This window comes from Thalassophryne amazonica, chromosome 9, assembly GCF_902500255.1.
Source record: "Thalassophryne amazonica chromosome 9, fThaAma1.1, whole genome shotgun sequence".
NCBI lineage: Eukaryota > Metazoa > Chordata > Actinopteri > Batrachoidiformes > Batrachoididae > Thalassophryne > Thalassophryne amazonica.
In genome coordinates, this window is record NC_047111.1 from 13219117 (window position 1) to 13291205 (window position 72089).

The 72089-nt window shown below is 42.8% G+C and overlaps 2 protein-coding genes across 2 annotated transcripts; both read left to right on the top strand.

Annotated features, from left to right (window-relative positions):
* Window positions 1-4020: 4020 nt before the first annotated feature.
* Window positions 4021-27173, top strand: LOC117517379 (pigment epithelium-derived factor-like). The gene is made up of 6 exons (XM_034178379.1): window positions 4021-4228; window positions 16516-16576; window positions 22304-22499; window positions 24577-24731; window positions 24836-24848; window positions 27088-27173. The coding sequence occupies exons 2-6, from the start codon at window positions 16517-16519 to the stop codon at window positions 27171-27173; spliced, it is 510 nt and encodes a 169-aa protein (XP_034034270.1). The 5' UTR covers window positions 4021-4228; window position 16516.
* A 6460-nt stretch (window positions 27174-33633) lies between these two features.
* Window positions 33634-46773, top strand: LOC117516763 (pigment epithelium-derived factor-like). Its single transcript, XM_034177613.1, has 7 exons — window positions 33634-33695; window positions 39419-39614; window positions 41696-41851; window positions 44210-44413; window positions 45247-45386; window positions 46001-46211; window positions 46302-46773. The coding sequence occupies exons 1-7, from the start codon at window positions 33636-33638 to the stop codon at window positions 46550-46552; spliced, it is 1218 nt and encodes a 405-aa protein (XP_034033504.1). The 5' UTR covers window positions 33634-33635; the 3' UTR covers window positions 46553-46773.
* The last annotated feature ends 25316 nt before the right edge of the window (window positions 46774-72089 follow it).

Consider the following 72089-nt stretch of genomic DNA (forward strand, 5'->3'; position numbering starts at 1 on the left):
ACTGTTGACAAAAGACCCGAACCTGGGTCTTGCCAGCCTCCCACCACTGACACACCGTCCCAAACATCCCCTTCCGTCCCCTCCAAAAATCCCAAAAGTTCTCAATTAACCCACAAAATGCCCTGTCGAGCAAAAGTTTAGTATTGAATTTCCAGTAAGTAGTAACTCGCGCAGTGTGTGAGTGGAACAATTCCATAGTGACAAGATGGTGATCCGAAAAACCAACCGGCTGGATACAACTCGGGCACAATCTATTCCGAAATGAGTGTGATATATAAATCCGGTCAAGCCTAGCTGCGGACACCACCCCATCCGAAACCCGAACCCACGTGTACTGCTGTCTTGAGGATATACAACCCTCCATGTGTCCAATAAACCCACCTCCCGTAAACACCCCGCCAGTGTGGAAGCCGACCGCAAATGCGGCTCCTCACCCACTCGGTCCAGGGACATATCCACCGTACAGTTGAAATCGCCCCCCAGCACCAAACAGTCACCAGGCGCCTGCTGACCCAAGACGTCGCGCACTTGCGTAAACAGTCCCACTCGCTCCGAGCCCTCATTGTGTGCATAAACATTTAAGAACACCATGGTCAACCCCCCAACCCGAGCCCTGACCAGCAGAACCCGCCCCTGAACGACCTCAGTAGTAGACAAAACAGCAGCATCGAGTCAAGGTGAAAACAAAACCGCCACTCCAGCACTAAAGTTAGAGCCATGACTCTGATACAACGGTCCCCTCCACCACCGAGCCCAGTCCACTTCATTACCAACATCAGAGTGAGTCTCCTGCAGAAACAGCACCTGTAACCCCTGCCGCTCAAACAACTCAGAGACCAACGCCCTCCTCCGGCCGTCCCTGCCACCATTCATATTCAAGGAGCCCACCTTCAGATACTGCATGGGGACTGAGTAAAAAAAGAACAAAAAGAAAAACAGATAGAAAAGAGAGAACACCCAGTGAAACACAGTCATACTCTATCTGGTGGATTTACGACCCCTACGACCGCGCCCCCGCTTGGGCAAGGAGTCCTTCCCCAAGGCCGTAATATATTTCCTGAGTCTATACAGTTTCTTCTCATCCAACAAGTCCACACCAACAAGCCTCCTCAATACCTTAACAGACTTCACAAATTTCTCCGTATCAGGAAAATAATCCGCAACTCTCACTGATTTACCGAATGATTCACCCAGAAAACTGTTAATATCCTGCAACGTATACAGATCGCTGCTGTGGAAAACAGAACCGGCGGTAGACATGCTAGAATCCGAATCATAATCCAGGTCGTCATCAGTCAGACTTTGACTCAGCAAGGGCTGTGGGTCCCCTAGAGCCGATACCGCCTCTCCAACCATTCCACCCCGTCCAATAGTAACCGAGGACCCAACCACAGCAGAACCAACAGCGTCGGCCACAGAGGGAGGAACAGAAACTCCAACTACATCACCCACACAACCCTCAGTCACCGCAGCATCAGCCACCACAGAATGTTCAGTTAGCAACGGCTCAGTAGACATAATAACAGTATCAGGCACTAAGCTGCCCTGCCGCGGAGGGACAACCTCCACCTGCCCACCGGGCCCCGCCCCTAAAGCAGACGCCGTCGCCGGGACACCTAGTCCCGAGGCCGCGGGCCCCAGAACTGGGCCCGACACCGACGCCCCAGGAACGTCGCGTTTGTGCGGACACGCGAAGCGTTTATGACCGACATCCCCACATTCAAAACACTTCATGCTACCAGAACTAGCATAAACCATATAAAAAGAGTCCTCATGTTTGACTCTGAAAGACACGTCCAGAGTCTGAGTCGAACAGTTCAGGAACATAAACACCTGGCGATGGAAGGACAAAACATGGCGAAGTTTCTCGCTCTTACAGCCCAACGCGATCGTATTAAACCCGCTAGCAAATTTACCAAACCTCTGCAGCTCCTGACTCAGAGCCTCATTCGAAACAAACGGCGGCACCCTGGAAATAATGATCTTAGTAGACGGAGCGTAGAGTGGAGAGGCCTGCAAGTAAGAGTCATTTAGATAAACCCCACTCTCCACTAACTGAGCAGAGAAACGTTCCGACAAAAAAAACACCACGGCTCTGTTCATTCTGGAAGCAAACATTAAGTTCTCATGGCCGACCTGCTCACCCACCGCCAAAAGAACATCCTCCACCGACACAGCCGGGTCCGGAACCACCCTCACCCCGTGACGGAGCGAGAGGGCCGGCGGCGGCCCCGCCGCCATCCACACCAAGACCCGCCACACAAAGTACACAAACACCCACAAATCAATCAAAACAATAAACGACCAACAAACAAACTCCCGAAAAGGAAGGAAAAAACGCCACCTCACCTGAGCTGCGTCACACTCACGCCCGCACCCTCCACTCACGCTCAGACTCCCAGCATGAGAGAGAGAGAGAGAATTTTAAAACAGATTTATTCACAACATTTACTTCAGTTACTTCACTTCTATCGTGCAGTTTTTTTTTTTTGACAGGCGCCAAGCTTCCATTTTGCAAAGACGAGAGAACGTCATTTATGAACCATGTGTCTCTGAAGGTGTCCATGTTATCAGTTAGAGCATAAAACTGGAAGTCCACTCTGATCCAGGCTGCCAAGAGTCACTTCAGCATAAACTCCAGATCATCAGCACAGAAAAAGCCCCAGAAGTGTTTATAAAAATCCACTGGAAGTCCGTCGATCCCCGGAGCTTTCTCAGATGCCATCTGCTGCACCGCCATTGTCAGTTCATCCAGCATGATGGGGAGTCCAAGGCCTCTCGCTCCGAGGCCACCAGCTGGGGGAGATCTCTCAGAAGGTCAGCTGCACAGCCCCGTCACAGTCTACAGCACCGTAGAGAGCCCAGTAGAAGTCCCTAGCATGTCTCCACATCTCTGCTGAATCACTCGTCACCCGTCCATCAGGAAGGCAAAGACAGGTCATCACCTTCTGATGAGAGGTCTTCTGCTCCAGACTGAAGAAGAAGGAACTGAGTGCATCCATGTCCCTGATGCTAGCAAAGCGAGCCCTCACCAGTGCCCCTTTCACCCTCTCATGTAACAGGGCACCCAGCTCCGCCCTCTTCCCCTGCAGCAGGCTGTGCTGGTCGGGAGCCTCAGCTGCATGTAGGTTGGTCTCAGTGTTCATAATGTCCTTCTCCAGTGTTGCCATGGCTACCTTGACCCTAGCTGTGGAATAGAAAGTGTACTGTTGACACAAAACCCGAACCTGAGCTTTGCCGGCCGCCCACCACTGACTCACTGTCCCAAATGTCTCCTTCCTTCCCCTCTAGAAACCCCAAAAAGATTCAAATAAACTACAAAACGCCCTGTCATGCAAAAGTTTGGTGTTGAATTTCCATTAAGTGTTGAACCTCTGAGTGTGTGAGTGGAATATTTCTGTGGTGATGAGATGATGATCCGAAAAACCAACCGGCTGAATGAAACTCCTGTGTAATCTGTTCTGGAATGAGTTTTACAGATAAATCCGGTCAAGTCTGGCTGCAGACACCACCCCATCTGAAACCCGAACCCATGTGTACTGTCTTCCCTGTGGATGTGTGACCATCCATGTGTCCAATAAATCCACCTCACATAAAAAATGTGGCTCCTCACCAACCCGATCCAGGGACATATCCACAGTACAGTTGAAGTCACCCCCCAGCACCAAACAGTCACCAGGATCCTGCTGAACTAAAATGTCCCTCACCCGTTTGAATAACCTCACCTGCTCCAAGCTCTCATTGTGTGCGTAAATATTTGTAAACACCACGGTCAACCCCTCGACCTGAGCCCTGACCAACAGAACCCAACCCTGAGCAATCTCAGTGGTGGATAAAACAGTGACATCAAGTCGAGGCAAAAAACAAAACCGCCACTCCAGCACTGATGTTGGAGAGACAAAGAGAGAGAGAGACAAAGAGAGAGAGAGAGACAAAGAGAGAGAGAGACAAAGAGACAGAGAGAGACAAAGAGACAGAGAGAGACAAAGAGACAGAGAGAGAGAGACTGAGAGAGAGAGACTGAGAGTAATTCAATTATCTCACAATCACATGAGAAGTTTATTAATGAGGAACAAAAAGTCCTGAATGTTTTTCTTCCACTTTTGTCTTTTGTCTCCTTTCTGTCTCTACTTCATAAACCACTTGCTCGTCCACGTGGCAGCGGGAGCACTGCACTCACTGCGCGCCTCCAGAAGCACGCACACAGACAGACGAGGACTGAAGAGAGGTGAGTACGCAAAGACTGTGCTCTGACAGATGCACTTTGTGAATGGTTGTATGACTGTGTGAGTGGTTCTGTGACTGATTGTGTGACTGTGTGACTGGTTCTGTGACTGATTGTGTGACTCTGTGACTGGTTCTGTGACTGATTGTGTGACTCTGTGACTGGTTCTGTGACTGTGTGAGTGGTTGTATGGCCGTATGACTGGTTCTGTGACTGATTGTGTGACTGTGTGACTGATTCTGTGACTGATTGTGTGACTCTGTGACTGGTTCTGTGACTGTGTGAGTGGTTGTATGGCCGTATGACTGGTTCTGTGACTGATTGTGTGACTCTGTGACTGGTTCTGTGACTGTGTGAGTGGTTGTATGGCCGTATGACTGGTTATGTGACTGATTGTGTGACTCTGTGACTGGTTCTGTGACTGATTGTGTGACTGTGTGACTGATTCTGTGACTGATTGTGTGACTCTGTGACTGGTTCTGTGACTGTGTGAGTGGTTGTATGGCCGTATGACTGGTTATGTGACTGTGTGACATGATGACTGGTGGGCGTGGGTCACCAGGGGCACGTCGGGGCTGTGGTTAAAGCCACCGTGTAAGGGTGTGCTCCTGGCTGAGGTAAAGTGGCACCACATGCTCGACCACATCGAGTGTAAATACAACTGGAAGCGGCAGAAGAAAGTGCAGCCGTCGCTGTTCCGGTTCCTGTTGTTCCCAGATCTCTGCAGCATGAATCTTGCTGTCTTTGATTCAGTTTCCTGTTTCACAAAGTTGCTAATAAAAGCAGACAAATGTCCCCGTGTCTGTCTCCACACGCGGACACATCCTGTTCACTCGGGAGGGTTTCTGGGACATCTGGAAATACTGCCAGTGTTTCCTGTCAGACAGTCTGGGAGCTCTGAACCGTGAGGAACCAAACAAACGAGGCGCGACGTTCGACGCCTCACACCCACAGGTTTTAAGCATGTCATTTTGTTTCTTGCGTCCTGTGAGGTCTGTCCACGTCCCCACGGAGACAGAAACATCAGCGTGTTTGTACAAGTCAGAACCAGACTGAGTCTGAGAGGTGACGCCTGGATGAGTCAAAGTATGATGCTGTGGACGGGAGGTGGGTTTTTAATTGAATCCTTTCAAATAAACATCTGTGTGGACGTTTCTTCACGGGAAAATTAATCATCAGGAAAATGATTTCCTGGTGTTCCTCAGGGATGCGTTCTCGCTCCTACACTCCCCAGTGGGTGGGAAGCCCTGTGACACGCCCATGTTTCACCTGGTGGCAGCAGATAGATGGTTACTGTGGAGAGGTGGGGATGGACTGACTGGTTGTCTGACATCGTGGTTGCCATCCAGGACCCAGGATGGCTTTTTTTTACTGTGGTGGATGCTCCCAGACCTGACCTGAGGATTTTATTCTATTTTGTATAATTTGTTTAATCTGTGGGCAGCACGGTGGATTAGTGGTTACCACTGTTGCCTCACAGCAAGAAGGCCATGGGTTCGATTCCCACCTGTGGTCTTTCTGTGTGGAGTTTGCGTGTTGTCCCCGTGTTTTTGTGGGTTCATTCCAGGTGCTCTGGCTTCCTCCCACATCCAAAGAAGGTTAGGTGGATTGGAGACTTTAAATTGTCCGTAGGTGTGACTGTCCTGTCCAGGGTGAACCCACCTCTTGCCCCATGACTGCTGGGATAGGCTCCAGCCCCCTGTGACCCTCAACTGGAGTAAAGTGTGTATTTAGTCTGTATTAAAATTTTTGTTGGTCTTTTTAGCAGATCCACATTGGAATATGGCACAAGTTTTATGCTGGATGCCCTTCTGGTTTGGAGAAACGCACACAGTCCCGTGGTGGTCCCTGAATCTAATATCTAAAGCTGACTGTGTGTGTGTGTGTGTGTTTTCTATGCACAGCCACAGTATTTAAGCAATCGACACCAGACTTGCTGTGGTAACTAGGGGCACGAAGGGGGAGGTCACTGGGGCTCTTAGTTTGAAAGCGTACATGTGATCAAACACACACACACACACGGCTGACCATGTGTGTGTGTGTGTTTGATCACAACCCTTGTTTTTGCAGTTCATGTGCTTCTCAGGTCGAGTAGAAAACATCACATTTTACTTTGTGCTAGAACGTGAACGGGCCGGCGCGCTGCGCGTGAGTTTAAGTGTGTGTTTTTCAATTAAAATGTTCCTGCTGTGTGCGGCTGCTGGAGCGTTGCAGTGATCTGACCTGCTGTCACCTTTTATTATCATTTACTTGAGTCTCATGAATGTCATGATTGATTGGTTGATTGATTGGTTGATTTTTATTAAAGAGTCATATGCACCACTGGTGCCCAGCCCACACAGTTTCAAGGTACAACTGGGTACAACACCTGTTGCCTCCTTTCCCAGGCTTTACAAACAAAAACAGCAAAAGCAAATGTCTCTTTTTCAAACATCCAACTCAAAATTTTCTCCTCAGAAAATCAAAACACATCTACATTATTTATTTACACACACTGAAATAAACAAAGTCTTAAATCAGAATACAAAGGACAGTAAAGAACAAAATGATACTCATCTTCCACAACATCAAGGTCACAAAAAATCTAAACTCTCTTGTGTTCAGAGACCCTTATACCTGCCCACTTCCACTGCCAGAGGAAGACGACCAGATCTAATCTGAGCACAAAGGGACCGCTGCTTCCGGGACAAATTTAACTTCACATAAGTCTCAGTCTGGTATTCCTCCTTAAATGATATATAATTCCTTAGTTTTGGTTTCTTACAAATATCATTTTTCCATTGCATTTTATAATTATTGAAAAAAATTTGTTTTAAGAAATTTAAATTACACTGCAATTTATTCATGTATTCAAATTCGAAATTGTAAATACGTTAATTATTTCTTTGGCCCACAGATAATTATTTGAACAATCCCATAAAAAAAGTTTTTTGGTCATCCTGTCCTCTGGAAGCTGAATGAAGCGGTTCCATAAACGAAGCATCTCTGTTCTTTGCTTTATAATGCAGGGCTCCGACCCCATGCCACCCTCTACAGCCAATTTAGCAGTGAACTTTGAACACGTAAGAAGCATCTAATCACTCTGTTCTGAAGACTACTAATATGTTTGACTTCCTCAAAGCCCCCCACACCAGCAGCATAAAACAAAATAGAACCAGTCCAAGGTATTTATATGAACCTGTCAATGCTAAAGATGTCTCTCCATGCATAAAAGTATATGAGCATCTCTGTTCACATTTCTTTCTGAAATTAATTACCTGTGTTTTATCCTTATTCAGAGAGTCTCCATTTTTTACACCATGCATTAAAAAAATTCAACATTTTTTGTAAATTCACTTCAGATTCTGCCAGCAAGACAATATCATCAGCATACAACAAGATACTTAGATTTAACTTATCAATACAGATACCAAGGTTGGCTTCTTTGATTTCATCTACTAAATCATTTATATACAAACCAAATAATGTAGGTGATAACACATCGCCTTGTTTGACTCCAAATGGAGTCTGGAACCAGCCAGTCCTCAAAATATTCACCAGAACACATGCAGCTGAAGCTTTATACAGAGATTTGACTGCATTATAAAATCTACCTGAAATGCCATATTTGAACAATTTAAACTGCAGTAGGTCTCTGTTAACCCAGTCAAAAGCCTTCTGGAAATAAATAAAACATGCAAGTGTATTTTTTCCTTCATATAGTCTGGCCCTTACCACTGATGATAGAACATATATATATGGCCAATACAAGCCCTACCTTTTCAAAAGCCATTTTGTTCATCTGCTAGAATAACATGTGCTTCAATACACTGATTCAGTCTGTTATTGAGGATACCGGAATAGAGTTTGTAGTAGACTGTACTTAGCAAGCTGATACTTCTGTAGTTGAGTGGTTCTCTTGGGTCAGCCTTTGAAGATTTTGGTATAGGTTTAATTATTGACTGATGCCACTCTGATGGAACAATACAATTTAAAAAAACAGGCTTGAAAAAGACCCTGCAGAAATTGAATTAAAGAGGGTGCCTTGAGAGCTTCATTAGGGATCCCTTCAACTCCCGCTGCTTTAATTGCTTTAGCAGCACTCAACTTTTTGTACCTCCTCAAGAGTAATATCATAATTCAACATATCATTCTGATATAGTATAACATCTGATAGCTCACTCTCCAATTTAAGTTTGGTTTCATAAGTTTAACAAATGTTGATTGCTTCCATAGAGGATTCGATAATCATTTTCCCATTTTGACAAAATCTTATCTATTTCAAAGCAAGAATCTCCATTATCTGTTATTATCTCCACTGGAACTGATTTTATTTTCTGTGGTCCTAATTTATTAATTTCTTTCCAAAACAGTTTAGAATTAAACTGCAAATTCTCAAGCTGGAGAGACTGTCCTCTTCTGAAACGTCTTTTAAAGTCTTAGCTTTTATTATTTTTATTTATTTTTTATTTATTTATTTTTTAAACTCATTTTTTAAAATAATTTTTACATTTAGATCTTTACATTTAAGGGAACTATTCTCAGCTATCCGCAAAGCAGTCCAAAGAGCCTGTAGTTCCTTATTCCAAAAAGGTTGGTTCACTTTCTAATACCGTTTTATCTTTTTTACTGTATGAGAACTACCCATTTCCTTATGTAAAATGTCACAGAACATGATATACACTTGGTCCATATTTAACTGATTTTGCATATTCTGCAAACCTATTTGGATACTGTGCAATGCCATTTTACATTCATTTACCGTTTAACTTTTATTGGATACTGTAAATCCTCCGAATCATACACCCATGAAATGTACAATGACATGGATAAAAATCAGCTCTATTATATGTGCGCAAAGCAGCTACGTGAATTAATACGTTTATTTAAATACCAAGACAAAGAGAAAAATGTTTCAGTACAAAATAAAACAAAACTGATTTCTCAGTTAACATAAGTAACTGAAAGGATGTAGGTCAAAACAAAAGCTTACACACAACTGCCCCAGTAACCTCAGTAAATTTTACTCGTGTGTTCGAGCAGAACAAGCAAAGCACAAATATAATGAAATCAGTAATAGCACACATGGCACAATCGAAAAATAATAGTACAAAATCAGTCAACTTAAATGTCCATACTATAACCAGAAATGATATAATTTTTATAAAGTCTTTTAAAGCTGAGTAGAGTACAGAATAATTTAATACCCTCTGGACAGACGTTCTGAATGTTCACTCCTTTTACAGAGACACAGTGACTTTTTACACTAGTTCAAGTCCTTTAACACTTTATCACAAATATCAATATTCCTCTCAAATTCTAACTGGAGTCCTTCATTTTAAACAGATTTTGGACATGTTGTGCCAAAGTTTGTTTCTTGCTTTGTACATAGTTTGCATTGAAATGTAATGAATTTAAGAATAAATAAATAAATAGTGGGTTGCTGGCTCACGGTAAGGTTTATTACTGATAATTCTTGTGGCATTCTTTTTCAATAGAAATATTGAATTAGTGTTTGTTTTATACGTGTTTCCCCAAACTTCAATACAATGTCATATGGAGCTATTAATGCAGAATATAAAGTGATTAATTAATGTTGACAGAGGAAATCTTGGGCTTTGTACAGAATTGAAATGGATTTTGACATAATTTATGGGGAGGTGATGGTCTAGTGGTTAAGCATTGGGCTTAAGACCAGAGGATCCTCGGTTCAAATCCCATCCTGACTGGAAAAATCACTAAGGGCCCTTGGGAAAGGTCCTTAATCCCCTAGTTACTCCTGGTGTGTAGTGGGGGCCTTGCATGGCAGCAGCCTGACATCAGGGTGAATGTGAGGCATTATTGTAAAGCCCTTTGAGCGTGTGATGCAGATGGAAAAGCGCTATATAAATGCAGTCCATTTACCATTTGTGTGTGTTTTTCCAACTTAATTTATCATCAATAATAACTCCAAGAAATTTAGTTTCATTTACAGTTTCAGTTTCAAAGTCATGTATTGTTAAGCTTCTAATTGAACTTCTGGGCTTATTTCCATATATAATATACTTTGTTTCACCAAGATGAAGTGATAATTTGTTAGAATCAAACCATTGTTTACATTTATGTAATTCCTTCTCCACCATGTCCAAAAGCTGACCTAAATGATCCCCACTACAGAACACAGTTGTATTATCAGCAAATAAAATACAATTCAGAGACTTAGAAACAAAAGATATATCATTAATGTATAGAGAAACAGCAGTGGACCAAGGAATGAACCCTGAGGCACCCCACATGTAATCTTCAAACATTCTGAGTTTGTCTTATTGATATGAACACACCGATACCTGTTTTGTAAATAGCTGTTAATCCAATCATATGCCAAACCCCTAATACAATAGTTTTTCTGTAAATTACAGAAGTAATAGACTGTGTTGAAAGTACTCACGTATGTATGACAGAAGTTCTGATTTGTTAACCACTGATTTAACTTGTATAATCTGCCAGTTTTTCCAGTTTCATATTTTTGAATTTTATGATGGCGTAACATGAATTTCCCCGCACACGGATGCACTGTGACAAATCAACAGGTTTTCCACAACAACACATGATAATGCAGAACCTGAGTGTTCGTGACAAAGACATAACACAGAGTGAAATACACAGTTGTTTTTTTTTTTTTTTTTTTTTTTTTTGATGGAATGAGGATGAAGACGATGGATCCTCTTGCTTGCCTCTACTGGTGGTTGGCTCTCACTGCAGTATTGTATCACTTCCTGTTCCAGAGCACAGCGGTGTTTTTCTGTATCTGTTAGCTGTTTAATCTGCGCAGTTAGATTGATCTAGTTATCTAGATTACGATTTGTTTCCCAGTGTAATCTTTACGTGCCTTAACTAAAGCACTCCTTCTGCTGAATCACCTCTAAATTATTTACACATTATTCACTTTGCGTGTTTTTAGGAATCCGCTAGCTTAGCATAGCTACTAGCTCTTAGCCGATTTAGCATGGCGGCTTCTCCTGTCTCTCCCGCACTTTTCTGCTCTGGGTGTGAAATGTTTAGTTATTCCTCGGCCTCCTTTAGCAGTAGCGGTACTTCAATCAATCAATCAATTCTTCTTTTATATAGCGCCAAATCACAACAAGCAGTTGCCCCAAGGCGCTTTATATTGCAAGGCAAGGCCATACAACAATTATGTAAAACCCCAACGGTCAAAACGACCCCCTGTGAGCAAGCACTTGGCTACAGTGGGAAGGAAAAACTCCCTTTTAACAGGAAGAAACCTCCAGCAGAACCAGGCTCAGGGAGGGGCAGTCTTCTGCTGGGACTGGTTGGGGCTGAGGGAGAAAACCGGGAAAAAGACATGCTGTGGAGGGGAGCAGAGATCGATCACTAATGATTAAATGCAGAGTGGTGCATACAGAGCAAAAAGAGAAAGAAACAGTGCATCATGGGAACCCCCCAGCAGTCTACGTCTATAGCAGCATAACTAAGGGATGGTTCAGGGTCACCTGATCCAGCCCTAACTATAAGCTTTAGCAAAAAGGAAAGTTTTAAGCCTAATCTTAAAAGTAGAGAGGGTGTCTGTCTCCCTGATCTGAATTGGGAGCTGGTTCCACAGGAGAGGAGCCTGAAAGCTGAAGGCTCTGCCTCCCATTCTACTCTTACAAACCCTAGGAACTACAAGTAAGCCTGCAGTCTGAGAGCGAAGCGCTCTAATGGGGTGATATGGTACTACGAGGTCCCTAAGATAAGATGGGACCTGATAATTCAAAACCTTATAAGTAAGAAGAAGAATTTTAAATTCTATTCTAGAATTAACAGGAAGCCAATGAAGAGAGGCCAATATGGGTGAGATATGCTCTCTCCTGCTAGTCCCCGTCAGTACTCTAGCTGCAGCATTTTGAATTAACTGAAGGCTTTTTAGAGAACTTTTAGGACAACCTGATAATAATGAATTACAATAGTCCAGCCTAGAGGAAATAAATGCATGAATTAGTTTTTCAGCATCACTCTGAGACAAGACCTTTCTGATTTTAGAGATATTGCGTAAATGCAAAAAAGCAGTCCTACATATTTGTTTAATATGCGCTTTGAAAGACATATCTTGTAATAAGTGTAGCTTATTCGTAGCTTTGGAGGCCAGGCTGGGCGAATTGGAGACTCGGCTCCGCACCGTGGAAAATTCTACAGCTAGCCAGGCCCCTGTAGTCGGTGCGGACCAAGGTAGCTTAGCCGCCATTAGTTCCCCCCTGGCAGATCCCGAGCAGCCGGGAAAGCAGGCTGACTGGGTGACTGTGAGGAGGAAGCGTAGCCCTAAACAGAAGCCCCGTGTACACCGCCAACCCGTTCACATCTCTAACCGTTTTTCCCCACTCGACGACACACCCGCCGAGGATCAAACTCTGGTTATTGGCGACTCTGTTTTGAGAAATGTGAAGTTAGCGACACCAGCAACCATAGTCAATTGTCTTCCGGGGGCCAGAGCAGGTGACATTGAAGGAAATTTGAAACTGCTGGCTAAGGCTAAGCGTAAATTTGGTAAGATTGTAATTCACGTCGGCAGTAATGACACCCGGTTACGCCAATCGGAGGTCACTAAAATTAACATTAAATCGGTGTGTAACTTTGCAAAAACAATGTCGGACTCTGTAGTTTTCTCTGGGCCCCTCCCCAATCGGACCGGGAGTGACATGTTTAGTCGCATGTTCTCCTTGAATTGCTGGCTGTCTGAGTGGTGTCTAAAAAATGAGGTGGGCTTCATAGATAATTGGCAAAGCTTCTGGGGAAAACCTGGTCTTGTTAGGAGAGACGGCATCCATCCCACTTTGGATGGAGCAGCTCTCATTTCTAGAAATCTGGCCAATTTTCTTAAATCCTCCAAACCGTGACTATCCAGGGTTGGGACCAGGAAGCAGAGTTGTAGTCTTACACACCTCTCTGCAGCTTCTCTCCCCCTGCCATCCCCTCATTACCCCATCCCCGTAGAGACGGTGCCTGCTCCCAGACTACCAATAACCAGCAAAAATCTATTTAAGCATAAAAATTCAAAAAGAAAAAATAATATAGCACCTTCAATTGCACCACAGACTAAAACAGTTAAATGTGGTCTATTAAACATTAGGTCTCTCTCTTCTAAGTCCCTGTTGGTAAATGATATAATAATTGATCAACATATTGATTTATTCTGCCTAACAGAAACCTGGTTACAGCAGGATGAATATGTTAGTTTAAATGAGTCAACACCCCCGAGTCACACTAACTGTCAGAATGCTCGTAGCACGGGCCGGGGCGGAGGATTAGCAGCAATCTTCCATTCCAGCTTATTAATTAATCAAAAACCCAGACAGAGCTTTAATTCATTTGAAAGCTTGTCTCTTAGTCTTGTCCATCCAAATTGGAAGTCCCAAAAACCAGTTTTATTTGTTATTATCTATCGTCCACCTGGTCGTTACTGTGAGTTTCTCTGTGAATTTTCAGACCTTTTGTCTGACTTAGTGCTTAGCTCAGATAAGATAATTATAGTGGGCGATTTTAACATCCACACAGATGCTGAGAATGACAGCCTCAACACTGCATTTAATCTATTATTAGACTCTATTGGCTTTGCTCAAAAAGTAAATGAGTCCACCCACCACTTTAATCATATCTTAGATCTTGTTCTGACTTATGGTATGGAAATTGAAGACTTAACAGTATTCCCTGAAAACTCCCTTCTGTCTGATCATTTCTTAATAACATTTACATTTACTCTGATGGACTACCCAGCAGTAGGGAATAAGTTTCATTACACTAGAAGTCTTTCAGAAAGCGCTGTAACTAGGTTTAAGGATATGATTCCTTCTTTATGTTCTCTAATGCCATATACCAACACAGTGCAGAGTAGCTACCTAAACTCTGTAAGGGAGATAGAGTATCTCGTCAACAGTTTTACATCCTCATTGAAGACAACTTTGGATGCTGTAGCTCCTCTAAAAAAGAGAGCTTTAAATCAGAAGTGTCTGACTCCGTGATATAACTCACAAACTCGTAGCTTAAAGCAGATAACCCGTAAGTTGGAGAGGAAATGGCGTCTCACTAATTTAGAAGATCTTCACTTAGCCTGGAAAAAGAGTCTGTTGCTCTATAAAAAAGCCCTCCGTAAAGCTACGACATCTTTCTACTCATCACTAATTGAAGAAAATAAGAACAACCCCAGGTTTCTTTTCAGCACTGTAGCCAGGCTGACAAAGAGTCAGAGCTCTATTGAGCTGAGTATTCCATTAACTTTAACTAGTAATGACTTCATGACTTTCTTTGCTAACAAAATTTTAACTATTAGAGAAAAAATTACTCATAACCATCCCAAAGACGTATCGTTATCTTTGGCTGCTTTCAGTGATGCCGGTATTTGGTTAGACTCTTTCTCTCCGATTGTTCTGTCTGAGTTATTTTCATTAGTTACTTCATCCAAACCATCAACATGTTTATTAGACCCCATTCCTACCAGGCTGCTCAAGGAAGCCCTACCATTATTTAATGCTTCGATCGTAAATATGATCAATCTATCTTTGTTAGTTGGCTATGTACCACAGGCTTTTAAGGTGGCAGTAATTAAACCATTACTTAAAAAGCCATCACTTGACCCAGCTATCTTAGCTAATTATAGGCCAATCTCCAACCTTCCTTTTCTCTCAAAAATTCTTGAAAGGGTAGTTGTAAAACAGCTAACTGATCATCTGCAGAGGAATGGTCTATTTGAAGAGTTTCAGTCAGGTTTTAGAATTCATCATAGTACAGAAACAGCATTAGTGAAGGTTACAAATGATCTTCTTATGGCCTCGGACAGTGGACTCATCTCTGTGCTTGTTCTGTTAGACCTCAGTGCTGCTTTTGATACTGTTGACCATAAAATTTTATTACAGAGATTAGAGCATGCCATAGGTATTAAAGGCACTGCGCTACGGTGGTTTGAATCATATTTGTCTAATAGATTACAATTTGTTGATGTAAATGGGGAATCTTCTTCACAGAGTAAAGTTAATTATGGAGTTCCACAAGGTTCTGTGCTAGGACCAATTTTATTCACTTTATACATGCTTCCCTTAGGCAGTATTATTAGACGGTATTGCTTAAATTTTCATTGTTACGCAGATGATACCCAGCTTTATCTATCCATGAAGCCAGAGGACACACACCAATTAGCTAAACTGCAGGATTGTCTTACAGACATAAAGACATGGATGACCTCTAATTTCCTGCTTTTAAACTCAGATAAAACTGAAGTTATTGTACTTGGCCCCACAAATCTTAGAAACATGGTGTCTAACCAGATCCTTACTCTGGATGGCATTACCCTGACCTCTAGTAATACTGTGAGAAATCTTGGAGTCATTTTTGATCAGGATATGTCATTCAAAGCGCATATTAAACAAATATGTAGGACTGCTTTTTTGCATTTACGCAATATCTCTAAAATCAGAAAGGTCTTGTCTCAGAGTGATGCTGAAAAACTAATTCATGCATTTATTTCCTCTAGGCTGGACTATTGTAATTCATTATTATCAGGTTGTCCTAAAAGTTCCCTAAAAAGCCTTCAGTTAATTCAAAATGCTGCAGCTAGAGTACTGACGGGGACTAGAAGGAGAGAGCATATCTCACCCATATTGGCCTCTCTTCATTGGCTTCCTGTTAATTCTAGAATAGAATTTAAAATTCTTCTTCTTACTTATAAGGTTTTGAATTATCAGGTCCCATCTTATCTTAGGGACCTCGTAGTACCATATCACCCCATTAGAGCGCTTCGCTCTCAGACTGCAGGCTTACTTGTAGTTCCTAGGGTTTGTAAGAGTAGAATGGGAGGCAGAGCCTTCAGCTTTCAGGCTCCTCTCCTGTGGAACCAGCTCCCAATTCAGATCAGGGAGACAGACACCCTCTCTACTTTTAAGATTAGGCTTAAAACTTTCCTTTTTGCTAAAGCTTATAGTTAGGGCTGGATCAGGTGACCCTGAACCATCCCTTAGTTATGCTGCTATAGACGTAGACTGCTGGGGGGTTCCCATGATGCACTGTTTCTTTCTCTTTTTGCTCTGTATGCACCACTCTTGCCTTACAATATAAAGTGCCTTGGGGCAACTGTTTGTTGTGATTTGGTGCTATATAAAAAAATTGATTGATTGATCGATCTGGTCTTTCCTGGGGCGCAAAAATGGTCAGAAACAGTCCTGTAGACCAACCTTTGATGTGGTGTGGAAGTGGCACGTGGGATTATGAGAGCCATCAGTTCTTCATGTCTGCTGGCAAATGTTCACACCTGCGCAGTCATTGTGATGACTCAGTTTGTTTTTTTCCAGAATGAAGGCGAGAACGTTCCTGCTGCTGTTTGGGACCGTGTTGAGCTGCTGTCAGGCGCAGGTATTCATACTCTGACATGGACTGTCCATCACTCTGAAGTCTAGATAAACCTGTTCAATATTTTCAGCACTTCTCCCTGCAAGCTAATTTCTGAATCCTGATCTTCACCTGACCTTGTATGTCCTGTCTTCTTCCTATTAATCTTCTGCCCTCTGTTGTACAATCTTCAGTCTTCTAGCAGCTTCTCCATTCCCTATATTCTTGTGGTGCAAAACACCATATCATCTGCTAACAGGTGCAAACCTCAACACATCCATTAGTAGGTGAAAAAAGTAAGACCTGAAAGAAGATCCCTGATGCAAAAGACTTGAACTGGAAACAGGTGTGATTCTTAAATGGACTGTATTTGTGTAGCACTTTTCCATCTGCGCTTTTCCAAAGCGCTTTACAGTGATGCCTCACATTCACCCATTCACACAAACACACTCACACCCCGATACAGGGTGCTGCCATGCAAGGTACTCACTACACACCGGAAGCAACTCGGCGATTAAGTACCATGCCCAAGGGCCCTTACTGATTTTTCTGGTCAGGCTGGGATTTAAACTGAGGATCCTCTGGTCTTAAGCCCAGTGCTTAACCACTAGACCATCACCTCCCACATCTCCTCCCTCCTTCTTCTAATCCAGGTCCTCAGTCCTGAATACGCTTACAAACTGGTCCTCATGTGTCTGTCTTACACATATAGTTTTGTTTTATGAGCCTGTTTTTTTAACACAACCTGTCCAGACCTGCACTCCACAGAGTAAATGTTCCTTCGCCTGAGCACTATGATGTCTTCACCTGAGACCATGACTTGTTTCAGCACTGCAAACTCTGACCGAGTTTCCTCTGAAGTGCAGAGGTTCTCAGTGTCAGTGGGTTCTTAAGGCTCTCTGACGACTGTTGTGCCACAGAGTCAGTTTCATCTATCGATGATCGTACCTGCACGTCATGTCTTCAGAATCAGAATTCAGAATCTTCACCTCATCCACGACACCACAGAACAGCCTTGGGTCATGGATGGCAACCATTCGGGTAGACAACTGTTCCATCTCTACCTTTCAGAAGTAACAATTGATCTGCCACAGCCAGGTGACGCGTGAATGTCCCCTTGACCTGTTACTGGAGTCCTCAACATTCAGGCACCTATGCATTGGATCATGAAGGCCTGCATTTCTATACCACTTTAACATCTAGGAGATGCTCAAATCAAGCATCGACAAATGCAGCATATAGGCAAAATGTCAACACCAACACTCCCTCAAAATGCAACCAATCCTCCTCATCTTAGTCTAAGTAACCACAAGATCGACACACAGGCATTCTAGTGGTGCCCAAGGATCCTCTGAAGAGACCTGGTACCAAAGACATCCAGTCCTTGCCTTAGGTCAATGGTTAGAGTCCAAGTCTCACAACTGTACAGTAATCAGTCAATCAATCAACTTTTTTCTTATACAGCGCCAAATCACAACAAACAGTTGCCCCAAGGCGCTCCATATTGTAAGGCAAGGCCATACAATAATTATGAAAAACCCCAACGGTCAAAACGACCCCCTATGAGCAAGCACTTGGCAACAGTGGGAAGGAAAAACTCCCTTTTAACAGGAAGAAACCTCCAGCAGAACCAGGCTCAGGGAGGGGCAGTCTTCTGCTGAGACTGGTTGGGGCTGAGGGAAAAAACCAGGAAAAAGACATGCCGTGAAGGGGGGCAGAGATCGATCACTAATGATTAAATGCAGAGTGATGCATACGGAGCAAAAAGAGAAAGAAACAGTGCATCATGGGAACCCCCCCACAATCTACGTCTAAAGCAGCATAACCAAGGGATGGTCCAGGGTCACCCGACCCAGCCCTAACTATAAGCCTTAGCGAAAAGGAAAGTTTTAAGCCTAATCTTAAAAGTAGAGAGGGTATCTGTCTCCCTGATCTGAATTGGGAGCTGGTTCCACAGGAGAGGAGCCTGAAAGCTGAAGGCTCTGCCTCCCATTCTACTCTTACAAACCCTAGGAACTACAAGTAAGCCCGCAGTCTGAGAGCGAAGCGCTCTAATGGGGTAATATGGTACTACGAGGTCCCTAAGATAAGATGGGACCTGATTATTCAAAACCTTATAAGTAAGAAGAAGAATTTTAAATTCTATTCTAGAATTAACAGGAAGCCAATGAAGAGAGGCCAACACGGGTGAGATATGCTCTCTCCTGCTAGTCCCCGTCAATACTCTAGCTGCAGCATTCTGAACCAACTGAAGGCTTTTTAGGGAACTTTTAGGACAACCTGATAATAATGAATTACAATAGTCCAGCCTAGAGGAAATAAATGCATGAATTAGTTTTTCAGCATCACTCTGAGACAAGACCTTTCTGATTTTAGAGATATTGCGTAAATGCAAAAAGGCAGTCCTACATATTTGTTTAATATGCGCTTTGAATGACATATCCTGATCAAAAATGACTCCAAGATTTCTCACAGTATTACTAGAGATCAGGGAAATGCCATCCAGAGTAACGATCTGGTTAGACACCATGCTTCTAAGATTTGTGGGGCCAAGTACAATAACTTCAGTTTTATCTGAGTTTAAAAGCAGGAAATTAGAGGTCATCCATGTCTTTATGTCTGTAAGACAATCCTGCAGTTTAGCTAATTGGTGTGTATCCTCTGGCTTCATGGATAGATAAAGCTGGGTATCATCTGCGTAACAATGAAAATTTAAGCAATACCGTCTAATAATACTGCCTAAGGGAAGCATGTATAAAGTGAATAAAATTGGTCCTAGCACAGAACCTTGTGGAACTCCATAATTAACTTTAGTCTGTGAAGAAGATTCCCCATTTACATGAACAAACTGTAATCTATTAGACAAATATGATTCAAACCACCGCAGCGCAGTGCCTTTAATACCTATGACATGCTCTAATCTCTGTAATAAAATTTTATGGTCAACAGTATCAAAAGCAGCACTGAGGTCCAACAGAACAAGCACAGAGATAAGTCCACTGTCCGAAGCCATAAGAAGATCATTTGTAACCTTCACTAATGCTGTTTCTGTACTATGATGAATTCTAAAACCTGACTGAAACTCTTCAAATAGACCATTCCTCTGCAGGTGATCAGTTAGCTGTTTTACAACTACCCTCTCAAGAATCTTTGAGAGAAAAGGAAGGTTGGAGATTGGCCTATAATTAGCTAAGATAGCTGGGTCAAGTGATGGCTTTTTTAAGTAATGGTTTAATTACTGCCACCTTAAAGGCCTGTGGTACATAACCAACTAACAAAGATAGAGTGATCATATTTAAGATTGAAGCATTAAATAATGGTAGGACTTCCTTGAGCAGCCTGGCAGGAATGGGGTCTAATAAACATGTTGATGGTTTGGATGAAGTAACTAATGAAAATAACTCAGACAGAACAATCGGAGAGAAAGAGTCTAACCAAATACCGGCATCACTGAAAGCAGCCAAAGATAACGATACATCTTTGGGATGGTTATGAGTAATTTTTTCTCTAATAGTCAAAATTTTGTTAGCAAAGAAAGTCATGAAGTCATTACTAGTTAAAGTTAATGGAATACTCAGCTCAATAGAGCTCTGACTCTTTGTCAGCCTAGCTACAGTGCTGAAAAGAAACCTGAGGTTATTCTTATTTTCTTCAATTAGTGATGAGTAGAAAGATGTCCTAGCTTTACGGAGGGCTTTTTTCATATCCTTAAACCTAGTTACAGCGCTTTCTGAAAGACTTCTAGTGTAATGAAACTTATTCCCCACTGCAGGGTAGTCCATCAGGGTAAATGTAAATGTTATTAAAAAATGATCAGACAGAAGGGAGTTTTCAGGGAATACTGTTAAGTCTTCTATTTCCATACCATAAGTCAGAACAAGATCTAAGATATGATTAAAGTGGTGGGTGGACTCATTTACTTTTTGAGCAAAGCCGATAGAGTCTAATAATAGATTAAATGCAGTGTTGAGGCTGTCATTCTCAGCATCTGTGTGGATGTTAAAATCGCCCACTATAATTATCTTATCTGAGCTAAGCACTAAGTCAGACAAAAGGTCTGAAAATTCACAGAGAAACTCACAGTAACGACCAGGTGGACGATAGATAATAACAAATAAAACTGGTTTTTGGGACTTCCAATTTGGATGGACAAGACTAAGAGACAAGCTTTCAAATGAATTAAAGCTCTGTCTAGGTTTTTGATTAATTAATAAGCTGGAATGGAAGATTGCTGCTAATCCTCCGCCAGGGCCCGTGCTACGAGCATTCTGACAGTTAGTGTGACTCGGGGGTGTTGACTCATTTAAACTAACATATTCATCCTGCTGTAACCAGGTTTCTGTTAGGCAGAATAAATCAATACGTTGATCAATTATTATATCATTTACCAACAGGGACTTAGAAGAGAGAGACCTAATGTTTAATAGACCACATTTAACTGTTTTAGTCTGTGGTGCAATTGAAGGTGCTATATTATTTTTTCTTTTTGAATTTTTATGCTTAAATAGATTTTTGCTGGTTATTGTGGTCCTGGGAGCAGGCACCGTCTCTACGGGGATGGGGCAACGAGGGGATGGCAGGGGGAGAGAAGCTGCAGAGAGGTGTATAAGACCACAGCTCTGCCTCCTGGTCCCAACGCTAGACAGTCACAGTTTGGAGGATCCAAGAAAATTGGCCAGATTTCTAGAAATGAGAGCTGCTCCCTCTAAAGTGGGATGGATGCCGTCTCTCCTAACAAGACCAGGTTTTCCCCAGAAGCTTTGCCAATTATCAATGAAGCCCACCTCATTTTTTGGACACCACTCAGACAGCCAGCAATTCAAGGAGAACATGCGGCTAAACATGTCACTCCCGGTCTGATTGGGGAGGGGCCCAGAGAAAACAACAGAGTCCGACATTGTTTTTGCAAAGTTACACACCGATTTAATGTTAATTTTAGAAGTAAGACAGGAAACACAAGGACCCGAAAAACTGGACAAAGATATCAGCATAACCAAACACCTCTGTCCATCAAATTCATTAAATACATCAAACACAGCGTCACATGGCCGTAACTTCATGCATCCGTGTTTCGTGTTTTGACCGTAGGACTCTGCATCACTTTTGAACTGAGAAGCTTCGTTTCAGCCGTTGCACTAAAGCCGCTTCACACTTTCTTTAGGAGGCTGACAAATGGTGCAGCACGTTACAAATCGCACCGCGGATACATTTTGAAGCAGTTAGCTTGAAACTTGTCTTTGGACCTCCGCTTCACTTTACTTGTGTTAATGTCGCCTGTCTGAGAATCTCGAGCATTAGCCTTGCTAATGTTAGCTTAAATGCTACTGCCATTTGCATTCGTCCTTTTGGGTTCTGCTGTTTTTCTGAGCAGGTTCCACTTCAGATGATGCGCACGTATGTTCGGCTGGTGGGCGTGATTGGACTCCTTCAGTTTATATGCTAGTGAGAAGCTACAAGAGCAGATGGTCATAGTGTTGCACACAGAGAGAGATGGAGAGAGAGAGAAAGAGAGAGATGGAGATTAGGCAGCTAAATGCTTCCAGGTTGGAAGTCAGCCCATCTGGTCCTGCCACACTTCTGACCAGGTGCCAGTCATCCAGCGCGCTGCACCAGAGTTATTTCACTGTGACATTATGACAGATGTTTCTGGAATGTGAAAGACACTGCGTTTGAGTTGTAAACTAGAACCGGATGTTTTCTGGCCCATTTCCTGTATTCATGGGTTTTAATGTGTTTACTGATCCCTTTCAGCTGGAGACGGCAGTTGAGGAGGCTGGCGAGGAGGAGGAACATGTCGAGCTTTTCACCACACCTGCGACAAAGATGGGCGCTGCCACCTCAGACTTTGGCTACAACCTGTATCGTGCCATGGCGAGTCGTGACCCTAACGCCAACATCTTCTTGGCCCCCATCAGTGTTTCTGCAGTGCTGACACAGCTGTCCATGGGTGAAGACACAGACACTCTTTAAACAAACTAAACCACAGCTTTAGCTTTCACCACCATGCCGGACATGTGCACCTTGACCTTTAGTGTGATTTGGTGTGCTGGAATGTCCGAGAGCCTGTCAAGGGTGACCCCGGCCTCTCGTCCAGTGACAGCTGGGATAGGTTCCAAACCTGTGACCCCAGCACCCTGGTCATGTCAGTGATACATGTGGCAGAATGTTTATTCTTTGAAAGCAAAAGTAATTCTATTTCAAGGAGATTTTCCCAAAATATACCCCACTGTGTTGCAATTAGAGTCAAAGACAAACCCCAGTATGCAGGCAATGAGGACACAAGATATGTTGCAAAAACCACAGTGATTAATGACCAAAAGGTGAACCAACAATCCAAACACGCAATGTGCCAGAACAAGGAAACCCCAGTGTTCAAACAAAACATAGGCTGGAGTCCAAAGAGGGGGTACAAAAGAATAAACAAAACTAACAATGGATCAAAAACCACAGGAGACTATAACGCAAGGTACTTACAAATCAAGACAGCTGGTTAGACACATGTATGACATGACAAGGAAATAACACCAACATGAACAGATGACGTCAAACAACTGGCAACCAGATGGGGGAAGGTACGGCTTAAAAACAAATGAACTGATTAGCAACAGGGCACAGAATCACAGAAGAAAGGAACTGCAAAGACATGATAAATACAGGAACACAAGGAGGACTGAGAAATAAACAGATATCTGAAGATAAGTGGGATCAGAAAACCTAATAATGAAAACCAACAAACGACATAAGACCAAAAGACACGTCAAGTACAAAACATCCATGGAACTGAGGAGTTAGTGCAACCAAAGGAAAACCGACAAGAAGATGAATAATAAACATGGGCAATAAAACCACAACAGGAACTAACCAAATCAAACACTAAATCAAAGAACACTGAATCAAAGAAAATAAACATGGAACTCAAAACAGAATAGTGAGCAACCTGGGGACAACACCTGATAAACCTAAGAATCACATAAAGAAACTGATGAGCAAAAAACATGAAGACATGGTGACCTATGGATGGGGACTGATAATGACGGCACAGACAGAGGACTAACCACAGAGAATACAGAGAGACAGAATAACAGACACAAACAGAGGACAACCACCAAAGGGTCCCACATGGATGACAGACCAGGGAGGAGACACACTGAATACAAAAAGACAATAACACATAACGTAGACACAAACCCGAGGGTCGAATAAATACACATAAAGCACAGACATAAGTGACAGAACACACACACACAATATTTACTTTTGTTCTTTGAAATTTAATTGCACAAAATATCACAACCTTGGAACTCAGAAATTTGGGCTATTGAGCAGGAAGCTGTCCCGGAATACTGAGTCTAAACTAAACATCATTATTTTGCGGAGGCACTTCTATAGGAGTACCTGTTTAGCCTGGTTCCATGAACTCATGAAGTCCTTTAAAAAGGCACGTATGTGTCCATGGAGTCAGAACGCGGACGTGTAGCCGCCACACACACCTGAGAAGGCCAACGAGCTTTCACTTTATTCATTGTACGCTTTCCTCAAACAAATTTGCATAAAGTTAAACCGGGATTGCCTCCTCAACAGGTGCCTCTAGAGGGCGATAGAGCCCAAAGAAGTGGTGGGGCTCTGTCTTGGTTGGAGTAACTCAGTATTCTGTAGTCAAACAAAAGCCACATATGTGTTGAGAAGGATTCACATTCCCCAACTGCTTGCTCGGATTCTGGTGGACACCAACTGATTCAGTAAATAACGATGTTGCTGTCAAAGACAAAGTAAACAGTCGCTGTCACTCAGATTTATGTCACATTGTTGCACCCTCATGGGCAGACTGGGGGCACGTCTAGGCACATGCGTTTCTTAAAGTTACGTAGAGGTGATGACTGTCCAGGGTGCGTATCCCTGAAACTAACCACACAAATTTGATATTGAACAGCAAATTAAATGTTTATTGGTAATGAAAAGTGTTTGTGTGTCTGAATTTGAAGTTAATCTGAACTCAACATTCCATCATCCCTGATTTCCTGCAGGAGCTTCCGAGCGAGCTGAGCGGCAAATGTTCAGGGCCCTGAGGTACCACACGCTGCAGGACCCCCAGCTCCACAACACGCTGAGAGACCTGCTGACTGCGGTTCAGATGGCGGCAAAGGCCTCAGCGCTGCAGCGCGCCTCTATCTGTCACGAAGTAAGTTTAGCATAACGATAGCGGCTTCTGTGTGTCAAAGTGCAGTTTAACACCACAAACCCGAACCACGTGGACACCGGTGTAGGGGATTTTCTGCCCTTCAGATCCCCTCCCTCGGTAGTTTAATGTGGGAGCACAACCCAAAGACAGGAAATGGACTTCAAAAGCAGACTGTATTAAAAAGATACCTTCTCTTAATGAACAGTCATCCTGAGAGCACTGGACTCCTGCAGCAAACATTCCCCCGCAGGAGCTGCATGCAAGAGTCCCACCCTAGCGCCCTGCCTACGTTTTAAGCCTGTTCTAAACCCGCACCCAGATGGGCGGGCCTTTGCCCTGTGTGTAGATCTAGTAGAGCTATGTGATTGGTTGGATAGTTTTTGCATTGACATTTATATGCGGGTGACCTGCTTGCGTTGTTTATCTGAAACAGTATGTGTCATATCAAAACGGTATTGTGTCTGTGTGGCGTGATAATCAAGAACAGCATGCATCACGGTGCATTAAAATGCTACGTTTCCAGCACGACAAGGAACTAAGGTATTTTCAGATGTCGTTTTTCCAAATCAGGACACTTTATGTAGATACGTGTCTGTCAGACTGTGATGATCAATTGGACTGAAGCGAACAGGTAATATTACTCCATGTGTGAATGAAACAGTCTGTTTGCATGAGGACCGCAGTGTTCAGCCCATCAGTGGACAGCACTGATGGGTGTATTTAGACTTATGAGTAAATACAAGAAACGTGCCAACAATCACATAACCTTACCTACAACTTATGTTCCGCATGTGCAGACGTAGAGTCACATATGTTGAAAATTTTCGGCATGCCCAAAATCTTAATACAAATACAGAAGATAAGGAAACAAGGAGAAGCCTGCCAGAAGTTCTTTCTGGCAGTCCATAGGAAGGATACTGCATCCCAAATGGAAGCTATGTGTGCTTGCAAGTCAGGAGACCAGCATCTCCTGCTTGAAGAAGGTCAGCAACAGTACCAAAGAACCCCTCAGTTGTTCCTTTCACAGACCAGGTAGCTGAGGTGTATGAAGAGCTGGTCTGCCAATATGTAGACCTGGCTTCAAATCCTGCTAATGCTACCTGTTGCCCTTGGACAAGACACTTAATCTGTATCATCTACATCTATCCAGCTGCAACTGGATACCGGTCTTGTCCTCATGAAGTAACCCTTCCCTTCCAGGTGTTGTCATGGACTCTGATCCACTTAACACTATGATAATCAGAGATAAGCGCCTCAGGACTTACATCTCAGCTGTTCCTTACTTTTGCAGCTTTACTGAGAACAGCTAACTGCTGGATCAGGTGTGGGAGATGTTGGTGTTTTCAGTTTGGTGGGTTGTTCCACTTGAATGAAGAAAAATTTTAAGGGCTCTTTCCAAGTTGGCTTTTACATCTTCTGAATACAATGCAATTAAACACTGGAGACAATGTCACACATCTTTGGTGGACTGGAAACTTTAAAATGTCCATAGAGGTGTGAATGTTTGTTTGTCTGTATGTGGTCCTGCTACAGACTGGCGTCCTGTCCAGGGTGAACTCCACCTCACGCCCTCGACTGCTGGGATATAGACTCCAGCGCGGACCCTTAGCTGGAGTAAGTGGTTGAAGATGAGGTGAGTGGAGTGAGTGAGTGAGGGTAAGTGTCTCCACCTGTCCCCATGTTGCTCACACGGGTCACCGTTACTTTGACCCATTTCTTTTCTTCGTCTCCTGACAATGAGGACAACCAGCATCGACTTGCAACTGTGCAAACAAACCAGGACCATGGTTCAATTTATCCAGACGGAGACTGCCTCTTGTGATCAGACCAATTTTGGTGGTTTGTTCCAGTTCGTGGTCCCAGGCAGCTTCACACTTGCTATTTGTTGTTTGCATCAACCTTTATTGGCAAACCGCCGAAGGATTAAATAAATAAAACAATATGAAGTTCCAGTTGTTCATGTTGGTTGGTTCTCTGAGTGATCGTCGGCTGCAGCTGAACAAAATTATTCTGACATCCTGCTGTTGTTGCAGTCATCTTGCTTTCTTTCTTGTCTCCTTGAGAAGACCAGGAGCTGTGTGGTGGTTCAGGAGACCATCCAGCAAACCTTGTGCCAAATCCCAGTGCAGATCTGTTCTTGACCTACTGTGGTGACCCCAACATGGTACCATTGTTGTGTGGAAAGATGTTTAGTCCAAAAGCTGTAGTGTTTTTAGTGAAGGTTTCTGTTTTGTCCATGTTGAAAAGGTCTGAGAGAAAGTATTTTGTGTGGTATTATGTCTTTATGTGGACTTTTTAATGTCACGTACGAATCCTGTCATCATGTGAGGTCCCTGACCAGCTTGTGTGTCCTCAGGACTTCGAGTGAAGCAGGACTTCACGTTGGTGGAGCAGCAGTACAATGTTCGGCCGAAGGCTCTCAATGCCCGGGCACAGCCATGAAAGAGATCAACGACTGGGTGGCACAAGAGAGGGCGGGAAGGTGCAGCGCATCCTGTCCAAAGCCTTACCTAGAAACCCTGGAGTCAACGCTGTGAGCGCTGCATTTTCAAAGGTGGGCACCACGACCGTCGCTAGGGTTGGTGGGGGGGCTGGAGATGGTAAGACATCCTGTGTCAAATATTTTATTCTGCAATTATAACTGGATTTTTAGTGGCCACCCAGAACATGAAAAATGAATATGCCCATGTACCAAACATACTGTATTAACGAGCACCAGGATTTGCGAAAAGCAGTTAAAAATTAAAAAATTATGGTGGGCAATAATGAATAATATGCCCAACAACAAATAATGATGACACCAAAAATGAGAATTTGTGTATTATAAAGAGCTAAAACATTGCACAATTAATATTATGCTAAATGTCGTTTCATGACCATAATGTTACACTAAGTGGAATGATGTGCTATAAAAAGTATGTTTTCTTAATTTTTAACAAATATCTGAAAGCATTAAGGTGTAGTTAGGACTTTGCATTGGACTGACTTTAATATGGTCTGATACTGAGAATAGATACTCAGTATAAAATGACTCGGACTAGGATTAGTGGTAAAAACCTGACCAGGTCATCCGTATTGCTGACTCTGTGTCTGTGTGAATGTGAGAGGTGGGGCTTGTGTCTTTGTGGTGACCTCATGAGGGACAAGTGGACCTCCACCCAGTGTGGACTGAGCGAGGCTAAAACGCCCCCTAATGACCGGTAATGTGGCAGGGAATGCAAACAGTAGGGGATTAAGAACAAATCCCTGTAGAACTCCAATTAAAGTTATGCTTCATCTCTGGTGTTAAATCAAACTGCAGCCAGTTTGTGTGTGTGTGTGTGTGTGTGTGTGTAGATGCACAGATGATAACAATGCTTTCTCAGTCTGTGAACAGGAACTTGGGTGACACGATTTCGTATCTGTTAGCTGTTTAATCTGCGCAGTTAGATTGATCTAGTATCTAGATTACGATTGTTTCCCAGTGTAATCTTTACGTGCCTTAACTAAAGCACTCCTTCTGCTGAATCACCTCTAAATTATTTACACATTATTCACTTTGCGTGTTTTTAGGAATCCGCTAGCTTAGCATAGCTACTAGCTCTTAGCCGATTTAGCATGGCGGCTTCTCCTGTCTCTCCCGCACTTTCTGCCTGGGTGTGAAAGTTTAGTTATTCCTCGGCCTCCTTTAGCAGTACGGTACTTCAATCAATCAATCAACTTTCTTTATATAGCGCCAAATCACAACAAGCAGTTGCCCCAAGGCGCTTTATATTGCAAGGCAAGGCCATACAACAATTATGTAAACCCCAACGGTCAAAACGACCCCCTGTGAGCAAGCACTTGGCTACAGTGGGAAGGAAAAACTCCCTTTTAACAGGAAGAAACCTCCAGCAGAACCAGGCTCAGGGAGGGGCAGTCTGCTGGGACTGGTTGGGGCTGAGGGAGAAAACCGGGAAAAGACATGCTGTGGAGGGGAGCAGAGATCCAATCACTAATGATTAAATGCAGAGTGGTGCATACAGAGCAAAAAGAGAAAGAAACAGTGAATCATGGGAACCCCCCCAGCAGTCTACGTCTATAGCAGCATAATAAGGGATGGTTCAGGTGTCACCCTGATCCAGCCCTAACTATAAGCTTTAGCAAAAAGGAAAGTTTTATAAGCCTAATCTTAAAAGTCGAGAGGGTGTCTGTCTCCCTCGATCTGAATTGGGAGCTGGTTCCACAGGAGAGGAGCCTGAAAGCTGAAGGCTCTGCCTCCCATTCTACTCTTACAAACCCTAGGAACTACAAGTAAGCCTGCAGTCTGAGAGCGAAGCGCTCTAATGGGGTGATATGGTACTACGAGGTCCCTAAGATAAGATGGGACCTGATAATTCAAAACCTTATAAGTAAGAAGAAGAATTTTAAATTCTATTCTAGAATTAACAGGAAGCCAATGAAGAAGGAGGCCAATATGGGCTGAGATATGCTCTCTCCTGCTAGTCCCCGTCAGTACTCTAGCCTGCAGCATTTGAATTAACTGAAGGCTTTTTAGAGAACTTTTAGGACAACCTGATACTAATGAATTACAATAGTCCAGCCTAGAGGAAATAAATGCATGAATTAGTTTTTCAGCATCACTCTGAGACAAGACCTTTCTGATTTTAGAGATATTGCGTAAATGCAAAAAGCAGTCCTACATATTGTTTAATCTGCGCTTTTGAAAGACATATCTTGTAATAAGTGCTTATTCGTAGCTTTGGAGGCCAGGCTGGGCGCGAATTGGGAGACTGCTCGCACCGTGGAAAATTCTACAGCTAGCCAGGCCCCTGTAGTCGGTGCGGACCAAGGTAGCTTGGCCGCCATTAGTTCCCCCTGGCAGATCCCGAGCAGCCGGGAAAGCAGGCTGACTGGGGACTGTGAGGAGGAAGCGTAGCCCTAAACAGAAATGCCCCGTGTACACCGCCAACCCGTTACATCTCTAACCGTTTTTCCCCACTCGACGACACACCCGCCGAGGATCAAACTCTGGTTATGGCGACTCTGTTTTGAGAAATGTGAAGTTAGCGACACCCAGCAACCATAGTCAATTGTCTTCCGGGGGCCAGAGCAGTGACATTGAAGGAAATTTGAAACTGCTGGCTAAGGCTAAGCGTAAATTTGGTAAGATTGTAATTCACGTCGGCAGTAATGACACCCGGTTACGCCAATCGGAGGTCACTAAAATTTAACATTAAATCGGTGTGAACTTTGCAAAACAATGTCGGACTCTGTAGTTTTCTCTGGGCCCCTCCCCAATCGGACCGGGAGTGACATGTTTAGTCCGCATGTTCTCCTTGAATTGCTGGCTGTCTGAGTGGTGTCCTAAAAAATGAGGTGGGCTTCATAGATAATTGGCAAAGCTTCTGGGGAAAACCTGGTCTTGTTAGGAGAGACGGCATCCATCCCACTTTGGATGGAGCAGCTCTCATTTCTAGAAATCTGGCCAATTTTCTTAAATCCTCCAAACCGTGACTATCCAGGGTTGGGACCAGGAAGCAGAGTTGTAGTCTACACACCTCTCTGCAGCTTCTCTCCCCCTGCCATCCCCTCATTACCCATCCCCGTAGAGACGGTGCCTGCTCCCAGACTACCAATAACCAGCAAAAATCTATTTAAGCATAAAAATTCAAAAAGAAAAAATAATATAGCACCTTCAATTGCACCACAGACTAAAACAGTTAAATGTGGTCTATTAAACATTAGGTCTCTCTCTTCTAAGTCCCTGTTGGTAAATGATATAATAATTGATCAACATATTGATTTATTCTGCCTAACAGAAACCTGGTTACAGCAGGATGAATATGTTAGTTTAAATGAGTCAACACCCCCGAGTCACACTAACTGTCAGAATGCTCGTAGCACGGGCCGGGGCGGAGGATTAGCAGCAATCTTCCATTCCAGCTTATTAATTAATCAAAAACCCAGACAGAGCTTTAATTCATTTGAAAGCTTGTCTCTTAGTCTTGTCCATCCAAATTGGAAGTCCCAAAACCAGTTTTATTTGTTATTATCTATCGTCCACCTGGTCGTTACTGTGAGTTTCTCTGTGAATTTTCAGACCTTTTGTCTGACTTAGTGCTTAGCTCAGATAAGATAATTATAGTGGGCGATTTTAACATCCACACAGATGCTGAGAATGACAGCCTCAACACTGCATTTAATCTATTATTAGACTCTATTGGCTTTGCTCAAAAAGTAAATGAGTCCACCCACCACTTTAATCATATCTTAGATCTTGTTCTGACTTATGGTATGGAAATTGAAGACTTAACAGTATTCCCTGAAAACTCCCTTCTGTCTGATCATTTCTTAATAACATTTACATTTACTCTGATGGACTACCCAGCAGTAGGGAATAGTTTCATTACACTAGAAGTCTTTCAGAAAGCGCTGTAACTAGGTTTAAGGATATGATTCCTTCTTTATGTTCTCTAATGCCATATACCAACACAGTGCAGAGTAGCTACCTAAACTCTGTAAGGGAGATAGAGTATCTCGTCAATAGTTTTACATCCTCATTGAAGACAACTTTGGATGCTGTAGCTCCTCTAAAAAAGAGAGCTTTAAATCAGAAGTGTCTGACTCCGTGATATAACTCACAAACTCGTAGCTTAAAGCAGATAACCCGTAAGTTGGAGAGGAAATGGCGTCTCACTAATTTAGAAGATCTTCACTTAGCCTGGAAAAAGAGTCTGTTGCTCTATAAAAAAGCCCTCCGTAAAGCTACGACATCTTTCTATCATCACTAATTGAAGAAAATAAGAACAACCCCAGGTTTCTTTTCAGCACTGTAGCCAGGCTGACAAAGAGTCAGAGCTCTATTGAGCTGAGTATTCCATTAACTTTAACTAGTAATGACTTCATGACTTTCTTTGCTAACAAAATTTTAACTATTAGAGAAAAAATTACTCATAACCATCCCCAAAGACGTATCGTTATCTTTGGCTGCTTTCAGTGATGCCGGTATTTGGTTAGACTCTTTCTCTCCGATTGTTCTGTCTGAGTTATTTTCATTAGTTACTTCATCCAAACCATCAACATGTTTATTAGACCCCATTCCTACCAGGCTGCTCAAGGAAGCCCTACCATTATTTAATGCTTCGATCGTAAATATGATCAATCTATCTTTGTTAGTTGGCTATGTACCACAGGCTTTTAAGGTGGCAGTAATTAAACCATTACTTAAAAGCCATCACTTGACCCAGCTATCTTAGCTAATTATAGGCCAATCTCCAACCTTCCTTTTCTCTCAAAAATTCTTGAAAGGGTAGTTGTAAAACAGCTAACTGATCATCTGCAGAGGAATGGTCTATTTGAAGAGTTTCAGTCAGGTTTTAGAATTCATCATAGTACAGAAACAGCATTAGTGAAGGTTACAAATGATCTTCTTATGGCCTCGGACAGTGGACTCATCTCTGTGCTTGTTCTGTTAGACCTCAGTGCTGCTTTTGATACTGTTGACCATAAAATTTTATTACAGAGATTAGAGCATGCCTAGGTATTAAAGGCACTGCGCTGCGGTGGTTTGAATCATATTTGTCTAATAGATTACAATTTGTTGATGTAAATGGGAATCTTCTTCACAGAGTAAAGTTAATTATGGAGTTCCACAAGGTTCTGTGCTAGGACCAATTTATCACTTTATACATGCTTCCCTTAGGCAGTATTATTAGACGGTATTGCTTAAATTTTCATTGTTACGCAGATGATACCCAGCTTTATCTATCCATGAAGCCAGAGGACACACACCAATTAGCTAAACTGCAGGATTGTCTTACAGACATAAAGACATGGATGACCTCTAATTTCCTGCTTTTAAACTCAGATAAAACTGAAGTTATTGTACTTGGCCCCACAAATCTTAGAAACATGGTGTCTAACCAGATCCTTACTCTGGATGGCATTACCCTGACCTCTAGTAATACTGTGAGAAATCTTGGAGTCATTTTTGATCAGGATATGTCATTCAAAGCGCATATTAAACAAATATGTAGGACTGCTTTTTGCATTTACGCAATATCTCTAAAATCAGAAAGGTCTTGTCTCAGAGTGATGCTGAAAAACTAATTCATGCATTATTTCCTCTAGGCTGGACTATTGTAATTCATTATTATCAGGTTGTCCTAAAGTTCCCTAAAAGCCTTCAGTTAATTCAAAATGCTGCAGCTAGAGTACTGACGGGGACTAGAAGGAGAGAGCATATCTCACCCATATTGGCCTCTCTTCATTGGCTTCCTGTTAATTCTAGAATAGAATTTAAAATTCTTCTTCTTACTTATAAGGTTTGAATTATCAGGTCCCATCTTATCTTAGGGACCTCGTAGTACCATATCACCCCATTAGAGCGCTTCGCTCTCAGACTGCAGGCTTACTTGTAGTTCCTAGGGTTTGTAAGAGTAGAATGGGAGGCAGAGCCTTCAGCTTTCAGGCTCCTCTCCTGTGGAACCAGCTCCCAATTCAGATCAGGGAGACAGACACCCTCTCTACTTTTAAGATTAGGCTTAAAACTTTCCTTTTTGCTAAAGCTTATAGTTAGGGCTGGATCAGGTGACCCTGAACCATCCCTTAGTTATGCTGCTATAGACGTAGACTGCTGGGGGGTTCCCATGATGCACTGTTTCTTTCTCTTTTTGCTCTGTATGCACCACTCTTGCCTTACAATATAAAGTGCCTTGGGGCAACTGTTTGTTGTGATTTGGCGCTATATAAAAAAATTGATTGATTGATCGATCTGGTCTTTCCTGGGGCGCAAAAATGGTCAGAAACAGTCCTGTAGACCAACCTTTGATGTGGTGTGGAAGTGGCACGTGGGATTATGAGAGCCATCAGTTCTTCATGTCTGCTGGCAAATGTTCACACCTGCGCAGTCATTGTGATGACTCAGTTTGTTTTTTTTCCAGAATGAAGGCGAGAACGTTCCTGCTGCTGTTTGGGACCGTGTTGAGCTGCTGTCAGGCGCAGGTATTCATACTCTGACATGGACTGTCCATCACTCTGAAGTCTAGATAAACCTGTTCAATATTTTCAGCACTTCTCCCTGCAAGCTAATTTCTGAATCCTGATCTTCACCTGACCTTGTATGTCCTGTCTTCTTCCTATTAATCTTCTGCCCTCTGTGTACAATCTTCAGTCTTCTAGCAGCTTCTCCATTCCCTATATTCTTGTGGTGCAAAACACCATATCATCTGCTAACAGGTGCAAACCTCAACACATCCATTAGTAGGTGAAAAAAGTAAGACCTGAAAGAAGATCCCTGATGCAAAGACTTGAACTGGAAACAGGTGTGATTCTTAAATGGACTGTATTTGTGTAGCACTTTTCCATCTGCGCTTTCCAAAGCGCTTTACAGTGATGCCTCACATTCACCCATTCACACAAACACACTCACACCCCGATACAGGGTGCTGCATGCAAGGTACTCACTACACACCGGAAGCAACTCGGCGATTAAGTACCATGCCCAAGGGCCCTTACTGATTTTTCTGGTCAGGCTGGGATTTAAACTGAGGATCCTCTGGTCTTAAGCCCAGTGCTTAACCACTAGACCATCACCTCCCACATCTCCTCCCTCCTTCTTCTAATCCAGGTCCTCAGTCCTGAATACGCTTACAAACTGGTCCTCATGTGTCTGTCTTACACATATAGTTTTGTTTTATGAGCCTGTTTTTTTTAACACAACCTGTCCAGACCTGCACTCCACAGAGTAATGTTCCTTCGCCTGAGCACTATGATGTCTTCACCTGAGACCATGACTTGTTTCAGCACTGCAAACTCTGACCGAGTTTCCTCTGAAGTGCAGAGGTTCTCAGTGTCAGTGGGTTCTTAAGGCTCTCTGACGACTGTTGTGCCACAGAGTCAGTTTCATCTATCGATGATCGTACCTGCACGTCATGTCTTCAGAATCAGAATTCAGAATCTTCACCTCATCCACGACACCACAGAACAGCCTTGGGTCATGGATGGCAACCATTCGGGTAGACAACTGTTCCATCTCTACCTTTCAGAAGTAACAATTGATCTGCCACAGCCAGGTGACGCGTGAATGTCCCCTTGACCTGTTACTGGAGTCCTCAACATTCAGGCACCTATGCATTGGATCATGAAGGCCTGCATTTCTATACCACTTTAACATCTAGGAGATGCTCAAATCAAGCATCGACAAATGCAGCATATAGGCAAAATGTCAACACCAACACTCCCTCAAATGCAACCAATCCTCCTCATCTTAGTCTAAGTAACCACAAGATCGACACACAGGCATTCTAGTGGTGCCCAAGGATCCTCTGAAGAGACCTGGTACCAAAGACATCCAGTCCTTGCCTTAGGTCAATGGTTAGAGTCCAAGTCTCACAACTGTACAGTAATCAGTCAATCAATCAACTTTTTTCTTATACAGCGCCAAATCACAACAAACAGTTGCCCCAAGGCGCTCCATATTGTAAGGCAAGGCCATACAATAATTATGAAAAACCCCAACGGTCAAAACGACCCCCTATGAGCAAGCACTTGGCAACAGTGGGAAGGAAAAACTCCCTTTTAACAGGAAGAAACCTCCAGCAGAACCAGGCTCAGGGAGGGGCAGTCTTCTGCTGAGACTGGTTGGGGCTGAGGGAAAAAACCAGGAAAAAGACATGCCGTGAAGGGGGGCAGAGATCGATCACTAATGATTAAATGCAGAGTGATGCATACGGAGCAAAAAGAGAAAGAACAGTGCATCATGGGAACCCCCCCACAATCTACGTCTAAAGCAGCATAACCAAGGGATGGTCCAGGGTCACCCGACCCAGCCCTAACTATAAGCCTTAGCGAAAAGGAAAGTTTTAAGCCTAATCTTAAAAGTAGAGAGGGTATCTGTCTCCCTGATCTGAATTGGGAGCTGGTTCCACAGGAGAGGAGCCTGAAAGCTGAAGGCTCTGCCTCCCATTCTACTCTTACAAACCCTAGGAACTACAAGTAAGCCCGCAGTCTGAGAGCGAAGCGCTCTAATGGGGTAATATGGTACTACGAGGTCCCTAAGATAAGATGGGACCTGATTATTCAAAACCTTATAAGTAAGAAGAAGAATTTTAAATTCTATTCTAGAATTAACAGGAAGCCAATGAAGAGAGGCCAACACGGGTGAGATATGCTCTCTCCTGCTAGTCCCCGTCATACTCTAGCTGCAGCATTCTGAACCAACTGAAGGCTTTTTAGGGAACTTTTAGGACAACCTGATAATAATGAATTACAATAGTCCAGCCTAGAGGAAATAAATGCATGAATTAGTTTTTCAGCATCACTCTGAGACAAGACCTTTCTGATTTTAGAGATATTGCGTAAATGCAAAAAGGCAGTCCTACATATTTGTTTAATATGCGCTTTGAATGACATATCCTGATCAAAAATGACTCCAAGATTTCTCACAGTATTACTAGAGATCAGGGAAATGCCATCCAGAGTAACGATCTGGTTAGACACCATGCTTCTAAGATTTGTGGGGCCAAGTACAATAACTTCAGTTTTATCTGAGTTTAAAAGCAGGAAATTAGAGGTCATCCATGTCTTTATGTCTGTAAGACAATCCTGCAGTTTAGCTAATTGGTGTGTATCCTCTGGCTTCATGGATAGATAAAGCTGGGTATCATCTGCGTAACAATGAAAATTTAAGCAATACCGTCTAATAATACTGCCTAAGGGAAGCATGTATAAAGTGAATAAAATTGGTCCTAGCACAGAACCTTGTGGAACTCCATAATTAACTTTAGTCTGTGAAGAAGATTCCCCATTTACATGAACAAACTGTAATCTATTAGACAAATATGATTCAAACCACCGCAGCGCAGTGCCTTTAATACCTATGACATGCTCTAATCTCTGTAATAAAATTTTATGGTCAACAGTATCAAAAGCAGCACTGAGGTCCAACAGAACAAGCACAGAGATAAGTCCACTGTCCGAAGCCATAAGAAGATCATTTGTAACCTTCACTAATGCTGTTTCTGTACTATGATGAATTCTAAAACCTGACTGAAACTCTTCAAATAGACCATTCCTCTGCAGGTGATCAGTTAGCTGTTTTACAACTACCCTCTCAAGAATCTTTGAGAGAAAAGGAAGGTTGGAGATTGGCCTATAATTAGCTAAGATAGCTGGGTCAAGTGATGGCTTTTTAAGTAATGGTTTAATTACTGCCACCTTAAAGGCCTGTGGTACATAACCAACTAACAAAGATAGATTGATCATATTTAAGATTGAAGCATTAAATAATGGTAGGACTTCCTTGAGCAGCCTGGCAGGAATGGGGTCTAATAAACATGTTGATGGTTTGGATGAAGTAACTAATGAAAATAACTCAGACAGAACAATCGGAGAGAAAGAGTCTAACCAAATACCGGCATCACTGAAAGCAGCCAAAGATAACGATACATCTTTGGGATGGTTATGAGTAATTTTTTCTCTAATAGTCAAAATTTTGTTAGCAAAGAAAGTCATGAAGTCATTACTAGTTAAAGTTAATGGAATACTCAGCTCAATAGAGCTCTGACTCTTTGTCAGCCTAGCTACAGTGCTGAAAGAAACCTGAGGTTATTCTTATTTTCTTCAATTAGTGATGAGTAGAAAGATGTCCTAGCTTTACGGAGGGCTTTTTTCATATCCTTAAACCTAGTTACAGCGCTTTCTGAAAGACTTCTAGTGTAATGAAACTTATTCCCCACTGCAGGGTAGTCCATCAGGGTAAATGTAAATGTTATTAAAAATGATCAGACAGAAGGGAGTTTTCAGGGAATACTGTTAAGTCTTCTATTTCCATACCATAAGTCAGAACAAGATCTAAGATATGATTAAAGTGGTGGGTGGACTCATTTACTTTTTGAGCAAAGCCGATAGAGTCTAATAATAGATTAAATGCAGTGTTGAGGCTGTCATTCTCAGCATCTGTGTGGATGTTAAAATCGCCCACTATAATTATCTTATCTGAGCTAAGCACTAAGTCAGACAAAAGGTCTGAAAATTCACAGAGAAACTCACAGTAACGACCAGGTGGACGATAGATAATAACAAATAAAACTGGTTTTTGGGACTTCCAATTTGGATGGACAAGACTAAGAGACAAGCTTTCAAATGAATTAAAGCTCTGTCTAGGTTTTTGATTAATTAATAAGCTGGAATGGAAGATTGCTGCTAATCCTCCGCCAGGGCCCGTGCTACGAGCATTCTGACAGTTAGTGTGACTCGGGGGTGTTGACTCATTTAAACTAACATATTCATCCTGCTGTAACCAGGTTTCTGTTAGGCAGAATAAATCAATACGTTGATCAATTATTATATCATTTACCAACAGGGACTTAGAAGAGAGAGACCTAATGTTTAATAGACCACATTTAACTGTTTTAGTCTGTGGTGCAATTGAAGGTGCTATATTATTTTTTCTTTTTGAATTTTTATGCTTAAATAGATTTTTGCTGGTTATTGGTGGTCCTGGAGCAGGCACCGTCTCTACGGGGATGGGGCAACGAGGGGATGGCAGGGGGAGAGAAGCTGCAGAGAGGTGTATAAGACCACAGCTCTGCCTCCTGGTCCCAACGCTAGACAGTCACAGTTTGGAGGATCCAAGAAAATTGGCCAGATTTCTAGAAATGAGAGCTGCTCCCTCTAAAGTGGGATGGATGCCGTCTCTCCTAACAAGACCAGGTTTTCCCCAGAAGCTTTGCCAATTATCAATGAAGCCCACCTCATTTTTTGGACACCACTCAGACAGCCAGCAATTCAAGGAGAACATGCGGCTAAACATGTCACTCCCGGTCTGATTGGGGAGGGGCCCAGAGAAAACAACAGAGTCCGACATTGTTTTTGCAAAGTTACACACCGATTTAATGTTAATTTTAGAAGTAAGACAGGAAACACAAGGACCCGAAAAACTGGACAAAGATATCAGCATAACCAAACACCTCTGTCCATCAAATTCATTAAATACATCAAACACAGCGTCACATGGCCGTAACTTCATGCATCCGTGTTTCGTGTTTTGACCGTAGGACTCTGCATCACTTTTGAACTGAGAAGCTTCGTTTCAGCCGTTGCACTAAAGCCGCTTCACACTTTCTTTAGGAGGCTGACAAATGGTGCAGCACATGTTACAAATCGCACCGCGGATACATTTTGAAGCAGTTAGCTTGAAACTTGTCTTTGGACCTCCGCTTCACTTTACTTGTGTTAATGTCGCCTGTCTGAGAATCTCGAGCATTAGCCTTGCTAATGTTAGCTTAAATGCTACTGCCATTTGCATTCGTCCTTTTGGGTTCTGCTGTTTTTCTGAGCAGGTTCCACTTCAGATGATGCGCACGTATGTTTCGGCTGGTGGGCCGTGATTGGACTCCTTCAGTTTATATGCTAGTGAGAGAAGCTACAAGAGCAGATGGTCATAGTGTTGCACACAGAGAGAGATGGAGAGAGAGAGAAAGAGAGAGATGGAGATTAGGCAGCTAAATGCTTCCAGGTTGGAAGTCAGCCCATCTGGTCCTGCCACACTTCTGACCAGGTGCCAGTCATCCAGCGCGCTGCACCAGAGTTATTTCACTGTGACATTATGACAGATGTTTCTGGAATGTGAAAGACACTGCGTTTGAGTTGTAAACTAGAACCGGATGTTTTCTGGCCCCATTTCCTGTATTCATGGGTTTAATGTGTTTACTGATCCCTTTCAGCTGGAGACGGCAGTTGAGGAGGCTGGCGAGGAGGAGGAACATGTCGAGCTTTTCACCACACCTGCGACAAAGATGGGCGCTGCCACCTCAGACTTTGGCTACAACCTGTATCGTGCCATGGCGAGTCGTGACCCTAACGCCAACATCTTCTTGGCCCCCATCAGTGTTTCTGCAGTGCTGACACAGCTGTCCATGGGTGAAGACACAGACACTCTTTAAACAAACTAAACCACAGCTTTAGCTTTCACCACCATGCCGGACATGTGCACCTTTGACCTTTAGTGTGATTTGGTGTGCTGGAATGTCCGAGAGCCTGTCAAGGGTGACCCCGGCCTCTCGTCCAGTGACAGCTGGGATAGGTTCCAAACCTGTGACCCCAGCACCCTGGTCATGTCAGTGATACATGTGGCAGAATGTTTATTCTTTGAAAGCAAAAGTAATTCTATTTCAAGGAGATTTTCCCAAAATATACCCCACTGTGTTGCAATTAGAGTCAAAGACAAACCCCAGTATGCAGGCAATGAGGACACAAGATATGTTGCAAAAACCACAGTGATTTAATGACCAAAAGGTGAACCAACAATCCAAACACGCAATGTGCCAGAACAAGAAAACCCCAGTGTTCAAACAAAAACATAGGCTGGAGTCCAAAGAGGGGGTACAAAAGAATAAACAAAACTAACAATGGATCAAAAACCACAGGAGACTATAACGCAAGGTACTTACAAATCAAGACAGCTGGTTAGACACATGTATGACATGACAAGGAAATAACACCAACATGAACAGATGACGTCAAACAACTGGCAACCAGATGGGGGAAGGTACGGCTTAAAAACAAATGAACTGATTAGCAACAGGTGCACAGAATCACAGAAGAAAGGAACTGCAAAGACATGATAAATACAGGAACACAAGGAGACTGAGAAATAAACAGATATCTGAAGATAAGTGGGATCAGAAAACCTAATAATGAAAACCAACAAACGACATAAGACCAAAAGACACGTCAAGTACAAAACATCCATGGAACTGAGGAGTTAGTGCAACAAAAGGAAAACCGACAAGAAGATGAATAATAAACATGGGCAATAAAACCACAACAGGAACTAACCAAATCAAACACTAAATCAAAGAACACTGAATCAAAGAAAATAAACATGGAACTCAAAACAGAATAGTGAGCAACCTGGGGACAACACCTGATAAACCTAAGAATCACATAAAGAAACTGATGAGCAAAAAACATGAAGACATGGTGACCTATGGATGGGGACTGATAATGACGGCACAGACAGAGGACTAACCACAGAGAATACAGAGAGACAGAATAACAGACACAAACAGAGGACAACCACCAAAGGGTCCCACATGGATGACAGACCAGGGAGGAGACACACTGAATACAAAAAGACAATAACACATAACGTAGACACAAACCCGAGGGTCGAATAAATACACATAAAGCACAGACATAAGTGACAGAACACACACACACAATATTTACTTTTGTTCTTTGAAATTTAATTGCACAAAATATCACAACCTTGGAACTCAGAAATTTGGGCTATTGAGCAGGAAGCTGTCCCGGAATACTGAGTCTAAACTAAACATCATTATTTTGCGGAGGCACTTCTATAGGAGTACCTGTTTAGCCTGGTTCCATGAACTCATGAAGTCCTTTAAAAAGGCACGTATGTGTCCATGGAGTCAGAACGCGGACGTGTAGCCGCCACACACACCTGAGAAGGCCAACGAGCTTTCACTTTATTCATTGTACGCTTTCCTCAAACAAATTTGCATAAAGTTAAACCGGGATTGCCTCCTCAACAGGTGCCTCTAGAGGGCGATAGAGCCCAAAGAAGTGGTGGGGCTCTGTCTTGGTTGGAGTAACTCAGTATTCTGTAGTCAAACAAAAGCCACATATGTGTTGAGAAGGATTCACATTCCCCAACTGCTTGCTCGGATTCTGGTGGACACCAACTGATTCAGTAAAATAACGATGTTGCTGTCAAAGACAAAGTAAACAGTCGCTGTCACTCAGATTTATGTCACATTTGTTGCACCCTCATGGGCAGACTGGGGGCACGTCTAGGCACATGCGTTTCTTAAAGTTACGTAGAGGTGATGACTGTCCAGGGTGCGTATCCCTGAAACTAACCACACAAATTTGATATTGAACAGCAAATTAAATGTTTATTGGTAATGAAAAGTGTTTGTGTGTCTGAATTTGAAGTTAATCTGAACTCACATTCCATCATCCCTGATTTCCTGCAGGAGCTTCCGAGCGAGCTGAGCGGCAACTGTTCAGGGCCCTGAGGTACCACACGCTGCAGGACCCCCAGCTCCACAACACGCTGAGAGACCTGCTGACTGCGGTTCAGATGGCCGGCAAAGGCCTCAGCGCTGCAGCGCGCCTCTATCTGTCACGAAGTAAGTTTAGCAAACGTAGCGGCTTCTGTGTGTCAAAGTGCAGTTTAACACCACAAACCCGAACCACGTGGACACCGGTGTAGGGGATTTTCTGCCTTCAGATCCACTCCCTCGGTAGTTTAATGTGGTGAGCAAACCCAAAGACAGGAAATGGACTTCAAAAGCAGACTGTATTAAAAAGATACCTTCTCTTAATGAACAGTCATTACGAGAGCACTGGACTCCTGCAGCAAACATTCCCCCGCAGGAGCTGCATGCAAGAGTCCCACCCTAGCGCCCTGCCTACGTTTTAAGCCTGTTCTAAACCCGCACCCAGATGGGCGGGCCTTTGCCCTGTGTGTAGATCAGTAGAGCTATGTGATTGGTTGGATAGTGTTGCATTTGACATTTATATGCGGGTGACCTGCTTGCGTTGTTTATCTGAAACAGTATGTGTCATATCAAAACGGTATTGTGTCTGTGTGGCGTGATAATCAAAGAACAGCATGCATCACGGTGCATTAAAATGCTACGTTTCCAGCCACGACAAGGAACTAAGGTATTTTCAGATGTCGTTTTCCAAAATCAGGACACTTTATGTAGATACGTGTCTGTCAGACTGTGATGATCAATTGGACTGAAGCGAACAGGTAATATTTACTCCATGTGTGAATGAAACAGTCTGTTTGCATGAGGACCGCAGTGTTCAGCCCATCAGTGGACAGCACTGATGGGTGTATTTAGACTTATGAGTAAATTACAAGAAACGTGCCAACAATCACATAACTTACCTACAACTTATGTTCCGCATGTGCAGACGTATGAGTCACATATGTTGAAAATTTTCGGCATGCCCAAAATCTTAATACAACATACAGAAGATAAGGAAACAAGGAGAAGCCTGCCAGAAGTTCTTTCTGGCAGTCCATAGGAAGGATACCTGCATCCCAAATGGAAGCTATGTGTGCTTGCAATGTCAGGAGACCAGCATCTCCTGCTTGAAGAAGGTCAGCAACAGTACCAAAGAACCCTCAGTTGTTCCTTTCACAGACCAGGTAGCTGAGTGGATGAAGAGCTGGTCTGCCAATATGTAGACCTGGCTTCAAATCCTGCTAATGCTACCTGTGCCCTTGGACAAGACACTTAATCTGTATCATCTCCATCTATCCAGCTGCAACTGGATACCGGTCTTGTCTCAGGAAGTAACCCTTCCCTTCCAGGTGTTGTCATTGACTCTGATCCACTTAACACTATGAAATCCAGAGATAAGCGCTTCAGGACTTACATCTCAGCTGTTCCTTTACTTTTGCAGCTTTACTGAGAACAGCTAACTGCTGGATCAGGTGTGGGAGATGTTGGTTTGTTTTCAGTTTGGTGGGTTGTTCCACTTGAATGAAGAAAAATTTTAAGGCTCTTTCCAAGTTGGCTTTTACATCTTCTGAATACAATGCAATTAAACACTGGAGACAATGTCACACATCTTTGGTGGACTGGAAACTTTAAAATGTCCATAGAGGTGTGAATGTTTGTTTGTCTGTATGTGGTCCTGCTACAGACTGGCGTCCTGTCCAGGGTGAACTCCACCTCACGCCCTCTGACTGCTGGGATAGACTCCAGCGCGACCCTTAGCTGGAGTAAGTGGTTGAAGATGAGTGAGTGAGTGAGTGAGTGAGTGAGTAAGTGTCTCCACCTGTCCCCATGTGCTCACACGGGTCACCGTTACTTTGCCCATTTCTTTTCTTCGTCTCCTGACAATGAGGACAACCAGCATCGACTTGCAAACTGTGCAAACAAACCAGACCATGGTTCAATTTTATCCAGACTGAGACTGCCTCTTGTGATCAGACCAAATTTTGGTGGTTTGTTCCAGTTCGTGGTCCCAGGCAGCTTCACACTTGCTATTTTGTTTTGCATCAACCTTTATTGGCAAACCGCCGAAGGATTAAATAAATAAAACAATATGAAGTTCCAGTTGTTCATGTTGGTTGGTTCTCTGAGTGATCGTCGGCTGCAGCTGAACAAAATTATTTCTGACATCCTGCTGTTGTTGCAGTCATCTTGCTTTCTTTCTTGTCTCCTTGAGAAGACCAGGAGCTGTGTGTGGTTCAGGAAGACCATCCAGCATAAACCTTGTGCCAAATCCCAGTGCAGATCTGTTCTTGACCTACTGTGGTGACCCCAACATGGTACCATTGTTGGTGTGGAAAGATGTTTAGTCCACAAAAGCTGTAGTTGTTTTTATGAAGGTTTCTGTTTTGTTCCATGTGAAAAGTCTGAGAAAAGTATTTTGTGTGGTATTATGTCTTTATGTGGACTTTTTAATGTCACGTACGAATCCTGTCATCATGTGAGGTCCCTGACCAGCTTGTGTGTCCTCAGGACTTCGAGTGAAGCAGGACTTCTTCACGTTGGTGGAGCAGCAGTACAATGTTCGGCCGAAGGCTCTCAATGCCCCGGGCACAGCCATGAAAGAGATCAACGACTGGGTGGCACAAGAGACGGGCGGGAAGGTGCAGCGCATCCTGTCCAAAGCCTTACCTAGAAACCCTGGAGTCAACGCTGTGAGCGCTGCATTTTTCAAAGGTGGGCACCACGACCGTCGCTAGGGTTGGTGGGGGGGCTGGAGATGGTAAGACATCCTGTGTCAAATATTTTATTCTGCAATTATAACTGGATTTTTAGTGGCCACCCAGAACATGAATAAATGAATATGCCCATGTACCAAACATACTGTATTAACGAGCACCAGGATTTGCGAAAAGCAGTTAAAAATTAAAAAAATTATGGTGGGCAATAATGAATAATATGCCCAACAACAACAATAATGATGACACCAAAAATGAGAATTTGTGTATTATAAGAGCTAAAACATTGCACAATTAATATTATGCTAAATGTCGTTTCATGACCATAATGTTACACTAAGTGGAATTGATGTGCTATAAAAAAGTATGTTTTCTTAATTTTTAACAAATATCTGAAAGCATTAAGGTGTAGTTAGGACTTTGCATTGGACTGACTTTAATATGGTCTGATACTGAAGAATAGATACTCAGTATAAAATGACTCGGACTAGGATTAGTGGTAAAAACCTGACCAGGTCATCCGTATTGCTGACTCTGTGTCTGTGTGAATGTGAGAGGTGGGGCTTGTGTCTTTGTGGTGACCTCATGAGGGACAAGTGGACCTCCACCCAGTGTGGACTGAGCGAGGCTAAAACGCCCCCTAATGACCGGTAATGTGGCAGGGAATGCAAACAGTAGGGGATTAAGAACAAATCCCTGTAGAACTCCAATATAAAGTTATGCTTCATCTCTGGTGTTAAATCAAACTGCAGCCAGTTGTGTGTGTGTGTGTGTGTGTGTGTGTGTGTAGATGCACAGATGATAACAATGCTTTCTCATGTCTGTGAACAGGAACTTGGGTGACACGATTTGGTCAGAGTGGCACAACGGAGAATTTCCAGCTGGATGGTGAAAACTCAGTTCGTGTTCCCATGATGCAACAGGATAACTACCCCATCAAGATGGGAATCGACTCAGATCTGAGTTGCACTGTGAGTGTTTTTGACTTTCAAACATCTCCAATATCAAATGTGGAAAAGAAAATTAATGTGGGAGAAACAGTTTAACTTCCTTTACCCAGAATTCTGTGTGGCGATGTTGTAAATGCCACCTATGACGCCTGCAGAAACAGGATCAGCCTTTTTAAAGAAGTCGGTTCAATTCTTAAGACTGTCCTTAACGCTGATTTTGATGAAGTGCAGCTGGAGTCCGATGGACTGAATGAGTCTGCTGGCGGGTTTCTGTGACCCTCCAAAAGTCGTGAACTAACCATAAACAAACATCTCAAATATTGTAAAAACATTTTATGCTCACATGAGATGCTTTTAATAGGCAATTTGAAAAGCCTATTTTGCAAAATACTAATAGAAACATTTTTTTCTACAGTTACCGGGTCACATGACTCTAAACACATGATATGTAGACGGAGAGTTTGTTCTGCCCTATGACAGGACGTTACACGGTCATATTTAGTGGGACTTACAGATCTGTCACCATGATGACTGGAATTGCAGTCACGATGCTGTCATTTCTCTGTCGCTTCTTGTTTTCTGTTTATAAATTCATTGTGAGATCAGTCCTGAGCTGAAGTTCTTGGTTCCTACAGATCGCTCAGATCCAGATGCAGGATGATGTCAGCATGTTCGTCTTCCTCCCAGACGATGTAAGCGCCAACATGACCCTCCTGGAGGAGAGCCTGACTGCTGAGTTTGTGCAGGATCTGTCCCAGACGCTCCTTCCCACCCAGGTGTCCCTCAAATTGCCTGTCTTAAAGCCAAGCTACTCCACAGACCTGCTACCGGTACTTGGTGACCTAGGTGAGTCTACATTGCCAGGGAGTGAGGACCAGTGCTTCATCGATAGCTCCTCCTCTTCCTCCTCACGTCTCGCTCTCTTTCTTTCCACAGGTCTCTCTGAATGGTTAGTGGAACCTGACTTGGAGAAGATCTCGGCTCAGTCGGTGAAGCTCACCAGTGTCAATCACAAAGTCGTCATGGAGATGGCGCCAGAGGGGAACCAGTACCCCAGTGCCACCTCGGTGCCAAGTAACCTGTCGTACCACGTGGACCGGCCCTTCCTCTACCTGATCCGCGATGAAGCTTCAGGAGCACCGCTCGTCATCGGCAAGGTCGTGAACCCGAAAACGTTGACAGCATAGATGTTTGCAGAAGGTCCACGAGGCAAATTTCAGCTGGCAAATGTATTCAAGGATTTTCATTTTTGGTCCATTTTACATGATTTTTACTTTTCATGTTGAAACACGCCAGCGTGATCATGTTTGTGTGTCAGAATACTGAAAACACGGCGACCAAAAACTGGTGAATGAAACAAATCAAATATTGTCATTTGTTTTACGCAAAATAAATACGACAATGAAATAAAACATGTCTTGAAACATGTCTTTTGTCCTGACAGGAATACTTTAACAACCACACACAGATTTCAGTGAAGTCCACTGTGGATGAACCATAGTCTGACATGTCTTGGGCGCCACACAAGGACAAAGTGTTGCAGTTATAGTTCCACTTCGTTCATTGTGAGGGATCTTCCCGTGGTCATGTGATGCACTGCACTGGTGATCAGGACCCACGGACCCAGAAAAGATGAAGGACACATCCACATATCACCTGCCAATGGCAGACAGGCGTGTGCTGTCCGGAACTGGAGGAGGACTGATGGTCTGCCTGTCTGGTTCTGTGAGGTGGTGGATCCATCACCACTTGCTGACCTCATCCCTTTGCAATACACAGTAAAATCATCAGTGTACAATTAACACTGTCAATGTTAGTTTTACACTGGTGATTTTACTGTGTGGTATTAAATAATTTATGGCTTCTCCTGTTTTTGGCTCCGAGTCACCTCAGCAGACTTTAGATTCACATGTCGATTTGGCATGTTTTACCCCACATGTCCTTCTGGAAGTAACTCCAGATGTACAAGGAAAATCATGTATGCGTGAACTTGATCCAGGGACCTTCTAGGTGGGAAGTGAGCATGTGGACCACTTACACCATTGTGCCAACACCCCTTTGCATAGTAATAAAATTAAAGACAGAGTTATACTTTGGGGCCATTCCCTTTGGTCTGAACCAAACCAAAGTGGAATTGCAAAACTTACAGCCATGTGAGGTTGGCTTTAAAAACAAGTCACTCTCCATAGACACCCATGTTAAAATGTCCGACTTGACAGCAGAAATAAACCTTTTTTTTATATGCCTCATTAGTTTAAGCCATAAAGATCTGCATATTAGGGGTGTGGCCGATTTGAGCGACAGGTTCCATCAAATCAGCCAACTGTTAGAAAGGTGCTACTGGCCTCCATCTAACAGGCTGCTAGTTCCTTTATGAACATGTTAGTACAAATATGAGATAATATGGCGTGCTGTGTGGTTAACTGTACTAACGGGCCTAAAGTCTGTGCTCCAGTGTTTTTGGTGAGTGATATTTTCCTCATCTTCTTTTAGTTGCACCAATCACACCAACCACCTCGGCACATCCATAAACCTCCTCTTTGGCCTCCCTCTTTTCCTCCTGTCTGGTGGCTCCATCCTCAGCATCCTTTTCCCTATATACCCTGGGTCCCTCCTCTGCACATGCCCAAACCATCTCAATCTCACCTCTCTGAACTGTGAACAGTTCTGCCAGCAAACCTCTCATTTCTGTCACCGACTGAGTCCATCATCTCAATAGAAGTGCCCACTCTTAAAGCAGGTAGCTCAGTAGATAAGGAGCTATCTTGCAATTATATAAGTAGACCTAGCTTCTAATCCCTCTCATTGTTGGGAAAGTGTAAGTACACGGACCCACAACAGGGGGCGCAAATGAACGGACAATGGAATAGGTCAAATAACAACACTTTACTGTTGCGAACGTGCACAACAAACACAACAGATTACACAATAGATCAGCGGTCAAATTACAAGGTGTCGTGTGGGCAGGCTCGAAGATAGGAGACGTCTGTCCAAAGCAGAACCGGAACCACACGATTTCCTCCGCCACCAGACCCCGGGAATACTGGAGCCGCCAAGTCCCGAACTCCCAGGTGGCCACTGCCTCCGCGTGTCGGACCTGGTACTGCTGGCGAGGAACAAAAACACAATTAAACGTGGGTGCGTCTGCATCCAGCAATCTGCACGGCAGGGAAGCTACCTCCACCTCTCGTTGGAGAAAAAGTCTGTTATCACTCACAAAAAGCACAAAAAAAAGGGCTTTCTATCAAGCAGTCAGGCTGAGGATATTACCTTTCAGGTAGAACGATATCTCGGCAAAGAGGTGGAGATGACGTCTTGCTGATATACCGATGCAGATCAGATGAGTGGTGACAGCTGTCACAGGTGATGAGTGTCAGCTGTCACCCCGGCTGCTCTTGTGAGGCGGCAGCGCCCTCTTGTGCCTGGAGCCCGCACTCCAGGCAGGGTGCCCTCTGGTGGTGGTGGGCCAGCAGTACCTCCTCTTCAGCGGCCCACACAACACTCATGTTGCCTTTCTGTGCCCTTGGACAAGACAGTCTGCATTGTCTCAGTCCACCCAGCTGTAAATAGGTAATGGCCTTGCCTGGAGAAGTAACCCTCGCTGGACTGGTGTCCCATCCATGAGGAGTTGTAGAATCTCACACTTACAGAGATAAGCACCAGTACCAACAGTCCTCTGGGCCCTACATGACTCTGAAAGTTCCCCCCTGGCAGACCCCGTGCAGTCGGGAAGGCAGGCTGACTGGGTGACTGTGAGGAGGAAGCGTAGCCCTAAACAGAAGCCCCGTGTACACCGTCAACCCGTTCACATCTCTAACCGTTTTTCCCCACTCGACGATACACTCGCCGAGGATCAAACTTTGGTTATTGGCGACTCTGTTTTGAGAAATGTGAAGTTAGCGACACCAGCAACCATTGTCAATTGTCTTCCGGGGGCCAGAGCAGGCGACATCGAAGGACATTTGAAATTGCTGGCTAAGGCTAAGCGTAAATTTGGTAAGATTGTAATTCACGTTGGCAGTAATGACACTCGGTTACGCCAATCGGAGGTCACTAAAATTAACATTGAATCGGTGTGTAACTTTGCAAAAACAATGTCGGACTCTGTTGTTTTCTCTGGGCCCCTCCCCAATCAGACCGGGAGTGACATGTTTAGCCGCATGTTCTCCTTGAATTGCTGGCTGTCTGAGTGGTGTCCAAAAAATGAGGTGGGCTTCATTGATAATTGGCAAAGCTTCTGGGGAAAACCTGGTCTTGTTAGGAGAGACGGCATCCATCCCACTTTAGAGGGAGCAGCTCTCATTTCTAGAAATTTGGCCAATTTTTTGGGATCCTCCAAACTGTGACTGTCTAGCGTTGGGACCAGGAGGCAGAGCTGTGGTCTTATACACCTCTCTGCAGCTTCTCTCCCCCTGCCATCCCCCTATTACCCCATCCCCGTAGAGACGGTGCCTGCTCCCAGACCACCAATAACTAGCAAAAATCTATTTAAGCATAAAAATTCGAAAAGAAAAAATAATATAGCACCTTCAATTGCACCACAGACTAAAACAGTTAAATGTGGTCTATTAAACATTAGGTCTCTTTCTTCTAAGTCCCTGTTGGTAAATGATATAATAATTGATCAACGTATTGATTTATTCTGCCTAACAGAAACTTGGTTACAGCAGGATGAATATGTTAGTTTAAATGAGTCAACACCCCCGAGTCACACTAACTGTCAGAATGCTCGTAGCACGGGCCGGGGCGGAGGATTAGCAGCAATCTTCCATTCCAGCTTATTAATTAATCAAAAACCTAGACAGAGCTTTAATTCATTTGAAAGCTTGTCTCTTAGTCTTGTCCATCCAAATTGGAAGTCCCAAAAACCAGTTTTATTTGTTATTATCTATCGTCCACCTGGTCGTTACTGTGAGTTTCTCTGTGAATTTTCAGACCTTTTGTCTGACTTAGTGCTTAGCTCAGATAAGATAATTATAGTGGGCGATTTTAACATCCACACAGATGCTGAGAATGACAGCCTCAACACTGCATTTAATCTATTATTAGACTCTATCGGCTTTGCTCAAAAAGTAAATGAGTCCACCCACCACTTTAATCATATTTTAGATCTTGTTCTGACTTATGGTATGGAAATAGAAGACTTAACAGTATTCCCTGAAAACTCCCTTCTGTCTGATCATTTTTTAATAACATTTACATTTACCCTGATGGACTACCCTGCAGTGGGGAATAAGTTTCATTACACTAGAAGTCTTTCAGAAAGCGCTGTAACTAGGTTTAAGGATATGATTCCTTCTTTATGTTCTCTAATGTCATATACCAACACAGAGCAGAGTAGCTACCTAAACTCTGTAAGGGAGTTAGAGTATCTTGTCAATAGTTTTACATCCTCATTGAAGACAACTTTGGATGCTGTAGCTCCTCTGAAAAAGAGAGCTTTAAATCAGAAGTGTCTGACTCCGTGGTATAACTCACAAACTCGTAGCTTAAAGCAGATAACCCGTAAGTTGGAGAGGAAATGGCGTCTCACTAATTTAGAAGATCTTCACTTAGCCTGGAAAAAGAGTTTGTTGCTCTATAAGAAAGCCCTTCGTGAAGCTAGGACATCTTTCTACTCATCACTAATTGAAGAAAATAAGAACAACCCCAGGTTTCTTTTCAGCACTGTAGCCAGGCTGACAAAGAGTCAGAGCTCTATTGAGCTGAGTATTCCATTAACTTTAACTAGTAATGACTTCATGACTTTCTTTGCTAACAAAATTTTGACTATTAGAGAAAAAATTACTCATAACCATCCCAAAGATGTATCGTTATCTTTGGCTGCTTTCAGTGATGCCGGTATTTGGTTAGACTCTTTCTCTCCGATTGTTCTGTCTGAGTTATTTTCATTAGTTACTTCATCCAAACCATCAACATGCTTATTAGACCCCATTCCTGCCAGGCTGCTCAAGGAAGTCCTACCATTATTTAATGCTTCAATCTTAAATATGATCAATCTATCTTTGTTAGTTGGTTATGTACCACAGGCCTTTAAGGTGGCAGTAATTAAACCATTACTTAAAAAGCCATCACTTGACCCAGCTATCTTAGCTAATTATAGGCCAATCTCCAACCTTCCTTTTCTCTCAAAGATTCTTGAGAGGGTAGTTGTAAAACAGCTAACTGATCACCTGCAGAGGAATGGTCTATTTGAAGAGTTTCAGTCAGGTTTTAGAATTCATCATAGTACAGAAACAGCATTAGTGAAGGTTACAAATGATCTTCTTATGGCTTCGGACAGTGGACTTATCTCTGTGCTTGTTCTGTTGGACCTCAGTGCTGCTTTTGATACTGTTGACCATAAAATTTTATTACAGAGATTAGAGCATGTCATAGGTATTAAAGGCATTGCGCTGCGGTGGTTTGAATCATATTTTGTCTAATAGATTACAGTTTGTTCATGTAAATGGGGAATCTTCTTCACAGACTAAAGTTAATTATGGAGTTCCACAAGGTTCTGTGCTAGGACCAATTTTATTCACTTTATACATGCTTCCCTTGGGCAGTATTATTAGACGGTATTGCTTAAATTTTCATTGTTACGCAGATGATACCCAGCTTTATCTATCCATGAAGCCAGAGGATACGCACCAATTAGCTAAACTGCAGGATTGTCTTACAGACATAAAGACATGGATGACCTCTAATTTCCTGCTTTTAAACTCAGATAAAACTGAAGTTATTGTACTTGGCCCCACAAATCTTAGAAGCATGGTGTCTAACCAGATCGTTACTCTGGATGGCATTTCCCTGATCTCTAGTAATACTGTGAGAAATCTTGGAGTTATTTTTGATCAGGATATGTCATTCAAAGCGCATATTAAACAAATATGTAGGACTGCCTTTTTGCATTTACGCAATATCTCTAAAATCAGAAAGGTCTTGTCTCAGAGTGATGCTGAAAAACTAATTCATGCATTTATTTCCTCTAGGCTGGACTATTGTAATTCATTATTATCAGGTTGTCCTAAAAGTTCCCTAAAAAGCCTTCAGTTGGTTCAGAATGCTGCAGCTAGAGTACTGACGGGGACTAGCAGGAGAGAGCATATCTCACCCGTGTTGGCCTCCCTTCATTGGCTTCCTGTTAATGCTAGAATAGAATTTAAAATTCTTCTTCTTACTTATAAGGTTTTGAATAATCAGGTCCCATCTTATCTTAGGGACCTCATAGTACCATATTACCCCATTAGAGCGCTTCGCTCTCAGACTGCGGGCTTACTTGTAGTTCCTAGGGTTTGTAAGAGTAGAATGGGAGGCAGAGCCTTCAGCTTTCAGGCTCCTCTCCTGTGGAACCAGCTCCCAATTCAGATCAGGGAGACAGATACCCTCTCTACTTTTAAGATTAGGCTTAAAACTTTCCTTTTCGCTAAGGCTTATAGTTAGGGCTGGATCGGGTGACCCTGGACCATCCCTTGGTTATGTTGCTTTAGACGTAGACTGTGTTTCATAATTATTGTATGGCCTTGCCTTGCAATGTGGAGCGCCTTGGGGCAACTGTTTGTTGTGATTTGGCGCTATACAAGAAAAAAGTTGATTGATTGATTGATTGAAAAGGATTTCGAGATTACAATCTCAAATCAACATGCATGCTAAAATAACCATGAGCGTGAGCATCTCCTTGAACACACAGACACAAAGACATTCCAGTGGTACTCAATGATCCTTCTGAAGAGATCTGGTACAAAGACACCCGTCCTTGCCTTAGGTTGCTGGTGAGCATCAAAGTCTCACAACCAGACAGTAAGACAGGAAGCATTAGGACCCTAAAATATAGTACAGTCATCTTGCAAAGATATCAATTTCACCAATCACCTTTGTCCACTGATCTCATGATCGCACAAGATCTTCCCAGGTCTCGCTCAGTCTCAAAGTTCAAGGACCCATAGACATAAATGTCACTGCTGAGATCAGCGAATGTGTCTACAAGTTCAACACCTTCACCACATACAGATACACTTCAGATGGCTGAGTCCAGGAAGTCAATGAAAGTCTTGATCCAGGACCATCACAAACCCAGACAATGATTCTGTACTCAGCATCTCAAGTGCTGTATTCATAGTATCCATTGATATGGCTAAGATTACAGCAACATCCATGAAGTCAAGGTCCCCAAACCTTTTTTTCACATCGTATGCCTTTTTGTTAGTCCTCGTATCCAGTAACTGTGCCTATGCTGTCCGGACTTATGATCGCAGCTCTCTTTTTAACATCAAAGAGTCTATGGAACGCTGCTTTAATGATAGAGACAGCTACAAACAAACTTTCCCCCCCACCGTTTGTGTGCGCACCCACTTCCTCAGAATACCTACTGCTGTTGCGAGTCCCAGGCAATCCCAGGAAGAACTCGAGGAGGAGGAGAGGGCGCAGGGCCGGCATGCAGTGCATAATCAAACGGGCCATGTGGTCAGCCGGTTTCTCCCGTTCGGACCGAGGTTACCGGTGGTTGCAAATGGTTCCTCTTCAGCGGGACGCGAATGAAATCGCTGCGTCACAGCCACCGCTCTCTCAGAACACTGGTATGGAGTCTCTGCAATGCTGGCGACGAGATGGAACGGCTCCGTGGCATTCGTGCTCTCAGATGTCTGCCCAGCTTTCATCTTAGCCTCAGGCCCCACCACCACCAACAACAAAAACAACAGAGAAACAGCTGATCCGCCGGTACAGCCGGGGACCACGTGACCGCGAGAGCTGGCTGCGACCAATCACGCTCTGCCCAGCTGACGCGAAGGGGATGACATCATCAAGTCGGATTGGTTTATTGAATGCGTGCTCAATAGCAAACAAAGCTTTTTCTCTCAATGAGCTCTTTACCAGGGAGAGCTTGGACTTCATGTTCCTCACAGAGACGTGGCCGAAGGACGGAGAGTTTTTTTTACTTAAACGAACTGTGCCCTGTTGGCTGCTGTGCTCTCGGGAAGCCCCGCCTCTCTCGTAGAGGTGGAGGTCTTGCTGCTGTGTATCAGGACAGACACACATGCAGAGTGATTGACACTGAACACTTCTCTTCTTTTGAGTCACAAGTAATAAAGGTTGGCTCTTTAAACTCTTTTTACTGTATCTTAATCTATTGCCCTCCTGGCCCTGCAGGGGTTTTTCTACATGAGTTCAACAGTTTTTTATCTTCTCTTATAAAATTAGAAAGAGTTTTAGTTCTTGGAGATTTTAACCTACACATTGATGATACTACGTCCAACCCAGCACTGGAACTTTTATATATGATTGAAACGTTTGATTTTAAACATGTATCAGGCCCCACCCACTCGAAGGGTCATACTCTGGACTTGGTGTTTTCTCTTGGCCTACACGTCACAAATATGCATGTGGAAGACGTCCACCTGAGTGACCACAGCTGTATTTTTTTTCAGGTTGATGTTCCCCCTGAGCCTAGGCCTGTCTCTAAATGGGCAGAAAGGAGGATCATTACACAAACTACAGCTGACAGATTTTGTGCCTTATTTCATCTCAGTGCTTTTAATGACTGTACGGATGTCAATGATCTTATGCATCATTTTAACTCTCACTGTGCCACATTATTGGACTTGGTGGCCCCTTTCAAAACAAATAATGTCCGTGAGAAGTCATGTCCATGGATAAATGACAGTATCTTGGAGTTAAGAAGACTGTGTCGGAAGACGGAGCGCTTGTGGAAATCCACGCACCTTGAGGTCCATAGGTTACATCTCAGGGACCTTATTTCCACGTTAAATGATGCATTAAGAGAGGCAAGATCTAAATATTTCCATCGCCTGATAATGTCCAATAAGGGAAATCCAAAGGTGCATTTTAACACAATTAACTCTCTCGTGTCCCATGCTGCCTCTGCAACCTCTGAGTTTTGTAAAGCAGATGGCACTGACCTCTTGGAGTTCTTTGTTGATAAGGTCAGACACATAAAAAATGCCTTTACTGACCCCTTGTGGTCTGGCCCAGTCCGGCCTGAACTGCCACTACAGGTCTGGTCGTCTTTCAACCGAGTGTCACTAGAAGACATTGCAGCAGTTGCAACTAAAATGAACCTGACCTCATGCCCATTTGATGTCCTTCCCTCCAAGCTTTTTTTAGATACTTTTGACTCAATCGGGCCATGGGTCATGAAAATGTTCAACATGTCCCTGTCATCCGGTCTCTTTCCGAGGTCATTTAAACATGCTGTGGTGGAACCAAGACTCAAAAAGCCTAACTTGGACCAGTCTGAGCTTAAGAATTTCCGGCCAATATCGAAGCTCCCCTTTCTAGCAAAAATACTGGAAAAAGTGGTCGCAAAACAACTAACGTCTTTCCTTGAGATGCACAACATCTATGACACTTTTCAGTCAGGCTTTCGGAAACACCACTCCACCGAGACCGCACTACTGAGAGTGTCTAGTGATATCATGATGGCCGCTGACGCAGGAAGATGCACGGTCCTAGTCCTGCTAGACCTGTCCGCAGCCTTCGACACCGTCGACCATAGCATTATGGTCAACCTCGATCTGGCGCAATCTGGTAGGGTTGTCGGGGTCCGTGCTGAAGTGGTTTGCCTCATACTTGGAGGAGAGGACCTTTAGTGTGTTGGCTGGCCATAAACTATCGAAAACAGCTGCTTTACAGTATGGTGTCCCGCAAGGTTCTGTTTTGGGGCCACTGCTGTTTCAATTGTATGTCCTTCCCCTCGGCCAGTTCAGGACTTCAGGGATATTTCCTACCACCTGTTTGTTTCCTTTAAGATTTCAGAAGTCCACAAATTGAACTCTTTATTTGACTGCCTGTCACAGGTGAAGAAGTGGCTTAATGGAAACCGTCTGCAGCTGAACTCTGAAAAAACTGAGACACTTATTGTTGCCCCTGACAGTGCTGTTCCTGTTATCAGGAGCCTCCTTGGATGGCAAAAACAAGCCTTAGAAACCTTGGCGTTATTTTTGATGAAGGAATGTCTCTTGCTCAGCACGCAAGCAAGCTTGTGAAGAATTGCTTCTTTCAATTGCGAAATATCGCCAAACTTAAACAATTGGTGTCACAGAAAGAATTAGAGGAAATCATCCATGCCTTTGTCTCCACGTGGTTGGACTATTGCAACAGCCTGTTCACTTGCCTGGGTAAGAAGGAGATAAATCGGTTGCAGTATGTCCAGAACTCTGCTGCGAGGCTTCTGACCCACACCAACAGGAGAGCCCACATCACGCCTATCTTGGAATCCCTCCACTGGCTCCCTGTTGCCTCCAGAATTAATTTTAAAATCTTGGTTTTGACTTTCAGAGCACTACATGGTCAGGCTCCTGATTACATTGCTGACTTGATTCAGCCTTACACCTCAGCCCTCAGCCTCAGATCTTTAGGTCAGAACTTGTTGATGGTTCCTCGAACCTCCATTAAAACTCGAGGAGACCGATCTTTTAAAGCCGTAGCGCCTCGTCTCTGGAACGAACTCCCTCTGTCCCTGGACTCTGTTGAGATGTTCAAAAAGCAACTAAAGACTCTACTTTTTAAACAGGCTTTTCATGGCCAATAATCTTTTAGTACTGAGTGTTTTACTGTATATTTTTATTGTTTTACCTTGTAAAGCGCTTTGTGACCCCTGTCTGTGAAAAGCGCTATATAAATAAAGTTTACTTACTTACTTACTTTTTTTGCCCCCCCCCCCCCCAAAAAAAGAAAGAAAATTATGGTTTTCCACAACCTGACCCAACACCCAGTCCATGCAAGTAGTGAAGAGGGTAGGGGCAAGAACACATCCCTGAGTAACGCCAGAATTCACCTGGAAAAATTCTGTCTCTGCTCTGTACAGCACGATGATGTCTAAAAACTTCTCAGGATGTCCCAGAGAGCAGAGCTGATACTCACACTTGCATTTTATGAGTCCTTGGCCTGCAAGGACTCATAAAATGGTTCTTGGTGTGATGCAGTAAGTAGACAGAACTGAATCCTATCAGATGAAACTCTTAATTCATGTTTCACCCAAAACACCCACATGACTAATTAAGTGAAGAAATGCGTGTGTTTCAGTTGGTCAAGATAGGGCCCAAAATGTATTTGAAAAAAATCTGACAGTATGTTTAAAACTATTTGGAATATTGATTAATCTCTTCTGAAACATACCAGCTTTCTGCCTGTATTTGTCATTTCTATTAAAAATCAATTTGTGTGTCAATCAGTGAAAAGTGAAGTTTGTCCTCAGAATCATCTGCATCTGTGCCGATCATCTGAACATCTGCAGCAGCTTTTGTGCCAAATTCACAAAGTGTTAAAAGAGGCCATTAAAGTATGACAAGATGCCACTAATCGATTCAAAGGAGTTTTATCGAGAGAATGAGCCAAAGTGCTTCAGCAGCCGGAGAACTTTGGGGGAAAAGTGTTTGTTGAAATATGAGAACTTGTGGCAGCTCCACATGTGGATTTGATTTAAGTTTCCACAGTCAAAGATTCCTGAAACTCTTCCCAGAACAAAGCCTGCTGACGACGCTGAGGCTGCTTTCTCCAACACGTCAGTTTGGAAAGAACGAGTTCTCGTTTTAAAGGCGCTTCGCTGTCAGGCTTCACTGATCAACGCCACGTCGCTCGTGACAATGAAAAAAAAAGAAAAATTAAACTGACATCAAGTAATGACTGAAGTTGTTGGTTCAACTCCCTTTGTGGTTGAAAGGGCAATCAGGTTATGTGTGTGAGAGAGACTGATTTTGTTTAACTTTATTCTCCATAAACAAATCAACATAACATTTTTCTTAATAACTGGAGAACAGACTGCAGTAGTGGAGAACGAGCAGTAGATGGCGGTAAAGGTCAGTTGTCCTCATGTCCACATCAAAGGCAGCAGAATGTAAAGATTTTGGCGCCCTCAAGTGTTAAAATATTTAAATCTTTTCTCTGAACTCTAATCTTCTCTAACATTAAATTGTTTAGACAGAGAAAACAAATATGAACATGATGTAAATTAAATAAATGTATCAAAGCTGAAGGATGACTTTAGAGGTAAAGAAGAAGAAGAGAGTGAGAGCTCAACAAAGGATCAGATGGTGGAAGCTGAAGGAGGAAGACTGTTGTGTGAAATTTAGCGAGCAGGTGAGAGAAGCACTGGTTGGAGGGGAAGCAATTTTGGACAACTGGAAAAGTACTGCAGATGTGGTGAGGGAGACAGACAGGAAGGTACTGGGTATGACATCTGGACAGTGGAAGGAAGACAAGGAGACTTGGTGATAGAATGAAGAGGTCCAGGAAAGCATAAGGAGAAAGAGGTTGGCGAAAAAGTTTTGGGATAGTCGGAGAGATGAAGAAAGTAGACAGGAGTACAAGGAGATGTGGCGTAAGGTGAAAAGAGAAGTGGCAAAAGCAAAGGAAAAGGCATATTGCGAGCTGTACAAGAAGTTGAATAATAAGGAAGGAGAAAAAGACTTGTACCGATTGGCCAGACAAAGGGACAGAGCTGGAAAGGATGTGCAGCAGGTTGGGGTGGTAAAAGATGCACATGGTAATGTGCTGACAAGTGAGGAGTGTGTGCTGAGAAGGTGGAGGGAATATTTTGAAGAGCTGATGAATAAAGAAAATGAGTGAGAGAAAAGGCTGGATGATGTGGTGAGAGTAAATCAGGAAGTACAAGAGATTAGCAAGGAAGAAGTGAGGGCTGCTATGAAGAGGATGAAGAGTGGAAAGGCAGTTGGTCCAGATGACACTCCAGTGGAGGCATGGAAATGTCTAGGAGAGATGGCAGTAGAGTTTCTAACCAGATTGTTTAATAAAATCTTGGAAAGTGAGAGGATGCCTGAGGAGTGGAGATGAAGTGTGCTGGTTCCTATTTTCAAGAACAAGGGTGATGTGCAGAGCTGCAGTAACTACAGAGGCATAAAGCTGATCAGCCACAGCATGAAGTTATGGGAAAGAGTAGTAGAAGCTAGGCTTAGAAAACAGGTGAAGATCTGTGAGCAGCAATATGGTTTCATGCCGAGAAAGAGCACTACAGATGCAATGTTTGCTCTGAGAATACTGTTGGTAAAGTACAGAGAAGGACAGAAACAGTTACACTGTGTGTTTGTGGACTTAGAAAAAGCTTATGATAGGGTGCCAAGAGAAGAGTTGTGGTATTGTATGAGGACGTCTGGAGTGGCAGAGAAGTATGTTAGGGTAGTGCAGGACATGTACAAGAATAGTGTGACAGCGGTGAGATGCGCAGTCAGAATGACAGACTCATTCAAGGTGGAGGTGGGATTACACCAAGGATCAGCTCTGAGTCCTTTCTTGTTTGCAGTGGTGATGGACAGGTTGACGGATGAGATCAGACAGGAGTCCCAATGGACTATGATGTTTGCAGATGACATTATGATCTGTAGTGAGAGTAGAGAGCAAGTTGAGTCTAGTCTGGAGAAGTGGAGATATGCTTTGGAGAGAAGGGGAATGAAAGTCAGTAGAAGCAAGACTGAGTACATGTGTGTGAATGAGAGGGAACCCATTGGAACAGTGCAGTTACAAGGAGTAGAAGTGGTGAAAGTAGATGAGTTTAAATATTTGGGGTCAACTGTTCAAAGTAATGGAGAGTGTGGTAGAGAGGTGAAGAAGAGAGTGCAGGCAGGGTGGAGTGGGTGGAGAAAGGTGGCAGGAGTGATGTGTGACCGAAGAATATCAGCAAGAGTGAAGGAGAAAGTTTACAAAACAGTAGTGAGACCAGCTATGTTGTATGGTTTAGAGATGGTGGCACTAACAAAAAGACAGGAGGCAGAGCTGGAAGTGGCAGAGCTGAAGATGTTGAGATTCTCTTTGGGAGTGACAAGAATGGACAAGATTAGGAATGAACAGAGGGACAGCTCAGGAGGGACGGTTTGGAGACAAAGTCAGAGAGGCGAGATTGAGATGGTTTGGACATGTGCAGAGGAGGGACCCAGGGTATATAGGGAGAAGGATGCTGAGGATGGATCCACCAGGCAGGAGGAGAAGAGGGAGACCAAAGAGGAGGTTCATGGATGTGCTGAGAGAGGACATGCAGGTGGTTGGTATGACAGAGGAAGATACAGAGGACAGGGTGAGATGGAAACGATTGATCTGCTGTGGCGACCCCTAACGGGAACAGCCGAAAGACAAAGAAGAAGAATCAAAGCTGAATTCATAGAACACAAGAGGACCAGGCACGTGTTTAAACCATGTTCACGACTCCAGCTGGACCTCCAGCCTGCACGGGACTCCTTTTTTAGAGGACTGGTGACAGAGTTTGCAGCTGACAGCAGAGACACAGACTGCATTTTAAAACTGCACTTTTCCATCTGAAACACTCAAAGCAAAGAAGAAGATGACGTCTTTTTTCTGCACAACTTCAGCCTGCTGAAAGCCAACCGGACAACAACTAGTCCAGTCAATTTATTCAATTTAAAGCTCCAACCCACCACTAACTGCAAAAACAAAAGTTTTATGTGGGATTCTCCTCTGATATACCCTAGAAATATATGAAAAATAGAGAACAATAAAGGGCCTAAAATAAGCTAATTAATGTTAATTAGGTATGAACACCAAAGGAACCAGTCAAACAACTGTAACTCTTGTATCCAACTACGTGTCTTCCATCAAATATGTGAATGGAAGGAAAAAGCCTAAATGCCACTGAATATGGGTGGAAGGAAAAGAATGGCAAGTTCATTCCAGTACAAACAGACCTGCCTCCAGCTCCTGGAAATTATTCACTGGAACTGTAAAACCAGATGCACTACTTTGAAATGCACTTGTCACAGGCACGGCTTTGACTCTACATTTGCCTGTGAAGGCGGCAAAGGTTCTAGCTGCTCTAATGCAATGGATCCAGAAGGTGTGACTGAAGTTGATGAATGAACTATCACAGAGCTTCAAAACGTGTTTCGTGTCTTTGTCTTATCTAGTACAAGGTGTAGTTTTTGTTTAAGCCATACCTCCTGAAACTGACACTTATCTCATACATATTTGTTCGAAGTTCTAAGCGTTATGGTAAAATAGATGTTACGGTTGGGGGGTGTTTCTTGGACAAAGAGAACCCCAAATATGCAGGTCAGTGTCAGCGCGTTCCATGATGCATAACACAAAATGGCCGATGCACATTCATGTATTTGGCACGACTGTCCCATCTTTTTATAGCTGTCTAACTGATAAAACCAAAGTATTCGCATCTATTTGGATGGCGTGATGGAACACTCATTTGTTGCGTGACACGTAGACATATGTAATAACCTTGTTAGATATATTTGTGTTAAATTATGGTTTCCTTTATTTGTTTTGTGTACTTGTTTTGGTATTAAGGTAATTACTTTATTTCGGGTTATACTTTTAGTTTCATTCTTATTCTCACTTTCCTTTGTTCTTTCTTGGTATGTGCATGTAGAACTGGATTTAACCAGTTTGTACCACTTAGGATAAAGAGAGTTAGGTTACAATTATAAATTATATGTCTCCCGTTATTGCGCGGGCCTGGGGCAGGGGGATGGACCTCCCTTGAATGCCCACGGGGGCCAATAAGAGAAGGATTTTGTGAGATAAGGTCCGCCTCTGTTACGCATATGTAATCTTGTATAAAACCGCTTGTATCCATTGTTCTTGGTTCTGTAAGAGCGGATCTTGTCTGTAAGAGAAGTTCTTGCAGGGCCCAGGCCTGATTAGTTTTGCTGTGACTTTGATTAAATTTAAAAGTGTGGAATAGTTCGAGTTTGTACTTCGTAAGGTTGCAGTATTACAGAAAGAACTGGGGGAAGAATTAACAAGTTGATTTTTAGTAAATCAGTATATTTTATTTATTTTTTTTTTTTTACCAAATGTATTTATTAAAGATTTGCAAATTTATATACAAGGTGAAACCCCCAAACGTTCCTGTCAAGTATACCAAACAAACGAACAAACAAAGCGACAGAAATCAAATCGCATACACACACACACACACACACAAAAGGACCAACATTGTTACACTGCTACACGTTTTTTCTCTTAAGACAGAGAAATATGAACATATATGCGTATTTTTCGGTGGCATCTTGAACAGCTGCTATGAAACAGTTCTATGTTTTCCTAAATAGTCCAGAAAAGGTTGCCAAATCTTAATAAATTTACCCACTTTATCCTGAAGGGAATACCGGATCTTTTCCATATGCAAGATGTTTATGATTTCAGACAACCACATTTTGAATTGGGGTACCGTATCAATTTTTTTTGCTATAATCATACCATATTCAATTGTGTATCGTTCAGAGGAGCTGAGGCACAGAAGAGATCGAGATAACCCAAACAATGCTACTTTGGGGTCTGGGGTTAAACAGCACTCATACATACCTTCAAACCACTGAAAAACTTCCAGCCAAAAATTATGCAGTTTTGTGCAAGACCAAAATAAATGGATCAGAGAGCCCTCCGCACATTTACAACGGTCACATAAAGGAGAGGTGGAAGGAAAAATTTTGTGCAATGTAGTCTTAGAGTAGTGCAGCCTGTGCAAAATTTTAAACTGAATTAATTGATGCCTTGCATTTATAGAGCAGGACCAGATTTTGTTCAGACTCTCCTCCCATTCCTCGTCCTCTATCTGTAAGCCCAGCTCCCCTTCCCATGCATTTTTCAAGGGTAAAGAGTTACACTGAACTAAAAAGAGATTAACAAACCCAGACACCAACTTTTTGGATTCAGGTGAACTCGAGAGAAGCTTATAAATTGGCACCTCCTCAGGTAAGGACTCGAATTCAGGGATATTCTGGCGAACAAAGTTCCTAACTTGCAGATATAAAAAAAAAGGCATTGCAGGCAGAGAGAACTCATCTTTTAGTTGAGCAAAAGAGGCAAACTGTCTAGCAACATATAAATCCCTAAGAGAAACAATTCCCTTTTCCTTCCAATTGTCAAACGAGGCATCTAACAAGGATGGGGGGAAAGTGTGGTTACGTGATATTGGTGTATGAATATTTGAATTTGGTAAGGAATATTTTTTCCTAATTTGACTGAGCATTTTTATACAGTTTGAGACAACAAAATTGTGCACCTTAACATTTGGACTAGGAGGCGAAAAAAGGAGGGCAGGGAGAGAACTATTTTCAACCTCTTCACTTTCAATGGCCACCCAAGGAGGAATGTCAGCCATTGAGTCCAATGTGTACTCCGTTTGCCAGTAGACCAACGTGCGGCACAGTGCCGCCCAATAGTAATGTTGAAAGTTGGGCAAACCTAGCCCCCCCCATCGATTTGGGCTTACATAAATGAGCCTTAGTTATTCTGTGGGCTTTATAGCCCCAAATGAAAGGAAGAATTATTGAATCTATCGATTTAAAGAATTGCTCTGTCAACTAAATGGGCAAGTTTTGGAAAATGTACAAAAATTTTGGAAGTGAGACCATTTTTATTGCATTTATGCAACCTACCATAGAAATAGGAAGGCTTCTCCATTTCTCAATATCCTGCTTTAATTTTTCAATCTTATCAAGATTATACTTAAAAATTAACTTAGGATTTTTTGGCAAGGTAACACCTAGATATTTTAACTGGTCCGTTTTTTTAAAAGGGAGATTTTCTAAAAAATCTACGTCAAGATCAGTCCCCAGAACCATAAATTCACTTTTCTGCCAATTAATGGTATAGCCAGAAATTTCTCCAAAAGATTTTTACCAATTCTAATAAAGCTGGAACTGAGCTTTCAGTATTATAAATAAAAAGATAACCACATCATCAGCATACAGTGATATGGAATGATCAACTCTACCTAACTGGACTGGGTTAACGGAGGGACTGTTCCTAATCGCTATGGCGAGGGGCTCAATTGCAATTACAAAAAGCAGGGGGCTTAGGGGACAACCCTGACAAGTGCCCCGATGCAAAGGGAAAGGTGCTGATTGTTCTTGGTTAGTAAAAATGGAAGCTGATGGATGCCTATATAATAACTTCACCCAGGAGATAAACTGGTCACCCAGACCAAATCTTTCTAATACTACCACCATATAGGCCCATTCCACCTGATCAAACGCCTTTTCTGCATCTAAACATAAAGCTGCGACTTTTTGAGTTTGCCAATGTCGATGATACATGATGTTCATATGTTAAAAAAAAGAAAACCTATTAGGTACAAACCCAGTCTGATCAGGATGAATGATTGAGCTAATGTGGTTATTTAATCTATTTGCCAATAACTTAGTAAATATTTTCAAATCGGTATTTAATAAGGAAATGGGGCGGTAGGATGAAGGTTCCATTTCATCCTTCCCTTCCTTCAGTAATAATGAAATGTTGGCATCATATAATGTTCTTGGGAATTCCTTAGTTTGAAATGAATGCTTAAACATCCTAAGTAACAAAGGGGCAATTGTTTTCAGCATTTTTTTTGTAAATTTCAATGCCAAAGCCATCCTGACCTGCAGCCTTGCCATTGGGAATGGATTTAATTGCTGATACTATTTCCTGAATGGTGATTTCAGCATTCAAAGCATTACGTGATGCATCATTTAAAATTGGGAGATCCCACTTGTCTAGCCAGGCTGAAATGCCTCCTTTGGATTTTGACCTGTAGAGTTCTTCATAATACTCTTTAAATCTGTCATTAATAGCTTTAGGGTCTATTATAATTTCCCCAGATTTAGATTTTATTTTATGTACTGCCCTGTTAGATTGGATTCAAATCAAATCAAATCAATTTTATTTATATAGCGCCAAATCACAACAAACAGCTGCCCCAAGGCACTTAAATCCTCTCAACTGTCATGAAAGAAGATTATGGGGTTTCTCACCAAGCTCAAAATACTTTTGTTTAATTCTGATGAGTTGTTCACTTACTTTGGTTGACAGAATGGAATTATACTCATATTTTAACTTCAGGATATCCTGCAGGACAGTTGAGCCAGGAGAGGCCTTATGTGCTTGTTCAAGCTCTGCTAGCTTAGCTTCTATATCTAGCAAACGCTGTCGACGTCTCTTCTTTAAAGAAGCTTCAAATGATATAATATGCCCTCTTAACACTACTTTAAAAGTCTCCCACAGCACTGAGTCAGACACATCATTTTTATCATTGGACTGTATAAATTCTAAGATTTTATCCGCAATAAACTGTGGAAAAGATTTTTCAGTCAAAAGATGTGGATTAAACCACCAGTTATATGCCTGCTTAGAAAAGCGTAAATCTAAAACTATTGAAGTTGGGGAGTGATCTGAAATAAGAATATTGTGATATTTAGTGGAGATTACATAGGGTAACAATTTGGAATCTAGCAAGAAATAGTCTATTCTAGAGTAAGATTTGTGTACTTGTGAAAAATATGAATAGTCCCTTACTGTAGGATTACATAATCTCCATATATCAACCAAGTTGTTCGCACTCATTAAAGTTTTCAATTAAATTGAAGAGGCCATCACATGAGAAATTTGAGAGGATTTATCTAAATGTGCATCTAGCACACAATTAAAGTCTCCACCAAATATCACATGGGTCTCAGACAGATTGGGAATCATTTTGAGTATTTTACGAAAAAAAGAGGGATTGTCATAGTTGGGGCCATAAACATTTAAAAGTGTGACATGAAATGAGTGAATATAGCCGGTTACCAAAAGGAAACGACCATACGGGTCTTTGACAGTGGAAATATGCCTGAAAGGTACAGTCCTTTTAATCAAAATTGCCACCCCTCTCGCGTTGCTGAAAAGGTAGATTGGAAAATCTGGTTAGCCCAGCTGCATTTAAGCAATTGCTCTTTAGCTGGTCTAATGTGCATTTCTTGAAGGTAAACTATGTCAGCAGATAATGATTTTAAATGCAAAAAAACTTTAGCTCTTTTCAACACGTCCCAGACCATGCACATTCCAACTGATAAACTTAAAACCACCTTGCTGTGTTAATGACTCAGGGATAAACCCACAAAAAGAAAATTGCAGTGTAACTATGCATTAAAGAAGCACAAAAATAAAAGAACACATAAAAACTTATAAACATATACCCCCCTCCCTCCTTCCCACTTTCCCAAACAAAGTGAGAATGCATAGCCCACATATTCACGTAGGGATAGATGGAACAACCGCACTATAGAGCCCCTCCGAGCCATCTGGATAAGAACGAATGTCCAAAGAAAGTACCAAAAAAGTCACCTTTAATCCTGAGAACACACCTCCGAAGCACCAAGCTTAACAGATCAGCCTTCTTCCAGAATGCCCGCGTAGACCTCCGCGTCATGCAGCGAAGAGAATACTTTAACAGTAGATCCAAAAGACACGCGGAGATGGGCTGGATAGATGAATCCACACCGTGTGCCGCGAGCCATTAGACGCTTACGCACATCCCCAAAGACCTGGTGCTGCCTCACCACCTCGGCTGGGAGGTATGGAAAGATGAAGATCGGCTTGTCGTTGTAGTGGAGCGGGAATGCCTCACGTGCCAGCCGCAATATCTTCTTCTTGATGAACTAGTGATGCAGACGAGCGATGATTATGCGCGGACGCTCACCCTCTCCAGGTACGTGAGCACCCAGCCGGTGCGCTCGGTCTACTTTTATTGGCTTTTCAAACTTGTCTGCACCAAGCAGCTCAGGGAGGAACTTAGAAAAAAACATTTCCATCTGACCTTTCTCCATTTTTTCAGGAATTCCCACTATCTTGATATGTTGTCTCCTGAAACGAGCTTCTAAGTCCACCACTTTATGACCCAGTCTTTCGTTTTCGGCTCGAAGCGTGTCAAGAGCATTCTCAACCAGCTTTATACGCCGCTCGTAGTCACAGCCAGCCTTCTCAACATCTTGAACCCGGGCACCCAGACTCACCACGGACGCCCGGGTAGCCGATAGAGAGGCCTCGAGCGTGTTGAATCTCTCATCCATCCTATTTTGTAAGCCGCGATTGGCCGAGAGGATGTCTGTCAGTTCCTCATCGTCCAACTTGCTAGCTGTAGCAGAAGTTAGCTCAGAGTCCTCGGCTAGCGCAGGTGGTTCGGTATCGCTCTCATTGTTAGGTTTTTCAAGCTTCTTTCCTCTTTCACTTCTTGGTTTCGTCATCTTGATGATGTTACACGAAAGGTGCGTACCCGTCGGATCAAACACTGAGTCAATTACATCGAATAGTGACCAAAATGCAGCGAGGGTCAGAGGAGCTCTGTCAAGAAACGTCTACTTCATCAGGTGTTCACTAGCGCCCCCCCAGTATGTTTTATTTTTTACAAGATTTACTTTATTACAGAAAAAAGATCACTAAGTGGTTAATGTTTTTCTCTATTTGGGAAATCTCACATTAATTCATGGTTTAATGTTAAAATATACACTTTAGTCCGTGTTAAAAACATAGATAAATATTAAGGAATTCATAAGAAATTCATAGTTCAGTTGTAAAGCTTGGGACTCCGATGAGGGCGGTCGCATCTCCTCCATTCTTCCTTATCTCTGCTTTTAACCTTCAAGTCCCTACTTCACCACACTGTGAATTCCTCAAAACTACATTGGATTCTGGATCTATTGGACTACTATTGGATTAACCATGGAATTGATCAGCTGGTCTCTGAACGCTATTGACACCATTTTTTCTACAAGAAGGTCAGGACCGGGGGATCCTGCCTGCCCAGATGGAACATATCCTGCGGGCTATGTCCTCGACTCCTGGAGTTCCTGGCGTGTGGCATGCTTGGCGCCTTTCTCTGTTGAGGATGTCGAGGATTTATTTATTTTTGGTCTCATGGCAGCAGGGCTGGTACTTTTTGGCATATGTGCTGCCCTGATCTACCGGAAAATTGGAAGGTTTCGGAAGCCGGTGAATATTCTTAATTCATAATTAGGAATATTCTTAATTCATAATTGGGATTTGGCTGTGCAAGTGGAACTGTTAAAAGTGTTTTTCACTGTTCAGCTGCAACACTACAGGCTATCTAGCCTCAAGGTCAATTGCCAACTGTTTACCTCCAGAGGAATTTATTCAGGCTCTGGTGAGATTATTCGGCTCCATTCTTATCTTAACCCACAAGGACAATAAACTGCATGCTCCAGTTTTCTCCTCTTACCTCTCTTCCTGCCCCTCCCCTCCTGCGGCAGGCCTCCGTTCTTCCCAAGCTGGCGCGACTTGACAGTTGCAGCAGCTACCAACACACTCACATCGCTTCAATTGGAAAATGGACTGTTTCAAGTTTAGTGCACATAAACAATGTCAAATGTATATGTGTTGTCCTAATTCTGATGTGTGCCATTATTACGGTAAACAAATAATAATTGTAGATCAATTGCTGTTTGTATGTGGAATGTGAGTGCGGAAATCTCGTTGTTGTAATGACAATAAAATCTATCTAGCTATCTATCTAGCTATGTTAAAAAAGGTTAAATTCCAGATCCATTTAGTTTCTTTATTAATGTTTTTGGTTGTGATGCTTTGAGCGTCTTACGTTAGACCAGAAGGAAAAAAAAAAGCGGGAGTTGTGAGGCGGAGTAGGACGGAAGGTGCGCAGATGCATGGAGGAGATCTGCCTTTTGGAGAGACTGAAAGTAATAAAAACCAGAACTACCTTGAGCTTGGGTACCAGTTCCTCACATCCGTGGACTGCAGAGAAGTTTTCTGAACGACCCGCAGCACAAAGAAGTGAGTTTGAGCTGCAGTCCCAGGACAGAGCTGAGCAGGCTAGGCTAAGCTAACCCTGAAGCTAACCCCGAAGCTAACCCCATAGCTAACGCTGCTGCTGTGAAGTTTTACCTCATTAAGAGTTGAACGGGAGGAGAGACCGTGTTATTGTCAGTGAAACAGCACTCACCTGCGTGGAGGACTAGGGAAGAGAGTTTTTGCATGAACAAGGTCACTCTCTGGGTCTTGAGGACGAGGATTTGCTCCAGACTGGTAGGATTATTGCTTTCCAACGTTTTTTCCAATGAATATTATCAGTTATCAAGTTGTTCACCAATGAATATGGCTTTATACACCCTTCAGAAAACACCCTTCAGAAAACCATACACCCTTCGGCCTCAGGGTGTATGGTTTTCTGAAGGGTGTAAAAAGCCATATTCATTGGTAAAACAACTTGATAAGGATTTTATCATATACCTATAAATGATAAATGTATGGTTTTCTGAAGGGTGTAAAAAGCCATATTCATTGGTGAACAACTTGATAACGATTTTATCATATACAACGGTCCCTCGTTTATCACGGGAGTTACATTCTAAAAATAACCCGCGATAGGCGAAATCCGCGAAGTAGTCAGCGTTATTTTTTATAATTATTATAGATGTTTTAAGACTGTAAAACCCCTAACTACACACTTTATACACTTTTCTCAAACAGGCATTAACATTTTCTCACTTTTCTCTCCTGTGTAAACACTCAAAGTTCAAACCTTAGTAGAAAAAAATAGAATGTTTTCCTATAAATAATTATGATGGCTTTTAGAACTAACAAATTTAATTTTAACGATCAACCTACGAGGTTGGACACGTAAGAAATTATTAATAGTGACTCACCAGTATTTCACAGTTCCTCTGACCGCGCCTCTTTGTCGTGGCGCCGCTCCGCTGTCCGGATGGCTGATTACTTGGGTGGTATGAAAAATATTACCCGTCCACAAAAAGGGTGTATTGCTATTTATTCTTTAGTGTTTTATCCAATCATATTGGCGTATCATTTATATGATAAGAGCTCCAACGTGCGCCAACAGTCCTAAATAAAACACTCAGAAGGCACTCTTAAGACTAAGACTTTAATCTAACAGAGTTAAAACATTACTCCTTATTTCAATTTAAATGTGTTTACCTATTTTTTTTATTTAATTAATACAAAAGGAGACAATTCTAAAACTGCATTTATTGTGTGTTTATTATTTATTTGGTTTCAGCAGTACATTCTAGTGATAATGTTCCTAACTGGTAAGTTACTGTACTCAGTTACTTATTCACTGATTATTATTTCTGGGAGAACCTCTTATTATTATTTGTGTAAGTGAGCCATAATTAGCCCGAGACAAAAGTTTTTTTTAATACATCAGAATGTCTCTTTTACCATAGAATTCAAAGAAAAGAGGTGTATACTAAGAAATTACTTCCTTACCGTAACGAGCCGGGTGGTAAAAGGGTTACACATACACCATAAGATTTTTACATACCACCTTGAACGCAACGTGAGCAGACACCCGGTTATACCCGCCTACTTCACTTCACTTTGCAGCCAATCACATAGCCACTGATTTTTACAACAGGTTAAGGACCACCCACATGGGGCCGGCCTAGACTCAGGAATAAAGTTAGGGTAGGGAGGAAATCTGGCCTCTTTGTTCAGGCTTTACATGTGATCTGTTCAAAGACCCCAGCGCTACTAGATGACTGTAATCATTGTAGGCACCTTTCAGTACAACATCTAAACTCTGAAGTTTGTTTCCTGTCCAATTCTTTTTGAGATCACTCACCACATAAAAGAACCTAACATCAGCCAGACACAAGGATGGAGGAAAAGATTGTTTTATTTACCCAGGGAATATACTGAACAACTTAGTTACGTGCAGGTAAAAGTCAACTCAGGAGCCTTCTTCAAGGTAAGAACAAATTTGAGGATCTTCATTTAAGTAGAAGAATGGAGACCAAGGGATTTTCTTCATAAAAGGTGGATGCTAAACAGAGGCATCTTCTTAATAGTTGGTGGAAACTAACTCAGGCTTCATACCAGGGAGTGCAAATAGGAATCTGGTGGGAATAAACACAAAATCCTTCTTCAGAACGTAGGTTAGGAGGAACATAGAAATCTTCTGAGAAAGTCAAACCAACAGATTCATTAATGCCACAGGTGATTTCAAACACAGGAAGCCTCTTCATAGGAGGAGAAAAAAAAAAACAAAAAACCCAACAGAATAGTTCTCATTAAACAAAGATACAAACTCAGGAATCGTCTTGGTCAAAGATGCTGGTTAACTCAGGAAGCCTCATCATAAAAGAGGAAAAACTGGAAATCTAATCTCAACTACAGTGTTACAAACACAGGAATCTTCTTTCCAAAAAAACAGGACAGTTCAGAAGCAGACAGAATCACTGAGGAAAGAAAAAAATCTCTCTTCAGGAGGTAAGTGTAAAGGATTACTCCTGAGGCAGTTTGTCTTTATGGCATTTACTGGTAACAACTCGTCAACTCAACAGTACAGTACTCTCTAACGGAAAGAATCCCCTCACAAGTGTCTCACTGTATAACTTCCCCAGTTACCGTACATGACACAGTACATGCGCAGGCACATCTATTACTGTACATGACATCTCCCCCTTCAAAATGGATTATTCCCCTTAAAACAAACAACCCGTTACTTGCTTGTATTTGGAACAAATCCCCTTACATTTACTGTAAATCATTTAAAATCAATATTAACCCATTTATATAACTTCTGTTACAAACTCAACTCAGCAAGAACTTGGATCAGCATTCACAACAATAATGCCATTTCAATACAAATTGTCTCTTTTTTCACATTTCACATTCTCTCTTTTTTTCCCCACATCTCACTCCCCCCCCCCCCCCTTTTTAACCCCCCCCCAAAAAAAGGCCATAGGTTCGGTCTACAGGTCAAGCCTGTTGACTGGTCTGCACACCCATCCAGATCTGGTCAAAGTCTGACCGGGCATGAGGCTTGCAGGTGGAGCCACACTCTGACCGGTGGGAACTGTCTCTGTCATGTCACAGTGTGTGTCTGTCCCTGTGTTCTCGCTGGTTGCTGGTCGGGAAGAGTGGGAAACCGGCTCAGGTTGAAGGTGGCAGCGGTTCCGCTGAAGCTCAGCCCCCTGCTGTGTCCTGATGATTAAGGATCTTGGAGTGGTG

Coding starts and splice junctions, on each gene's coding strand:
- LOC117517379 (XM_034178379.1), top strand. CDS start 16,517: ATGAAGGCGAGAACGTTCCTGCTGCTGTTTGGGACCGTGTTGAGCTGC. Junction 16,577..22,303: donor TGAGCTGCTGTCAGGCGCAG/GTATTCATACTC, acceptor GATCCCTTTCAG/CTGGAGACGGCAGTTGAGGA. Junction 22,500..24,576: donor GCTGACACAGCTGTCCATGG/GTGAAGACACAG, acceptor GATTTCCTGCAG/GAGCTTCCGAGCGAGCTGAG.
- LOC117516763 (XM_034177613.1), top strand. CDS start 33,636: ATGAAGGCGAGAACGTTCCTGCTGCTGTTTGGGACCGTGTTGAGCTGC. Junction 39,615..41,695: donor GCTGACACAGCTGTCCATGG/GTGAAGACACAG, acceptor GATTTCCTGCAG/GAGCTTCCGAGCGAGCTGAG. Junction 45,387..46,000: donor ACTCAGATCTGAGTTGCACT/GTGAGTGTTTTT, acceptor TGGTTCCTACAG/ATCGCTCAGATCCAGATGCA.